The following is a 67,947-nucleotide window of genomic DNA, read 5'->3' as shown; positions in this document are numbered from 1 at the left end:
GGGAAGATGGCAGCCCCGGAGGGCAGGGAGCTCATAGGGCCCGGCCACGGGAAGCCTGCAGGCTGCTAAGGATTTAACTTTACCTTGAGTGAAATGGGGAACCTTTTTCAGAGTTCTGAGAAGAGAAGTGACATGACTGATATATTTTTAAAGAATTGATCTAGAGTGGTATTGAGAATAGACTCTGTGGGATGAGGTTAGAAGGAGGGAGACTTATTAGAGACTATCACAGCCAGATACAATGGCTCACGCCTGTAATCCCAGCATTTTGGGAGGCCAAAGCAGGTGGATCACTTGAGGTCAGGAGTTCGAGACCAGCCTGGCCAACATGATGAAATCCCGTAATTACTAAAAATACAAAAATTAGCTGGTCATGGTGGCAGGCGCCTGTAGTTCCAGCTACTCAGGAGGCTGAGGCATGAGAATCACTTGAACTGGGAGGCGGAGGTCGCAGTGAGCCAAAATTGCACCACTGCACTCTAGCCCAGGTGACAGAGACTCCATCTCAACAAATAAAAATAAAATAATAGAGACTACTACAGTCCCAGGCAAGCAGGGACGGTGGCATGGACCAGGGCAGAAGGAGTGGAGCAGGAGAGAGTGCTCTAAATCTGGATGGATTTCAAAGACAGAGCCAACAGATGCTGATATATCAGATGTGGAATGAAAGAGAGAGAGGGAGGTCAAAATTTAGCCAAAAGATTAGCCCTGGCCTGAGCAATTGGACAGGTGCTGAGTTAGGGAAGGATTGAATGAGATGAGGAAGTCAGTGGCAGAACAGGTTTGTGAAAGAGCGAGGTATTTCCGTAGTTTTGGACACGGGAATCTTGGGTTCCCAGATACTAGCATTACTTTAAAGCCAACATCTAGTACTTCCTAAATGGTCTAGATTATCCCTTCCTTGTTCCTTGGGAGAAGTTTTACAATATGTACATGTGGCAGTGCTGCGAGGTCCTTCTTTAAGGGACCTGGCCTCCTGTTCAGTCAGAGCTTCAGGTCTGTGGACTGGCTGAGATCTGGAAATCAGCTGAGAGGCTGAGATGCTCCCTCATGACAATTCAAGTTAGGCCTCTGGCCATGACATGGAGGCTTTTCTGTTTTATAACTCAATAACATTTAACACACTGTTCATCCACTTCATTCCTAGGGACACTCGGGTCAAAGATTCCTGCAAGTCACAGGGTTGTGGTTGTCACTCCACCCCACTGCATGTTACAGTGAAGGCCCCTTGACTCTGGCAATTCAGCTCTGCCCCTTGGCCTCTGCCCCTCTGCGACCCCATGACCCCCAGTGAGATCAGAGAGCCCATCTCAGTGGTGGCCTCTTCCAATATGCCCAATAACAAAGGACATCCACCATAAAATTTACCAAGGATGCAGATGTTACTCTCAATAATGCTTTCTCAACTCCTAGGTGAAGAGCATATCCTCTGGGCCCTCTCGGTGAATCCACAGAGGGAAGAGGGAACGCACAGAGGGATCGGGGTACATGCACTCAGAGGGATGGGGGAATGCACAGAGGGATGGGGGAATGCACAGAGGGATCGGGGAATGCACAGAGGGATCGGGGAATCCACAGAGGGATCGGGGAATGCACAGAGGGATCAGGGAATGCACAGAGGGATTGGGGTACATGCACTCAGAGGGATCGAGGAATGCACAGAGGGATCGGGGAATGCACAGAGGGATCAGGGAATCCACAGAGGGATCGGGGTACATGCACTCAGAGGGACTAGGGTACATGTACTTTCCTTTTTTTTTTTTTTTTTTTTTGAGATGGAGTGTCACTCTGTCTCCCAGGCTGGAGTACAGTGGCATGATCTTGGCTCACTGCAACCTCCGCCACCCAGGTTCAAGCAATTCTCCTGCCTCAGCCTCCCTAGTTCTGGGATTACAGGTGCGTGCCACCATGCCCAGCTAATTTTTGTATTTTTAGTAGAGACGGGGTTTCACCATGTTGGTCAGGCTGGTCTGGAACTCCTGACCTCAGGTGATCTGCCCACCTTGGCCTCCCAAAGTGCTGGGATTACAGGCGTGAGCCACTGCGCCTGGCCCATGCGCTTTTATATACGTTTTCTCCAATAGTCTTGTCTTTTGAAACCTTAGGAATTTAGCCAGGTGTCTCAACCTCACTGATAAAGGTCATGTTGAGTACTAATTTCAGTTGACCAAACAAGCAAACTATCAGAGCTACTTTCAGCTGCAAGAGGTAACCCATTAAATCTAGAATCTCTAATAACAGCATTCATACCAGTAAATTCAGACTGATCCAGTGTTCTCTTCTTTCCTCCATGACTCTAGCCCAGATCTACTAAATTAGGGTCTCTGAGAATGAGAGCCTGGCATTAGCCTTGTTATCAAGCTCACCACGTAAAATTTTTTTTCTCTCTTTTTTAATTGTAGAGACAGGATCTCACGATGTTGCCCAGGCCAGTCTCAAACTCCCAGGCTCAAGTGACCCCTCCTGCCTCAGCCTCCCAAAGTGCTGGAATTACAGGCATGAGCCACCACGCCCGGCCCCTACACACATCTTTATGTAGCCAACTGGAATCCGCCCAAGGAATGGCATTTGGCGGGGTCTAATCCACTTCCCTGAGTCTAATCCACTTCCCTCCTTTCAACAGATCAGAAACTAGAGGCTCAAGAAAGTGACTTGCTCTAGACAAAGAGTGAGTTAATGACAAAGTCAGGACCAGAACTTTGGTCTCCTGACTTCTTAAGGGAACGTCTACTGCACTTCCAGGACAGCTTTAAACAAACCTGGAAGTATTTGGTCAGCACACCTTCCAAATGACTATGGAGATGGGATGGATGGTGAGCAAACTGAGGCTGCACATGTTCTACATTATAACCATCATGAAAAACATGATCCTAGTTTAGGAGGGAATGATGTGCTTCCTTCAGATTTATTTCAGTTGTAAGTGACTGAAAAATCAACCCGACAGAGTTAAGCCTGGAGATTGCCTTCCTTGGGTATAGAAGGGTCATTCCCCAGGGTTGGATATGTGCACGGTGACAGCACCTCCCTGACCATAGCTCAGTGCCCTCCTTAAAACTGGATAGAGGGGCTCCTGCCCTTTAAAGGAACCCATAAACCAGGGGCGGTGGTGCTGTGCCTGTAGTCCTAGCTATTCAAAAGGCTGAAACTTGAGCCCTGGAGTTCAAGGTTGCAGTGAGCTATCATCATGCCACTATACTCCAGCCTGGGCGACAATGAGATCCTATATCCAAAAATAAGTAAATAGGCTGGTGTCTCATGCCTGTAATCCCAGCACTTTGAGAGGCTGAGGCGGGCAGATCACCTGAGGTCAGGAGTTGGAGACCAGCTGGCCAACATGGTGAAACCCTGTCTCTACTAAAAATACAAAAATTGGCTAGGCGTGGTGGTGGGCGCCTGTAATCCCAGCTACTCGGGAGACTGAGGCAGGAGCATCACTTGAACCCAGGAGATGGAAATTGCAATGAGCTGAGATCGCGCCACTGCACTCCAGCCTGGGCAACAAGAGCGAAACTCCAACTCAAAAAAAAAAAAAAAAAAAAGTAGTAAATAAATAAAAATGAAAATAGAGGACCCCATATGTCAAAAGCATCCAGAAAGGAATTTATGAAAGAGCCCCTGGGCCTCTGTCACGCAGGACCCAGTGCTCAGTGCTGCACAGTGGAAGCTGTAGCTCTCAACATCTGCTCTCACACCTCATTCCATTCAATCCAGAGAAACACATGCTTAAAAACAAACAAACGAACAAACGAACAAACACATGCTTCTCCACATCTCTTGCCCTGTGGCCTTGAAGCAGAAGACTACTGCATCCGAATGCCAGGAAAGTTAGTGTGTGGTGCTGCTGCTATTGTTGGAGAATGAGCTGTTTGGAAGCTGGGAAAGACTAAGTGGTGGAAGCACTCAGGTAAGAGAAAAGACATCAATTAACTCATCAAATTCATCCTCTCTGAGAGCAGGAGTGCTGCAGATTCCTGCATAAGAAAATGTTGTTTCCCAGCAGTACTGTGTCCATTTCCTCGATTCACCTCGTGTTCCAACTTGTAGCACAGCCCAGTATCCTCGCCTTATCCACAGTTTAACTTTCCACAGTTTCAGTTACCCACAGTCAATCATAGTTGGAAAATATTAAATGGAAAATTCCAGAAATAAACAATTCGTAAGTTTTAAGTTGCTTGACGGTCTGAGTACAGTGATAAAATCACACGCCATCCCTCTCCATCCCTACTCCATCACAAGAAGCATAATACAATAAGATATTTGGAGAATGGGAGAGAGACCACATTCACATAACTCCTTTTTATTTTTTTTTCGGAGACAGAGTCTTGCTCTGTCGCCCAGGCTAGAGTGCAGTGGTGTGATCTCGGCTCACTGCAACTTCAGCCTCCCAGGTTCAAGCTATTCTCCTGCCTCAGCCTCCTGAGTAGTTGGGACTACAGATGTGTGCCACCAGGCTCGGCTATTTTTTGTATTTTTAGTAGAGATGGCGTTTCACTATGTTGGCCAGGCTGGTGTCGAACTCCTGGCCTCGTGGATCTGCCTACCTCAGCCTCCCAGAGTGCTGGGATTACAGGCATGAGCCACTGCATACAGCCTCACATAACTTTTATTATGGTATATTGTTTTGTTATATTTCATTATGGGTTTTTGTTATTAATATCTTACTGTGCCTGATTTATAAATTAAACTTCATCATAGGTATGTATGAATAGGAAAAAACATAGTATGTATAGGGTTTGGTAATAACTGTGGATGCAGGGATGCCTTGGGGGTCTTGAAATATATCCCTCTCAGATAAGGGAGGACTACTGCGTTTTCAAAAGAAGCATAGAATGGCTGAGGAACATTCTGCAATATGAAACAATTCATTTTACTCGTAAATTTGTAAATGAAGGCTAGGTATAATATGAATGAAGCATGGTGCCAATTCCTTACTATTAATTCATGAATCTAGGTTTGCTTTATGAGATGTGAAACTTATGATGTAAGAGACAGGCATGTATATGATAACATTGACATATCTTGTAATGTGTCCTGTGTTCACCATCATTTATCATATGTACTCCATTTCAATGTTTAAACCTGTTATGTAACATACATAGTTCCTCTCTAAATTTAAATATTACTTTAATAATTTTCTTTCTTTCTTTTTTTTTTTTTTTTGAGACAGAGTCTCACTCTGTAACCCAGGCTGGAGTGCAGTGGTGTGATCTCAGCTCACTGTAACCCCCACCTCCCGGGTTCAAGCGATTCTCCTGCCTCTGCCTCAGGAGTAGCTGGGACTATAGTTGTGTCACCACGTCTGACTGATTTTTGTATATTTAGTAGAGATGGGATTTCGCCATGTTGGCCATGCTGGTCTCAAACTCAAGTGATCTACCTGCCTCAGCCTCCCAAAGTGCTGGAATTACAGGTGTGAGCCACTGCGCCCAGCCTTTATTTTGATTTCTAGTTGCGAGTATCTCAGCAGAGCAATGTTTCTGTAAACTGAAACTAAAAAAGAAAAAAACAAACAAAAAACACACCAGCACAGATGTAGGAGAGGTTGTCTCATTAGGCGTCACTGTCAGTAGAATACACATTCTGTGAGACTTGATTACACAACACAATTATTAATTTTGCTGAAATCAAGGCAAGAAAATAAATTTTACAGGATAAAGATACAATTTATATCTTACACGCATCTTTGTTTTCTTACTCATTCAACATTACTGGCCCTTTAACAGAACACCCATATGTGTTCAATACTAATTAAATCCAGTCACCTTTGACATTTTGTCAACTCTCTCTGTTTCAAAAAATTTAAAAATAGTTGTTTTTTTCTTTGAGTTAGGGTCTTGCTGTGTCACCCAGGCTAGAGTGCAGTGGCGTGATCATAGCTCACTGCAGGCTTGATCTGCCGGGCTCAGGTGATCCTCCCACTTCAGCTTCCCAAGTAGCTGGGACTACAGGTGTGCACACCACCATGCCTGGCTAATATTTTTTGTTATTTGTAGAGATGGGTCTCCCTATGTTGGCAGGCGGGTCTCGAACTCCTGGGCTCAAGGGATCCTCCCTCCTCCACCTCCCAAAGGGCTGTGATTACAGGTGTGAGTCACCGCACCTGGTCATATTTTTCAATGTTGTCATTATGAAGATATATATTGTCAGGGTAGGAGGAGGATAGATCTCTTGCCAACTCATTCCGTGAGAAACCCTGTTTATTTTCCATGTGTTCCCCTATTTTACTTAGTCTAGATAAGATGTTTTTTGTTCCTTGTACCCAATCTAAAGGAACTGTGATGAAGACATGTATGTGGAAGGTGAGATGGTGGAGGTGGAGAGGTGGTGGCTGAGGTGGAGATGATGAGAATGGCAGTTGGCACTGTGTTCATGCCCATCCTTGCCTCAGTCCAGAAGACAGAGCAAGCAAGGCAGGGAGGCCAGCCGGCAGTGAGAACAGATTTGCTCTAGCCCTGCTTAAGCCACATGGGGTGGACAGCTCTCCCCCAAGGTTAAAGCCCCAGCTCTACCATCTGCAAGCTGTGTGACTGTGGGTGAGTTATTCTACCTCTCTGTGCCTCTGTTTCCTCATCTATAAAAGTGAGCTAGTAATAACACCCACCATTTCACATAGGATTTTGGAAGAAGTCAGTGGGGCACTGAGTGTGAAGCATTGGCATAGTGCCTAGTATATAGGGAACAGTAAATGCAATTGGTTTTGTTATTCTGACACTATGCTGGAGACTCCGTGAGAGCAAAAATCTTATTCATTTTGTTCACCAGCAACATATAATTACTCAGGGGAAAAAAAAAAATGCTTAGGCTGGGCTCAGTGGCTTATGCCTTTAATCCCAGCACTTTGGAAGGCCGAGGTGGGAGGATCACTTGAGGCCAGGAGTTCGAGACCAGCCTGGCCAACATGGCGAAACCCCATCTCTACAAAAAATACAAAAATTATTTGTGTGTGATGTTGCACACCTGTGTTCCCAGTTGCTTCAGAGTCTAAGACAAGAGGATCACTCAAGCCTGGGAGGTCGAGGCTGCAGTGAGCCGTGATCACACTACTGCACTCCAGCTTGGGCAACAGAGCAAGACTTGGCCTAAAAAAAAGAAAGAAAGAAAAAGAAAAGAAAAGAGAAAAAAAAGTTTAATGGCATCTTCCTTCCCATTCTCCCCCTGCTCCCTCCTCCATGAGTCATGCAGGGGTGGTGAATGTGGGGCCTGGCTCTGCCCAGAGGCCACACCCCTCAGAGGGAGCGCAGGCACTGGGGTCAGGCTATTGTTGTGGCTGAGATTCTTTCCAGAACGGAAAGCCCTGAATTAGAGGACGGCTGCTCTAATCTCTGTGGGGGGCTTCTCCTGTGGCCTTGGGGCCTGGCAGATGCCCCTACCCTCTCCACAGCTCTCCTTTCAAGAAACCCCAGTCCCTTCCCTGAGCCCTTCCCTTCCCTGAGCTCCCATCTTTTCTCTAAGTCCCCTCGCGCCCCTTCTCTCAGTCTGCGCCTACCCATCTACTCACAAACCCCATCCCTTCTCTGCACCCCCTCTTCTGTCCTACGCCCTCCCACCTTCTCTCGCGCTCCTCCCTCTCTCACTCTCTGCGACCCTTCCCTGGCCTCTTACTGTCACTGAGACCTGGCGCCTGCAGTGCTCTCGGCCCAGCACTCTCTCCTTCTCCCCCACTCCTAACCCAGTCAAAAATCCCTTCCCAGTAGGGCTCAGATACCCCTCCTCTTTGAAGTTTCCCACCCCACCCCGGGCAGAAGAGATCACCACCCCCTCTGCTGTGTTCATCTTGGTTGCAGCAGCACTGGTCTCTCACCAATTGTGGTGAAGCTGCCTGCCTCTGCCACCACCTGAGAGTGAAACCACATCAGATCCATCTGCGGAGCCCATGGCACAGTGCAGGTGTTCCCAGTGATTAGCTGCTGGCCACTGTGAGCAAGACTGTGGGATTAGGAAAAGAGATGTAGGCCAGAGGTGCAGGAAGGGATTGGTGATGGGCAAAAACTGAAGTCAGATTCATCCAACTTGTACCTTGCGGATTGCAGGCCCCACATTCCAGAGCACCTTGGGGTTGCAGGCCCCACTTCCCTGCATCTCCAAGCCGCACGGGAGCTGGTTCTCACCATTCCTGCCTGACAGAGAAGGAAACTCAGCGAGGTTATGTTCTTGCTCAAGACCACACAGCCAACGAGAGGTAGACTAGGGCTGGAATCAAAGGCAGGACTGAGGTGTGGGGGCTGTAGCCAGCTAGTGAGGGGGTGACACACATTTCCTAAGTGACAATGTGGACATGGGATGTGAGACTGGACCTGAAGGCCTCCCCGACCTGGCTGGTTATTCCCGACACTGACCAGAGCTGCTCCCCATCCTCCCACCACCCTCTCCTGGAAGGAGACTTTCTGACTCAGGCCCATTCCCGATCTCCATCCTCAAGGTGATCTGGGAATGAGGTCGCAAGTAGGAAGGAAACACCCCCCGCAGACTCGCTTCCCCCTTGCCTGAGGTCCTGGCTCTAGGGCTGGAAAGAGCCACTTTAAGGCAGTCCCTGGAGACCCACAACCAGAAACAGGGACGGCCCGGTTCTCGACGAGAGTGGCTGGGAGCCGAGGCCAGACAGATGCAGCCCACCTCATCCTCTCATCCGCCCCCACCTCCCCTCTCCTCTCCTGACTTTTTCAGGGCCCCCTCACCCAGAAAGCCGATCCAATTCGACCTCTCCTCCCTGACCCTGCTCTGCTCATGGGGTAGAGGGTCTGTGCCTGTCTCCCAGGATTCTGTCCATTGGCATCAGGGCAGGGGTCTGTTGCCCTCACACTGGGAGCTCCTGAAAGCAAGGCTGCTTAGCCCTCCCCCAGCCCCCAACCAGAGATCCCTGAGGGCAGAGCTGTGCCACTTCTGTCTCACTGGGGGCTCCCAGAGCTGGGGCTGTCTCCCCTCCCTGACCAAACCCTCCCAAGCAGAGGTGGGGGCACTTCCAATTGAGGGCTCCGGCGTGGAGGACCAAGTCACCCCTGTCAGACCAGAGCTGCCCCAGGGTGTCACCTGCATTGCACCCCGACTCCCCTCTTTCTGTGGTCCAGCATCTGTCCTCGATCCCTAGAAGGGAGCTGTGAAGGGGCCCTACCGGTCCTACTACCCAACCTGGATGCTCCTTTAAGACCAAAGGGATGGGGGTTGCAGAGTCAGACACAACAGCCCCATCCTCCCCCCAGGCGGCGGGCCAGGTTTCCTGCCATTGACAGCATCCCAGCTGGGCCCTGCCCACCTCCCATGCTTAACCCCTTCCTGACCAGATCTCAGAGCCAAGCTGGCACCCCCAGCCTTCATCTAGGAAGTCAGGAGAATGAAAGTGACTTTTTTTTTTCTTTTTTGCAGCCTTGTCACCCAGGCTGGAGTGTAGTGGTGTGATCTTGACTCACTGCAACCTGCCTCCTGGGTTCAAGTGATTCTCCTGCCTCAGCCTCCCAAGTAGCTGAGACTACAGGAGTGCACCACTAATTTTTGTATTTTTAGTAGAGACGGGGTTTTGCCATATTGGCCAGGCTGGTCTCCAGCTCCTGGCTTCAAGTGACTGGCCTGCCTCTGCCTCCCGAAGTGCTGGGATTACAAGTGTGAGCCACTGTGCCCGGCCCAAAAGTGCCATTTCATCGAGTTGTTTTGAGGATTAAAGATGTTAATCCTTATGTGAAGTACTTAGAACAGCCCCTAACATATATTAATCTCTCAATAAAAGTTAGCTATTGGCCGGGCACGGTGGCTCACACCTGTACTCCCAGCACTTTGGGAGGCCGAGGCGGGCAGATCGCAAGGTCAGAAGTTCAAGACCAGCCTGACCAACATGGTGAAACCCCGTCTCTACTGAAAACACAAAAGTAGCCAGGCGTGGTGGCATTCGCCTATAATCTCAGCTACTCAGGAGGCTGAGGCAGGAGAATCGCTTGGACCCGGAAGGCGGAGGTTGCAGTGAGCCAAGATCACGCCACTGCACTCTAGCCTGGGTGTCAGAGCGAGACTCTAACTATTATTCCTAATTCGGTGAGCTTGGATAAGTCATTTCTCCTCTCTGAGCCTCAGTCTCTTCAGCCATAAGTGTGAAAAATAATAAAACCTCCCCCAAAGATTGTCATGGGATTATGACAATGTAGCCCATGGCATTTTGTAAAGTGCTGTAACAACACAATATGGAACTATCACCAACAAAATCCCCAAAACAAAATCCCCCCTTTAGGCAATAAAAACCTCTTATCAGGAGATGGGCCTTGGGTTTTCAGACCCATCACTGACTTGACAGGCAGAGGGTACAGTTCCAAGCGTGGATTTGGAGCTGGGCTTTGGGCATCTCTCTCCCCACTCAGCTCCTGTTTCCTTACTCATTAAGTGGGGGGGTCATTCCTGCTGGACCCCTGTCTAGGGTCCTTGTTGGGGAGCCGTCAAAGGAGATCAGAGAGCACAGATGGGAATGTGCTTTGCAAACATGAAAGAGGGCTAGAAAGGAGGAGGAGGGACTTGGGGAAGGTGGCCAGCCAAGAGGGGCAAGGATCCTTTGGCCTGGGCATTGGTCTTTGTCTGGGCTGGAGAGTTTAGTTTGCCTGCTGGGGAAAGGGGAGGAGCTCTCCTATGAGGTAAGGTTTCACCTTGAGACATAATGTGTCAGAGAAGAAACTCTGATGGAAGAAACTCTAAGAGGCTCCAAGTGTAGGCAGAGAAGGAAGCGGGCTGAAGGACCTGGGCTTGGCCCTGGAATCAGCCCCTCATCACTGTCTTCCCAGGTAATCCCATCTACCATAAGAGGACTTTGGGCAGAGGCAGCTCCAGTGGGCTCCAGGGTCACCTTCATGCCAAGACTTGCCGCCATAGGCTCACCTGCACATCTACAGCACCAATGCCCCTACCCTTAGGCTGCAGATTCCTGGCCTCACCCCTAGGGAAACCAGGCTTGACACCATCCAGCACCCAGACCAGGACAGGTCTCAGCCTGCTACAGAGGGAAAAATGCAAGTCGACTAGAACCCTGTTCTGCCTTCCCATTCAGACTGTCAGAGCATCTGCCACAGCCCAGGGAGGGGGCTGATCTCACATACGGAGCCCCCACCTCAGGCCTTTGGAGGAAGCCTAGGGATCAGGAGGCCTTGTTTGGAGTCCTGGTTCTGCCCAAGCTCACGGTGCTTCCACAGCCAATCACCTAACCCGGTAGGGACTGTTTGATCATCTGTAAAATAAAGGGAGCTGGACTTGGTTCACAGGTCTCCTCAGCGCAGAGACTGTGATCAGGAAAGAGTTAATGGAGGCTAGGATCTGCCTCAGGAAGGCGAGGGTTAATTTGGGGGGCGGGGGTTGGAGCCTCTCTGCTTTTCCTGTGGAGAGTGAGGTTTGGCTGCCACCAAAGTTACTTCTAGTCCCTGCTGTCCACTCCTGCCCTCAGTCTGGACCTGCCCAAGGACCCCTGCAATTAGGCCTCCCATGCAGAGGTGAGTGTACCCTGAGCCCAGGGCTCTGGTAGGAAGGAACCCAGGGGCCTGAGGGCAGGGAGACTGGTACCAAACTAGTGAGCCTGAAAGATGGCCCATTCCCAGAGCAGAAGCCTTGGACAGAGTTGGGAACACAAGCTTCAGGACAGGGAGAAGGCAGGCAAAGGAATGGAGGGCCCGAGACCGCCTGCCAGGCTTCTAGGGCGGGATGTCTGAGGTCCAGCCTCCAGGCTAGCCCAGAAGGCAGGGAAGAGGCTGTGGATGACAGACTATTTTGGTCCTTGTGATTAGGGACTTTTTATAGTCTCCCTGCTCAGGGCTGGGGAGAAGAGGAGAGGACAGAGGGCACCCATGGGGTCAGACAAGCAGTGCCTTCCTGGGACTTTGGAATCCAACCCACTGCCCAGGAGACTCCCTGGGAGACTGGGAGGGGGACACTGCCAGACTCCCCTTAGTTTCCAGGCCTCAACTACCCATGGGTAGACTGATTACACACTAGGTGCTGGGTGAAGGGGTGGGCTGGGCCTGGCAGGGTCCCTGTCCCAAGGCCTCTCATAGACCCCTTCCCCGCTTCCCTAGTTAATTCTGTTCCTTTGTTGTCCCCAGATCTAAGGTCACTCAGCCTTCAGGACTCAGGGGGAGTAGGGGGAGATAGGGGTGGGGTCGGGTGTGCAGGGCCATGTGGGTGGCCCATTCTGTTACTGCCAAGAGAACTGTCAGCTCTTGATTTACAACCCCTCCTCGCCCCTTGCCCCAGCAGAAAGGAGGTGGAAAAGGGTCATGAGGTCTTAGGATAAAAAGGGGACAAGGACCCTGAGGGCAAATTTCTGGGAGTGGGAGTGCAGGTTATTAGGAAGAATTAGTGGAAGGAACTTTTTGGTGAGGCAAGGGGCCCATTTCTAATGGAAATTGCTTGGTTTTATAGCAGCAGGAATACATGCAAAATATATCAGTGAGTTTTTTTTTCTTTTTGTTTTCTTTTCTTTTTTTTTTGAGACGGAGTCTCGCTCTGTCGCCCAGGCTGGAGTGCAGTGGCGTGCGATCTTGGCTCACTGCAACCTCCACCTCCCAGGTTCAAGTGATTTTCCTGCCTCAGCTTCCCAAGTAGCTGGGATTACAGGTGTGCGCCACCACGACTGGCTAATTTTTGTATTTTCAGTAGAGATGGGTTTCACCATGTTGGCTAGGCTGGTCTGGAACTCCTCACCTAAGGTGAGCCACCCAACTCGGCCTCCCGAAGTGCTGGGATTTCAGGCCTGAGCCATCGGGCCCCGCCTCAGTAGGAAGTCGTGATAGGCAAGTGAGAGATCCAATCTGAACTGCAAGACAAGAAACCTGGGTTCCAGTCCTGACTCCTAACTCTTAATAGGACCTGAGCAAGCCCCCCTCCTCTCCAGGCCAATTTCCTCCTCATGAAATGGAAATGCAAAGGTTAAACAAGGTGATGTTTACAGTTTGGCATTCTGCGATCCCCTTGGCAGGGGCAGAGTAGCTGGCATAGCTGATAGGGCCTGGGGACCACCTCCCTCTCCTGCCCCGATGGCCCTGCTGGGCCTGGGCAGGGCAGTTGGCTGCAATTACTGGAGATTCCTACCCTGTGGTTATATCCCTGACCTCGGGTGTTTGGGGGCGGGAAGGGTGGGCCCTGCTGGAGCCAGCCTGTGGCTGGGAGCCTCCTTGTCTTGGGCTCAAAGCTGCTGGGTTGGGAAGAGGTATTTTTTCCGGTTGAAGCCACTTTCGGGAATTGGGCCGGGTTTCCTTTTCCAAGTGTCCTGCTTGCTGAGGCCTGCTCGCATGGCCCTGTGGCCAGATTGGGGCACCTTCAAAGGGGCATATGTTTCTGAGTGGCCAGAGAGACCCCGCTCAGTGTCTCTGAAGGACAGGGAAAGGGGAGGGCCTGAGCCTCTGCTCCCTGAACGTGGCACCGGCTAACCTGGATGGGAGAGGGTGGCTGACTGATCTATACTGAGGAATGCCGGCAGGGGAGGACCAGGGCATTTCCTCCCCTTCCCCGACCTTCCTCTCTCCCTGCAGGTCTGTGAGAGCCCAACTCAATTGCTCTTGGCCCCCTGGCTGGCTACTTATGGGGCACTGTCCTGAACAGCTCTGCTAAGATGCTCCTGGCCCCTCCCTCCACCCCGTCCAGAGTCCGGACCCCCAGCGCTGTGGAGAGGTTGGAAGCCGACAAAGCCAAGTATGTCAAGACGCACCAGGTGATAGCTAGGCGACAGGAGCCAGCCCTGCGTGGGAGTCCTGGGCCGCTCACGCCGCACCCCTGCAACGAGCTGGGGCCCCCTGTATCGCCCAGGACCCCCAGACCGGCCCGCCGGGGAAGTGGCAGGCGGCTGCCGAGGCCTGACTCCCTCATCTTCTACCGCCAGAAGCGGGACTGCAAGGCTTCGGTGAACAAAGAGAACGCCAAGGGCCAGGGGCTGGTGCGGCGCCTCTTTCTGGGTGCCCCGCGGGACGCTGCCCCGAGCAGCCCGGCCTCCACAGAGCGACCTGCGTCTTCAGGAGGTTGGGCCGCGCCCCAGGATGCCCCGGAAGCGGCGGGAAAGCGGGCGCTGTGTCCCACGTGCTCACTGCCCCTGTCGGAGAAGGAGCGCTTCTTCAACTACTGCGGCCTGGAGCGCGCGCTGGTGGAGGTGCTGGGTGCAGAGCGCTTCTCCCCGCAGAGCTGGGGGGCCGATGCCAGCCTGCAGGCCGGAACTTCCCCGCCGCCCGGCTCCGGGGACGCCAGCGACTGGACATCCAGCGACAGGGGCGTGGACAGCCCGGACGGCGCGGGCGGCGGCGGCGGCGGCGGCTCGGAGGCAGCCGGCTCAGCGCGGGACGGGCGCCCTCCGGTGTCGGTGGTGGAGCGCAATGCGCGCGTCATCCAGTGGCTGTACAGCTGCCAGCGCGCCCGCGGACCGCCGCGCGAGTCCGAGGTGTGACCGCCGCGGCTCCAGAGCCGACTTCCCAGGGAGTGCCGAGCGCGGGGCTGGCCCCGGGTACCGACAGGAATACCCCGCTTCTGGCGCGCTGGCTGCCTTTGCGTAAGCCCTTCCCTCTGGAACTCAGTTTCGCGTCTGAACCTTGGGGAAGTGGGACAAGTTGTTGCCGAAGGCCCTGCGCCCGCGGCGAAGGGGGAGGGAGAGGCCTCGTGGTCCTTGTGGAGGCCCGGTCTGGGGAGTCACGATTGGGGTGGGAGATGAGCAAACCTGCTGAATAAAGTTAAAACGTTATTTAAATGGGGAGCTGAGGAAGGAGGCAAACTAGTTTTCGTGGTTAAGCGCGTGGGTTTTGAAGTGTGTGCTCCCGGCTGACTGTGTGACCCTGGGCAAGCACTTGACCTCCCTGGATGCAGCGGCAACCCCTCGGTTATTAAGGAGGGAGGAGTAGGGGATACAAGTATTTCAAAATAGTTGTAATGCGCATGGCAAAGTATCAAGCATATAGAAAGTGCTCAATAAAGGGTAACTGCTGTGACTTCTACCGAATGAGTACTAACACGGTTGTGATCTCCACTAGCCTCCAGGTCGATCCAAACTACAGCTGGGAATAACGCGCTTTGGGAGTCCGAGGGGGCCTCTGCTCCAGAAATCTGGGCTCCACCAGTTCCTAAAAGGTCCCCATTCCCGCAGTTTTGCTGCCCCGGTTGTGGTCACTGGGTATGAAGGGCTGAGATGTGGAGGATCCAACCTTTCGGACACGAAAAGAAGGGAACCGGGCCGGCGCGGTGGCTCAGGCCTGTAATCCCAGCACTTTGGGAGGCCGAGGAGGGCGGATCACGAGGTCAGGAGTTGGAGACCAGCCCGGCCAACATGGTGAAACCCCCGTCTCTACTAAAAATACAAAAATTAGCTGAGCGTGGAGTGTGCGCCTGTAATCCCAGCTACTCTGAAGGCTGAGGCAGGAGAATCGCTTGAATCCGGAGGCAGAGGTTGCAGTGAGCCGAGATGGAGCCATTGCACTCCAGCCTGGGCGACAGGGGGAGACTCCGTCTCAAAAAATAAAAATAAGTAAAAAGAAAAAAAGAAAAGAAGGGAACCTTTTCTGCCAGCCCGCAGGCTCCTGCCACTGCCTCCCTTTCCTGCAAGGACACACAAGATCGCCTATTTTCATCACAGGTTCCCACCTCCCAGCCTTCTTCCTTCATGGGCCTCCTTCCTCAGACTTGGTTGCCATTCCTTTTCTCTCTACTCTTCCTTCTCGGAGATAACATATATTCTCCTCCAGGAAGCTTTCCTGAATGCCCCAGTCAGCCTCACCTGCTCTGAGCTCCCAAGTGCAGCCCTATTTTTGGGCCTCAATTTGTCACCTTTTGTGGGACCCGCTGGTAGTCTGGGTTCTCTAGTTAATCTTTGACCTTTTCCTAGTACCGGGACGGCACACATAGTAGAGCCACAGGCACAGTTTGTTGAATTAAATGAGGCTGGAGAGGGCGATGGACGCAGTCCTCTGGAGCTCCCCAACTTCCTGGAAAGTTGTACCTTAAATAAAAAACCCATCCTGATATGCGGGCTGACTCTGGTCATTTTCGCCTTGTATGTTTGGTGAGCTCCAGTTGGACTCCGCCCGAGGTCGCCCCCCGCAAAAGCAGTCTTTCTGGATGTCTGGACAAAAGCACGCGGTCACACAGACTGTGGGGCCTGGGTTTTTATCAGGGGTGGGAGCAGCGGGCGCCGGGTTCGGCCAGCCCGCTAGTCGCCCTTGGGCGCGGCTTTCACCCTCATCTCCGCCAGTTTGTGAGTGAGGAAGCCCCACTTGAAGCCGGCCACCGGCTCGGCCTCCTGCGACTCGGGGCGCTCGGCGGCCTCGTCCGCGGGTTCGGGGTCCGGCTCCGGAGTGGGCTCGGTGCCACGCAGCATGGACGCCGCCGCCGCCTGCTGCTGCTGCCACCTGCTGGCGAACGCGTCCCAGAAGCCCGGACCGCGCGCCTCAGCCGCCGCCGCCTGCGAGGGGGGTCGCGCCGCCAGAGGGCTGCGGGAGAGGGCCGCGGTCAGGGAAGCGGTCGAGCGGTCCCGGGGAGGAACATCGGACAGGAGGCTGGGCCGAGGGACAAGTTTAGTGGGGCCGGGGGAACCTGGGCGGAGTCAGGGGCAGTGGTGAGGAGCAGGGTCAGGTGACCAGTGGGGGACCGGGACGAGGAGGCGGGTCAGGGCCTGGAGGCAAGGGGAGGGCTCAGAGGCCCTGGAAAAGGGGACTGGGGTGGGACAGGGTCAGGGGATTAGGCGAGGGGTGTGGAGGGAGGCGACCGGGATCAGGATCCCTGGGGAGAGAATGAGGTCAGGGGTTCCGGCGTGGCTCGAGGAGGGATGCTGGAGGCTGCCCCAGGTCTGGGAAGCTGGAATGATCCCTGGGAGAGCAGGTGGGAGCGGGAGGGGCTGTTCAGATCCCACCTGAGGGAAGCCCTGGGGAAAAGAGAGGGAGCCCGGACAGGGATCAGGTCCTGAGATTGAGGGAAAGGGGGACTAGGGGCACAGGAGAAAGGTGGAGCAACAGGAAGGCCTAGGTCAGAGCCTTAGGGGACAGCAGGGGACTCAAGAGAGGTGGGAAGATGTTGGGGGGAAGGGCAGTCACAGAGAGGTGATGAAGCTTGAAGTGGAAGCCTCGAGTCCAGGAAGTTTCTTGAGGAACCAGGGGTGAGGGTGGGGGGAAAGAATGGAAACCTGGGGGCAGGAGAGGCTGCTGGGTCATGGGGACCCTAGGAGAAAAGAATAGGGTCAGTGGTGAGAGGGGGATGTGACCAGGATGGAGAAAAGGCAGAAATGGAAAATGTGCCAGAGATAGAGCCAGGAGGGAGACTGAGGTCCTGGGTCCCACCCGCTAATCTTCGGCATCAAAGACCTTCTAAGACAGTGATTCCCAAAGCAGCATGCTGCAGGGCCCTGGTGGGGCTTGCTGAAAACATGGCTAGATCTCTAAGACGCTGCCACATCGGCAAAATCGGAGTCTCTGAAGGAGGGTCCAGGAATATGTTTGTGACACGCTTCCTTGGGGGGTGAGGGTTTAGACAATACTTGGGAACCTTGGAGCTGGATCACCTATTGCAAACACCTAAAGGTATTCTCCATTCTTGGATTTTAGAGAGATGGCCCCTCCCAAGCGGATGGGTCCAGGGAGCCCATAAAATACCTTCTAGCACCTCAATCCCAACAGCTGGTCAATTCCTCCAGAGATTTACCCTAATCTCCCAGTTACGCTGATTTGGCCTGTTTCCTGCTGAGAGAAGCAAACAGCCTGGGACTGCCCCTCCCCAGCCCTCAGTGGTTAGAAAGACAAACAAACCAGAAGGAAAGGACCAGGCAGAAGGGGGACCTCAGGCCCCTTCCAGAACCACCACAAACACACACACACATACTGGTCAGCGCAAGGCTCTGATGGTAGCAGCTTATCTTCATCTTCTTTGTTAAACAGAGATGACATTGTCAGCCAGCCTTTCACCCCGACCCCCTGAACCTGGGAAAGGGGTTGGGAGTCAGGGAAGGGGCCCAGCACAACCTCCCAGGACTCCACAGAAGCCTCTGCCAGGCTGCCAGGGTTGGGGTGGAAGAAGGGTGAAGACTCACCCGGCGGGCCAGCTGTGACATGGGATTGAAGGTCTCCTCCGTTGGTTCTGCTGTCTCAGACTCCACTAATGCTGGGTTCTCCCTCTGGGACACAAGACCCCCACACTGCATGAGAGAGGCCGCAGAGGAGTGGGATCTCCCTCCTCCACTGCTAGCCTAGTACACACAGACCAGGCACCCCAAATCCCACAGAACTAAACATACTTATACACTCCACAGATCCACAAGGGCAAATGGGAATGCATACAGATATACCTGCAGAGTAAATCCCTGCAGACAACCTTTTTCCTCGTGTGTGTGTGTGTGTGTGTGTGTGTATGTGTGTGTGTGTGTCAGAGTCTTGCTCTGTTGCCCAGGCCAGAGTGCCATGGGGTGCAGTGGCACGATCTCAGCTCACTGCAACCTCTGCCTTCTGGGTTCAAGTGACTCTCCTGCCTCAGCCTCCTGAGTATCTGGGATTACAGGCACCTGCCACCACCCTGCTACTTTTTGTATTTTTAATAGAGATGGGGTTTTACCATGTTGGCCAGGCTGGTCTTGAACCCCTGGCCTCAAGTGATCTACCCATCTCGGCCTCCCAAAGTGCTGGGATTACAGGTGTGAGCCACTGGCCCGAGCTGCAGACACCCCTTGAGCACACATACTTGCCCACCACAGACACATCCATATACACTCAAAAGCATGTGGACGGCCGGGCGCGGTGGCTCATGCCTGTAATCCCAGCACTTTGGGAGGCCGAGGTGGGCGGATCACGAGGTCAGGAGATCGAGACCATCCTGGCTAACACAGTGAAACCCCATCTCTACTAAAAATACAAAAAAATTAGCCGGGCGTAGTGGTGGGCGCCTGTAGTCCCAGCTACTCTGGAGGCTGAGGCAGGAGAATGGTGTGAACCCGGGAGGCAGAGCTTGCAGTGAGCTGAGATGGCGCCACTGCATTCCAGCCTGGGGGCAGAGCGAGACTCTGTCTCAAAAAAAAAGCATGTGGACATGGTCATGCACTCTGATGTAGACACACACCTGTACATGAGCATGCCCCACATGGCTACAGCTCTTCTTCATCGTACATAGACGTACGTGTTGTGAGGTACCTATACAAGGACACACACAGTTATACCATTCACACCTGTGCACTTATACCACCACAGAAAGCTGTACGGAGGCCCATCTGCAACACACAAAACCTCTCCACCCAACCACAGATACCAAAACACATACACCATACAAACATAACACCTACAAATGTCTACACAGAGGCATGCAGGCATAGACTGCTGGCCAAAATGTTCACACCTACACATACACCTTCACTGGGGATTCCACACAGACACTGCTCACACCAGTTACCCACCGACATTTCTGCACAAGCCCAGCTTTAGACACCAACCTCTCCAGACGTTCAAGCATTCAAACCATTCTCTGCCCCTCTCAACCAGTTCCTGCCTCTGCCACGCTTCGTGTGATTGTGTGACTGCCACTTATCACAGCCTCCAGACATAAGACTGTCCCTGGTTTCAGAAACTTTGCTGTTGTCATTGTTATTTTGAGACAAAGTCTCACCTGTCGCACAGGCTGTAGTGCAGTGGAGCCTTGACCTCCCTGGGCTCAAGCGATCCACCCACCTCAGCCTCCTGAGTAGCTGGGACTACGGGTGTGGTGCCACCGTGCCTGTCTAATTTTTGTATTTTTTTGTTGAGATAGCGTTTCACTACGTCACCCAGGCTGGTCTCAAAATCCTAGGCTCAAGTGATCCTCCTGCTTCAGCCCCTGAGTACATGGGATTACAGCTGCCCGCCACCATGCCTAGCTAATTTTTGTATTTTTAGTAGAGGCAGGGTTTCGCCATGTTAGCCAGGCTGCTCTCTAACTCCTGACCTCAGGTGATCCACCCTTTGTGACCTCCCAAAGTGCTAGTATTACAGGCAGGAGCCACTGCACCCAGCCTGTTTTTTTTTTTTTTTTTTTTTTTTTTTTTTTTTTTTTGAGACAGAGTCTTGTCCCGTCACCCAGGCTGGAGTGCAATGGTGCAATCTCGGCTCATTGCAACCTCCGCCTCCCAGGCTCAAGCAATTCTCCTGCCTCAGCCTCCCAAGTAGCTGGGATTACAGGCGCACGCTGCCACGTCTGGCTACTTTTTTTTGTATTTTAGTAGAGACTGGGTTTCACTGTGTTGCCCAGATTGGTCTTGAACTCCTGAGCTCAGGCAGTTCACCCGCCTTGGCCTCCCAAAGTGCTAGGATTACAGGCATGAGACACCGTGCCCAGCTCAGCCTGGTTTTTTTGTTTTTGTTTTTGTTTTTTTTTGTTTTTTTAACGTCAGAACAACACATGGTCTAAGTATGGCTTTGATCTGATGCTGCTACAGTGACCTTTCTAGTATAGGCGCCACTCCCCCTACCTCTAGTAACAGGGGGCTCACTATATCACTTCTAATTCTACTCCCATTAGAAAGTTGTGTCCACCTAAGTGTGCCCATGTGCCTACTGCCCACTGGTCCTAGAATAATCTCTTCCATGTGGCAGCCTCGAGATCTTTGGAGACAGTGGCCACTCCTCCCGTGGTCCCTAAGTCTTTTCTTCTTCCTCAGTTTTCTTGAATGTCCTGGCTTTCTGATGCTGCACCATGCTCTTTACCATTCCTGAATGTGCCGGTCTGCACAAATGTGGCCCCCCCACCTCCAAGCCTATCCTGTGCCCCACTTCATACTGCTCATTCCCGTTGCCCTTCTGCATATGCTCCACCCAGCATGCATGGATGGTACCCACCTCCTCTGCCAGGTCTTCCTCAGATTCCCCACTCAGGGTCTGTAGCACTTTGGACTTGTAGGTTTTCCAGAAGGCCTGGTTCATGGCTGCAGAGGGAAGGGGTCAGGCACCCAAGCACAGGAAGGTGGTGGCTCAGTGGACACCAGTGAGTCTGGCTCCAAGAACTTGGTGAGGCCAAGAGCCTGTCCGAGGGATCCAGTGACTTCATTAAAGATGCACCAGCCTCCCCAGCTGGCACAGTGCCCAGGAGGTGAACCTGATCCAAATGAGTCAGGGGGGTGGGGGATGGAACAGGCTTCTGCCACCTTAGCCCCTTGTCTTGACCCATATTGGCCAAGAATAACGAAGACATCTGTCTCTAGAGAGGCTTTCTTCCTGGGCCTAGGAGTACTTGAGGTTGTTCATCTCTTAGCATGGCTCCAGGAAAATCTTCTTCCATTCACAAAATCCTGAGGTCTGGGACCCACACTAGAGCCCCTGTGACTGTAGTCATACCAGTTGTGTCCTCAGCAGGGCTCCACCCCTGTCCCTACTCAGCCTCAATGAACTGGAGCAGGAAGGTCCCCAGTCCCCCAGTGGGCACCTTGGGCTTACATTTCACTCCTTTGTCTGGGTTGGAAACTGATTCCTCTCCCCAGGGATACACGTGCCTGTCTCCTTGTTTCCTGGCAACAGATTCCAAAGAGCTGGAGCCCCTGAATTATTGCTAAGCTCCTCTGGCCCCTTCCAGCTGAGTTGGCTCTGGCCAGCCTGGGAGGCACCAGGATTCTGTGAACGGGGAAAGGCCTTCTAGGCTTCTGCCCACTCTGAGCATGCAATACCTAGGCCTTTGCTGCCAGCCCACCTCTGGAAGCCCAGGGCTTAGAGAAAGGAGGCAAAGATGGAGAGGTCCTTCTATCAGTACTTGTGAGAGGAACGGAGCCCTCTGGAGTCTGAATGCCTGAGGACTGCAATCTCTGGGGAGGAACACTCTTCACGGATTTGGCTGGGGCAGAGAGAGGATGGAGATTCAAGGGAATAAGAGGAGCCGGGAGAAGTGAGGGCTTTTTCAGAGAGAGGATGGAGATTCAAGGGAATAAGAGGAGCCGGGAGAAGTGAGACTGGAGATATCTCGGGAAGCCCGGTGGGGCTGGGATTCCAAACTTATTCACTGTCAGTCATTTACTAATTTATTCATGACACAGACATTTATCAGTGCTTTCCAGAGATACAGCATCCCACCCCCACCGCGGAGTCCAAGGTCTGGGAAACAGGAAGGGACGACAGGGGCAGAGGTTGGCACTGATACTGGTTGGGCCAGGCCAGGGAGAGCAGGGCAGCAAGACGGCCCCGAAACCCCTAAGCGCACGCACCACCCCGCGCTTCCCCAGCTAGGGCCCGCGTGGCCATGCCCTTCAGTGGTCACACTTTTGGGGACCCGTCCGGAGTTCGGTCACTAACGTCGACGGCCGCCTGGCGGCGCTCGAGCCGCTGGCCGAGAGTGACGTCATCAGAGGCGGTCCGGCCGAGCCTGCCTCGCCCCCCTGCGTGGCCTGACGTAGCTGATCGGCCCGGAAGCGCTCACACGTGTGCTCCCTGCCCTGCTCCTGGCCCCTTGGCCGGCCGGGCTGTTTCTGGCCATGGGTCGCTCCCGCCGGACAGGCGCGCACCGAGCGCACTCTCTAGCCCGGCAGATGAAGGCGAAGCGGCGGCGGCCGGACCTGGATGAGATTCACCGCGAGCTGCGGCCTCTGGGACCCGCACGGCCCCAGCCCGTCCCAGACGCCGAGCCCGACCCCGACCTGCCAGGGGGCGGCCTGCACCGCTGTCTGGCCTGCGCGTGAGTCCCGGACGAGCCCGGCCTGGGGCAGAGGAGGGTCTGCGGTGCCGGCCGGGAGATGTGAAGTTCAAGCCCCAGGCCGTGCGCAGTCTTCTCTCTCGGGACCCGTGGGTTCGCCCGCCTCCCGTTTCTCAGACCCGGATCCTGGCGTCAGGGATAAGCTAGGGCTAGGGAGATAGGTGTACTTGGGAGACTATCACTTCCTCACTCTCCTTCTCACTTCCATCCCTACAGGAGGTACTTCATCGATTCCGCCAATCTGAAGACCCACTTCCGATCCAAAGACCACAAGAAAAGGTATGAAGGAGTAAGGAGAGGATTGATGGATGGGTGATCAGCAGATAGGGCTTTCACCTGGTCAGCTCCCAACTCCTGTTTTTCTTTCTCCCAGGCTGAAGCAGCTGAGCGTCGAGCCCTACAGTCAGGAAGAGGCAGAGAGGGCAGCGGGTATGGGATCCTATGTGCCCCCCAGACGGCTAGCAGTGCCCACAGAAGTGTCCACTGAGGTCCCTGAGATGGACACCTCTACCTGACATGGCCTGAAGATGCAGGGCAGAGGAGTTGCCCATGGACAGTGACGCAAGGACTAGGCTGGGAGGGAGCGTGCCAACCCCTTTTGGCTCTGGGTTTGGGGAACGGAGGGCCTCTTCTGTGTGCCCTGCCCCCAATAAAGGAACTGGACAAAGAGAGCTTGCCTCCAACTCTAACTTCCAGGTCGCTGGAAGGGCTTCTCTAGTACTTTCTGTGCACCAGGCTTACGGTGTCTATCTTGGTCTATCTTTGGAGCCCACATCCCTGCCTTCCCTCTGAGGTCCTAGCATCTGAACTGGAGCACCCAGATGGAGACCTGATGCAGTGTGGGGTGGCGAGAGTGGGATCAGATTACTCTGTCCTGCTTCCGACAGAGACTGATCCCCAGAAAAGAAGGCTTCTGAGATTGCTGCCCCCCCCCCCCGAGTCACCTACCCCCAGCGTCCAGGTGAGAGTCTCTCTTCTTCATTATGGGGCCCGTGGCACCCGCCGCTGCCCCACCATCTTCCAGACGGCATAGCAGGAGCCACCCAGCCCGAGGACAGCTAGCACCGTAGCCACAACTCCCGCCAGCAGACTGCGGGGCTCTGCCTTCAGCTCACCAGCTACCTGCATCTGGAGGTGCACAGAGGGTGTGCCTCAGGGGTCAGTTGAGACTACCAGGAAGGTGGGGAGTGGGAAGGGGCTGAGTAGGTGTAGCTAGGGGAAGGAGACAAGGACGCTGGTACTGCCCCAGGGAGATTCCACCCCAATCCCTTTCGCCTCACTGCCCATCTGGGCCTGCCTGCTCAGGCGGCAGGGAACGTGACAGCCTGGCTGTTGGGGGTGTCAACCCAGCTATGGTAGGGGGAGGAAGGGGTCCGTCGTGCCAGAAACCATTGATCAGGGGTACTTACCTGTAGCACCCGGAAGTAACCAGGGGTCAGGCGTCGAAATCGCATGGTGGGCGGCACTGGTCTCCCTGGCGGCCTGTAGGGTGGGAGCGGACATGAAGACCAGTGGTCTTTATGATACCAAGAAGTGGAAACTAGGGTAGAGGGGTCTCTGACCTTCTACATACGCAAGACCCAAGCCCTCAGAGGATGCTCACCCGTGCCTGCCTGCCAAGGTCTGGCAGGGGGCGGAGCAACTGGACCTTTAAATCTGGTCCCTTCCCCCACTGCCTACCATCCTGCCAGCCTTAGGAGCAGCTGTCAAAAGAGATCAGCATCAGGCTTGAGCGGCACCTCCCCCACTGTCCAAGGAGGCAGGTCTGGGTAGGCAGAAGAGGCCTTGGCTGGCAGTGCTCAGGAGTCCCAGGCCTTGACCAGGTACTGGGCGGGCCTCCCTCAGCCCCTGGTCCGAGCCCCATCCCTACTTCAGATGATAGGATGCCAGCATTATGGAAGGAAGGGGAGGGTGCCTTTTCCATTTGATTTCTGTGAAATCAACCACCCCTACCTTGAGGGATGGTACATTTAACCCATTTCTTTCTTTCTTTTTTTTTCAAAGACAGAGTCTCACTCTGTCACCCAGGCCTGAGTGCAGTGGCATGACCTCAGCTCACTGCAACCTCTGCCACCCAGATTCAAGTGATTCTCCTGCCTCAGCCTCCCTAGTAGCTGAGATTACAGGCACCTGCCACTGCGCCCGGCTAATTTTTGTATTTGTAGTAGAGACGGGGTTTCACCATATTAGTCAGGCTGGTCTTGAACTCCTGACCTCATGATCCACCCACCTCGGCCTTCCAAGTGCTGGGATTACATGCGTGAGCCACTGCGCCCAGCCAGTTTAACCCATTTCTTCAAGACAAAGTTTCTTCAGGGACTTCCCTGCCCTCAGCTTGAAACAGTGATAAAAGCATATCTACATACACCAATTAAGAAAGCTGCCCATGACACGTTAAAAATTGTAGTCATTGTTCTAAGCACTTAACTTGTATTTCATTTGGTATCCATTATCTCTTAAATGAAAAAGTATGGTTGGGCAGCACTTTGGGAGGCTGAGGCAGGCAGATTGCTTGAGTCCAGGAGTTCGAGACCAGCCTGGGCAAAGGTGAAACCTCATGTCTACCAAAAAAAAAAAAAAAACCAATAATTTAGCCAGGCATGGTGGTGCATGCCTGTAGTCCCAGCTACTCAGGAGGCTGAGGTAGGAGGATCACTTGAGCCCAGGAGGCGGAGGCTGCAATGAGCTGAGGTCGCACCATTGCACTCCAGCCTGGGTGACAGCCAGACCCTGTCTCCAATAAAAAAAAGAAAAGAAAAGAAAAAGTACAATTTGCAGAATAGTATGTAGACTATCTGCAGATATAGCAAATAGAAGAATATCCCAAATTTAGCAGTGGCTCCCACTGGGGAACATGATAGAGACACATTGGGCAAAGGGCACATCCTGCTTTCACTTAACCTATTACCTTTGAAATGTATACAGCAAATATGTAGAACTTTATATTCATAAAGCTCTTTAAAATAGGCCGGGCATGGTGGCTCACGCCTGTAATCCCAGGGAGCCAAGCGTGGGAGGCCGAGGTAGGTGGATTACTTGAGGCCGGGTGTGGGGGCGCACGCCTGTAATCCCAGCTACTTGGGAGGCTGAGGCAGGAGAATAGCTTGAACCTGGGAGGTGGAGGTTGCGCTGAGCCAAGATCACGCCATTGCACTCCAGCCAGGGCAACAAGAGCAAAACGCCATCTCAAAAGAATAAATAAAAATAAATAAAAGTTGCTACTTATTGTGTCCCTAACTGCCTAGCCCTGGCAGATGCCCGAAGCATAGAGTAAAGGCGCCATGGTTCAGGGAGGAAAGGGGCTGGTTCTCACCTCTGGTGGCAGCTCAGGAAAGATATTTGATGAAATCAAGATCTGTCTACCGAACACTGTGATAAAGGCTCTATTAGAATTTACTGGACTTCGCTAGAGTGCCATAGGGAGGCTGCTGCATGAAGAGGCAAAAATGTTAAAGGAGGATGCAGCACGGAGTGTTCAAGGGACACAGATCTGAGGCAAAACACAAAACTGGAGACAGGCATTTTGCAAATTTGAAGCCAACTGGCTCAGCAAATGAAAGAGGCTGTTAATACCAAGTGTGAACGTGGGATGGCATCACCAGAGCTGGCCAAGTTCAGAGAAGCTGAAAATCTCAATTTGTATGTGACATTATTAAATAATGACAACACACATACACTACATAGGCCAACCATGGGCGAAATTCAGACTTTGGGTCTCTAGGTTACAGGTAAGGTCGTGACAGGCTTTGACGACTGGGGGTGCTGGAGAAATTCTGAAGTAGGTGACAGCAGTTGGCTCCTCCCCACAGAATTAAAGCAATAATAACTCATATCTACCCCATGATATAGATTTCAAAGCACTTAATGTCATCACAGTGCTAAGGCCTAGGTATCTACCCCATCTGGAGAGGAAGAAACAGATTCAGAGAGCTGTAGAAGTTGGGCTGAGCACATAGCAGTTGAATGTGGAACTGATTTTATCTGATTTTTTTTTTTTTTTTGAGACAGTTTTGCTCTTGTTGCCCAGGTTGGAGTGCAACGGCACAATCTCGACTCACTGCAACCTCTGCCTGCGGGTTCAAGCAATTCTCCTGACTCAGCCTTCCGAGTTGCTGGGATTATAGGTACCCTCCACCACGCCCGGCTAATTTTTTGGATTTTTAGTAGAGACAGGGTTTCGCCATGTTGGCCAGGCTGGTCTCGAACTCCTGACCTCAGATGATCCACCGCCTTGGTCTCCCAAAGTGCTGGGATTACAGGCGTGAGCCACCGCGCCCAGCCTTTTTTTTTCTCTTTTTGAGATGGAGTTTCACTTTTGTTGCCCAGGCTGGAGTGCAATGACGCGATCTCGGCTCACTGCAACCTCTACCTCCCAGGTTCAAGCGATTCTCCTGCCTCAGCTCCCAAGTACCTGGGATTACAGGCATGTACCACCACGCCTGGCTAATTTTGTATTTTTAGTAGAGATGGGGTTTCTCCATGTTGGTCAGGCTGGTCTCGAGCTCCTGACCTCAGGTGATCCACCCGCATCAGTCTCCCGAAGTGCTGGGATTACAGGCCTGAGCCACCACGCCCGGCTGATTTTATCTGATTCTAAAGTCCTGGTAGTCCCCTGACCTGAGATGATGATGATGAAAATGAACATTTACTATGTGTCAGATATTTTTCTAAGATGAAATCTCTTACTCTGGGGTCCAGAATTCAGGGGATCCATAAACTTGGATGGGAAAAATTATATTTTTATTTTTGCTAACCTCTAACCAAACTTTATGATTTCCTTCTATATGGATTGAAGTAGTAGTATCTTTGGCTTAGTCACCAATAGAAATCACAGACATTTTGGCCGGGTGTGGTGGCTCATGCCTGTAATCACAGCACTTTGGGAGGCCGAGGCGGGCGGATCACAAGGTCAGGAGATCGAGACCATCCTGGCCAACACGGTGAAACCCCGTGTCTACTAAAAATACAAAAAACTTAGCCAGGCATGGTGGCAGGCGCCTGTAGTCCCAGCTACTCGGGAGGCTGAGGCAGGAGAATGGCGTGAACCCGGGAGGCAGAGCTTGCAGTGAGCCGAGACTGCGCCACTGCACTCCAGCCTGGGCAACGCAGCAAGACTCCTTCTCACCAAAAAAAAGAAATCACAGACATTTTCATGTCAAATTGTAGTTATTGCAAGTATCTCAAAATATTTATGCTCGAATGATTTCAAAATCACAGTGGTTGTTAAACCACCACTAAGTTGTTCATGAGCACCTTCTGTTTCAGATGCTCCTGTGATGTAGCCGCCATTAACTGGGCACCTCCAAGCCTAGCAGTGGTTCAGTGACCAAAGGGTGAATCTGCCTGTTCTCAGTAGAGCTTCTCTACTCTTCTGCATTCCCTGTCTTTAGTTGTTTGCTGATCAATATGTAAGAGGAGGGGAGTCAAAGACCACTACACAGTTTAATGTTCTTATTCAAGCTGGTCGACAACACACTGAGGTCATTAAAAAAGGAAAATTTAACTTTTGGCGAGTCTTGTTAATGTTAGTAAACCCATAATATCATAAATTTCTGGTTTTATTTTTTTGAGATGGGGTCCTGCTATGTTGCCCAGGTGGCTTTGAACTCTGGGCTTGAGTGATACTCCCCCCGCTCAACCTCTCAACCTCTCGAGTAGCTAGGACTATAGTTGTGTGCCAGCGCTCCCCAGCTCCAAATTTGTTTTTTGTTTTTTGTGGGTTTTTTTTTTTTGAGATGGAGTCTCGCTCTGTCACCAGGCTGGAGTGCAGTGGCATGATCTCAGCTCACTGCAACCTCCGCCTCCTGGGTTCAAGCGACTCTCCTGCCTCAGCCTCCTGAGTAGCTGTGACTACAGGCATGCACCACCACACCCAGCTAATTTTTGTATTTTTAGTAGAGATGGGGTTTCACCATGTTGAGCAGGCCGGTTTCCATCTCTTGACCTCGTGATCCACCCGCCTTGGCCTCCCAAAGTGCTAGGATTACAGGCGTGAGCCACCACGCCTGGCTAAATTTGTTTTTAAATATAGTTTTGATAATTGTTCTCATTGTAATCCTAAGCATTTTGTTTTGTGCATTTGTTTATAGAGTTTTGCTCTATGGTCCAGGCTGGAGTGCAGTGGCACGATCTTGGCTCACTGGAACCTCCACCTCCTGGGTTCAAGCGATTCTCCTGCCTCAGCCTCCTGAGTAGCTGGGATTGTAGGCACCCACTGTGCCCAACTAATTTTTTGTATTTTTAGTAGAGATGGGGTTTCACCATGTTGGCCAGGCTGGTCTTGAACTCCTGACTTCAATTGATCCTTCCACCTTGGCTTCCCAAAGTGCTGGGATTACAGACATGAGCCACCACGCCCGGCCTGTTTTATGCCTTTATAAGCAGCTATTCTGAGAAAGCGTTCACAGGCCTCACCAGATGCTAGAGTCCATACTGCAAAATCAAAGGGAGGCTAAACACCCCAGTTCTAAAATGTTTTCAAGCTATTCAGATACTGTGCACACCTGCCCTTTGAAGTAAGGTCTATTATATCTCCTTTACAGACCCAGAAACTGAGGCGCAGAAGTTAGGGTCAGCCCCAGGTCACACAGCTAGCAAGAGCTGGCCTAGGCACCCAGGGACCTGGCCCCCTAGCCTCTGTGCTTTGCTACTGAGCTTAGCACTCCTCTTGTGGCTTTTTCTTGAGGAGCCCAAAGGTCAGCGTCCCACCCAGCGATATGAGGCCAGTGGCACTGCCCCCTAGCTGGGGTGAGATGCCAGAGCCCTAGGATGCCTGAAGGGCTGGGCAGGAGGCGGATGGGCGTGGGCCAATGGCTGCCGCAGCGCCTCACCTGGCCGTCTGTGTGAGCCCAGGTATGCAGTAGGCTCCGCCCAGGACCCAGCCTGGCCCCTCCTCAGGCCTGGGCTCTGGGAGCGGAAATTCCGGCGTCAGCGGGGCAATACAGGAGCTGATGCGAGCCGGCAGCGCTGGGCCATGGAACCGGTAGAGACCTGGACCCCCGGAAAGGTGGCAACTTGGCTGAGAGGTGGGTGGGGCCAGGGTAGAGTTGGGCTTAAAGGGGACTAGGTGTGGGTCCCACCGGAAGAGGGAGGAGGGGAAAAGGAAAAAGAACCTGTGGACTGGGTGCGGTGGCTCACACCTGTAATCCCAGCACTTTGGGAGGCCAAGGTGGGTGGGTCACGTGAGGTCAGGAGTTCAAGACCAGCCTGGTCAACATGGTGAAACCCCGTCTCTACTAAAAATACAAAAATTATCTGGGGGTGGTGCCAGGTGCCCGTGTAATCCCAACTACTTGGCAGTCTGAGGCAGGAGAATCACTTGAACCCAGGAGGTGGAGGTTACAGTGAGCCGAGATCGCACCACTGCACTCCAGCCTGGGTGACAGAGTGAGATTCATCTCAAAACAAAAAACAAAAGAACCTGCGGGCTCTATCAGTCGGTCAGTCAGTCAACAAGTATTTACAGAGTATCTACCATGTTCCAGGTACTGTGCTGGGCAGAGAGACAGATGAGATGACCCTGGGGGGCCCAAGTACCCAGAAGGGGGCCCCTCATTGTGGCAGCAGCCAAAGAGGCCTCTAGGGTGGTAATGGGGAGGCGGTGTCATGGAAACAGGAGGGAGGCCTGGCAGGCCCACGCTTACTCTATCTTCTTCATCTTCCCTGGCCCCAGGGCCAGTGGGCTGTTGTTAAATCCATTTCTTAGAGTCAGAAACTGACGCACAGAGCCAGGAAGTGATTTGCTCAGTCTCTGTTGTCATTCTGCCCCCTCCACACCCTGAGCTCCTAGTGACAGAAGCAGAAGGCCTAGGCCAGATTGAAGAGGTTGACACAGCCCCACCCTGGGGCTCCTATCCAAGGGGCAAGGTGCTGTCCAGGCTCAGCGAGCCCAGACAGATGGGAAGCAACACACCCCACAGGCAGACTCAGAGAAGGGCCTCCTGACACGCAGTGCAGTGCAGCCAGGAGCAGGCAGTCAGGACACCCCTCCCAGAGCGGGGAGCTGGAGCGCACTAGACAGGCTCAGAAGGACCAGCTCAGGTAAGGGCAGGAATTCAGGGCTGGGTTCAGACTCCCAGACTGGATTCCAGGCCCACCCCCACCACTTGCCAGCTCTGTGACCGTAGGTCTCAGTTTTTCTGTCCATCAAATGGGAAAGGCAACTCTGACCTCATGAAGTGGATAAAGTGAGACAATCATGACACAGCTCACTTGTAGCTCAATTCCTGGGTCTATTGCGAGGGCAGCAGCCGAATACAGTCACCATGCAGGAAGGAGGTGGCTCAGGGACCCATAGCCGGGGAGTGACAGGTTCACGAACTCCCAGTCCGGTGCTCTGAATGTGACACAGGAAACACACACACACACACCAGTGAAGGAGCCTGGCTCAGGAGGGGAAGAATTCCTTTGAAGAGTGAGCAAGCTACTTAACCTCTATGTCAGTTTTCCCATCTGTAAACAGGAGAATGATAGTCTTTACCTCCTAGAAACGTAGTGAGAATCAAATGTGTTAATATGTGTAAAGCTCTTATAGCTTTGCATAGCACATAATAAGCCCTCGATAGACACTTTTCTTATTTTTGAGTGTCTACCTTGTCCAGACACAGGCTGGGGGTTAGAGACAAATGGTTATCTAAGGCTTGATCTTTGAAGAGCCTGTAATAAAATGGGAAAGACCGATGGTCAAGTGCAGGGGTTTGTGGAGGCTCGGGGGCAGTGGGAACAAGAGGAGAGCCCCCCACCCCACTCAGCCTGGGAAGTTATGAAGTCTTCCTGGAGGAAGTTAGTTGAAAAAGGAAGTGAAGGAGCTAGAACAGCAATACCAGCAGGAGGAATAGCACTGCAAGGACCCTGAGGTAAAAGGGTGTTCCAGGAGCTGCAAGGAATTAGCTCTGTGCATCTGAAGTGTTGAGTCTGGGGGGCTCTTCAGGATATGATGCTGGAAAGGGAGGTGGTAGCCTAATCATACAGGGCCTGTAGATCATGGTAAAGTCTGGCAATAATAATATGATGGCTATTATTGACTTGTCTCCCACGAACCAGACAATGGCCAAGGCCTTGACATATGTCGTGTCATTTAAAACACACATGATTAGAAGGTAGGTACTTTTATTATTCCCATGTTACAGGTGAGGAAACTGAGGCACAGAGCAGTGCTATTACTTGCTCAAGTGTTCAGTGTCTCAGTGACTCCATGGCCTCTTGTTCTTATCCCCTGTATCGTTAGTTCTCAAACTTAAAGGAGCATCACAATCACCTGCAGGATTCATTAAAATACAAACAGCTGGATGGGCGTCATGGTGAAAGCCTGTAATTCCAGCACTTTGAGAGACTGAGGCAGTCAAATTGCTTGAGCCCAGGAGTTCGAGACTTGCCTGGGCAAACCCCGTCTCTGCAAAAAATACAAACATTAGTTGGGTGTGGTGGTGTGTGCCTGAAGTCTCAGCTACTCGGGAGGCTGAGATGGGAGGATGGATTGAACCTAGGAGGTCAAGGCTGCAGTGAGCCATGATTGTGTCTCAAGCCCCTGTCTCAAAAAAAAGAAAAAAAGAAAGAAAAAGAAAAACTGCTGGGCCCCAGCCTCAGAATTTCTGATTCAGCAGATGTGGTGTGAGGCCTGATAATTTGCATTTCTAACAAGTTGTCCAGTGAGGCTGCTGCTGCTGGTCTGGGGGCCGCTTTTGAGAGCCCTATACTTTCATGCTCCTCAACTCAGTGGCCTCATCTGTGAAAAAGGCAGAACAGCCTGGGTGTCAGGGTTATCATTAGGGCTAGACTAGAGGGAAAAGGGCTTTGCAGGCGTGAAGAACCAGCCCAAAAGGTCCTGACACCTCTGCTTCCCCCGAGCTGACCCCTGCTCTCCCTCCAGGTCTTGACGACTCCCTGCAGGACTATCCCTTTGAGGACTGGCAGCTGCCTGGCAAGAACCTGCTCCAGCTCTGCCCCCGAAGCCTTGAGGCTCTGGCTGTGCGGTGTCTGGGACACCAGGAGCTCATCCTGGGCGGGGTGGAACAGCTCCAGGCCCTGGTGAGTGAATGCTGGTAACACTGGCTGCAGCTTCCACCAACCTGGGGGGTGCCGATGGGGGCTGGCTGCTGCCAGGGAGGTGACTTGCCTTCTTTCTGGCACAGAGCTCCAGGCTACAGACAGAGAACCTGAAGAGCCTGACAGAGGGGCTGCTGGGGGCAACCCATGACTTCCAGAGCATAGTCCAAGGCCGCCTGGGGGACTGTGCCAAGACCCCTATTGATGTCCTCTGTGCAACTGTGGAGCTGGTGCATGAAGGCAACGCCCTCCTCTTCTGGCTCAGCAGGTACCCAGGTTGTGGTGACGACTGAGGGACTCTTGTCATCTTTGGCCTCCTCAAGGGTGTGGGAGAGAAAAACAGAGCTTGGCTCTTGTTCAGATATAGTGAGCCAGGTGTGGTGGCTTACGTCTGTAATCCCAGCACTTTGGGAGACTGAAGCGGGCAGATCACTTGAGGTCAGGAGTTCGAGACCAGCCTAGCCAACATGGTGAAACCCCGTCTTTACCAAAAATATTAAAAATTAGCCAGGTGTGGTGGTGCGTACCTGTAATCCCAGCTACTCGGGAGGCTGAGGCAGGAGAATCACTTGAACCTGGGAGGTGCAGGTTCCAGTGAGCCAAGATGATGCCACTGTACTCCAGCCTGGGCAACAGAGTGAGACTCCGTCTCAGAAAAAAAAAGATACAGCGGAGCAGGGCAAAGGGATTAGTCCACCCGTGCAGGGGCACTGGGATGCCTGGGTTCCCACCCCATCCTCCAGCTTGTAATAATCCGTCTCATCAATAACCACTGAATGGAGAGCCTCCCCAACCCTGTTCACTGGTTGCTGCTTGTCCTCAGACACCACTTCAAATGTCACCTCCTTGAGGAAGCTTTCCCTGTTGTACACTCTCAAAGCTATACTATTAACAAATAATAAATAATAACTTATTATTATAAACTCATTATCCAATGTTTCATGATACTCGTTACAACTGAAGTTAAATTGATATTGATGTCTTTTTTTTTTTTTTTTTTTTTTTTTTTGAGACGGGGGCTCGCTCTGTTGCCCGGGCTGGAGTGCTGTGGCCGGATCTCAGCTCACTGCAAGCTCCGCCTCCCGGGTTTATGCCATTCTCCTGCCTCAGCCTCTCAAGTAGCTGGGACTACAGGCGCCCGCCACCTCGCCCGGCTAGTTTTTTGTATTTTTAGTAGAGACGGGGTTTCACCATGTTAGCCAGGATGGTCTCGATCTCCTGACCTCGTGATCCGCCCGTCTCGGCCTCCCAAAGTGCTGGGATTACAGGCTTGAGCCACCACGCCCGGCAATATTGATGTCTTTAATGTCTGTTTCCCCAGTGCCTAGAACAGGGGTTGGCATGTGGTAGGCATGTGACAAATAAGTCCTCTGCTAATCTCTTTAGATATCTCAATCATCTCCTTTACTCTAAACCAAAACCCATCAGAGCAGGTATTATCCCCAAGTCTCTGAGGTGAGTAATTGGTGAGTAATTGGCTCTGAGTGGTTAAGCATAGTCCCTTAACCACTGTGCCATTCTTCCCCTGCCAGGTACCTCTTCTCCCACTTAAATGACTTCTCGGCATGCCAGGAGATCCGGGACTTGTTGGAGGAGCTGAGTCAGGTCTTGCGTGAGGTAGGAGAACCAAGGGTCAGGCTTGGCCCATGCCCTAGAGACCAAACTGGGCTAGAGCTTTTTATAACCTGTGAATCAGCCCAGGATCGGGTATGAGGCTTGAGACGAGCGAGAAAGGAGGAGAGGAGGTCCTGCAACTGGGTATGGGATGATGAGGCATTTTGGGGTCTCCTAGCTGGTAGGGGAATTTTGACACTCAGGACAGGGTGGGAGGGCAGGGCACGTGTGGTGACTTCTGGGGGCCTGGTATCAGGGAAATGAGCCCTCTGGTTAAATCACTGAGGCCCTGTGGTTCTGGGCAGGGAGCCAGTATAGGGAAGGCAGGGAGGGACTGCAGGGAATCCCACCGTGCCCCCAGGAGAAGGCAGTCCCCCTATGGCCCTGGCTCAGGGGAGGCCCCCACTCTCTCATTCTGCTTCCAGGATGGTCCAGCAGCTGAGAAGGAGGGCACAGTCCTGAGGATCGTGAGTCTGTGGGGTGGGAAGGGAGTGGGGGTGGGGACGATCGGGCTCAGGCTAGACAGCCCACTCCCCTCCCCCAGTGCAGCCACGTGGCTGGGATCTGCCACAACATCCTGGTCTGCTGCCCCAAGGAACTGCTGGAGCAGAGGGCCGTGCTCGAGCAAGTGCAGCTGGACAGTCCATTGGTGAGCCCTGCCCTCCCACCTCTCACTTCTGACCCCTTGGCAGCCTTGTCTGGGCCCTGAAATAGGGTCCAGGATCCTGCAGAATCCCGTGCTGCCCTGGCGGGAAAGCCTTTTTTGTACAGATACTAAAATGGAGGCCCAGAGGATTGGCCAGGGTCTCCCATTGCTCCGCACCTCCCCAGTCCCCACACCACGTGGGTGTGGCCTCAGGTAGGATGTTCCAGCCTTAGGATGGAGACAGGGCAGGGGCTCGGGGGTAGTTAGAAGAGAGAGAGAGGATGTGACCTTTCTTGATTTAATCTTTGACCAGTGGGGAAGACTAGAGCCCTATCCCTGCCCTGTCCCTGCTTGTCCCTTTAGGAACGTTGCTGAGAAGCTGGTACCTCAGAAATCAGGGTCTCCAGTTTCCCTATCGTTCTTAGCAGAGGGGAAGTCAGAGGCCCAGAGGAGTAGCAAGTCCAAAGTCACACAGCAAGTCTGGGCAGGACCAGCTTGGGGTCAGCTCTTGCCACAGTTCCACCCACTGTAGAGTCCTGGTGTCTGACGGGGGTCCTGCCTACTGGCCCTGTTGCCCCTCCCAGCCCCCAGTGACTGCAGCCTCTGCCTCTGCAGGGCCTGGAAATTCACACCACCAGCAATTGCCAGCACTTTGTGTCCCAAGTGGACACCCAGGTGAGAGCCCCACACCCTTTCCAGCCACCCACCCCTGAAGCCTCTCACCTGCAAACCAGGCCAACCTCAGGCCCCATTCCCCACACCAGGTTCCCACTGACTCCCAGCTGCAGATCCAACCTGGAGACGAGGTTGTCCAGATCAACGAGCAGGTGGTGGTGCGTGAGGAGAGGGATGTGGTAGGAGGTGAAGGGGTCACCGAGTAGAACCCAAGTCTAGTGGGTGGGGAGGCAACCAAGCGTTCTGACCAGGGTTGTGGGAGCTGCCTTCCAGGAGATGAGCCAGCTAAGTCTGGTGAGAGCATCCTCTGCAGAGCCCAGGTGACGGGACCCATGGAAGCTCCCAGGAGGCTGCGTGAGGGGAGGCAGAAATGGGAGGTTGAGAGAGAGCCCCCAGCACGAGGGTGAGAGTTGGTGGTTGCTTCAGAGCCTCCTACCCAGGTCGATGCCAGCCAGTGTCTCTGTCCCCCAGGTGGGATGGCCCCGTAAGAACATGGTGAGGGAGCTGCTGCGGGAGCCAGCCGGACTCAGCTTAGTGCTGAAGAAGATCCCGATACCGGAGACCCCCCCACAGGTACCTTTCCCGGCCGCCCCCCAGCCGCCCTCAGACCCCCCCCCCACTTTCAGACCCCTGTCTCCATTGCTTTGTTCCTGGTTGTTCCCCAGACGCCCCCTCAGGTCCTGGACTCCCCGCACCGGAGGAGCCCATCACTGTCTTTGGCCCCACTGTCTCCCAGGTAACAGGCTCTGTCCAGGTGTGTCTTGGTGGGGAGACCACGGGCTCATCTCATCCCCTTTGCCCTCCCCAGGGCCCCATCTGAAGATGTCTTTGCCTTCGACCTGTCTTCAAACCCCAGTCCTGGACCCAGCCCTGCCTGGACAGGTAGTCTCAAAGCCCCATGGATGCCCCGGACACGGCATCCGGATGCCCAGTTCTGACCCCAAGCCTGGGACTGGGCTCATAGACTTTCCCTGTCTCTTCCCCCTCCCTGACAGACTCTGCCTCCCTTGGCCCTGAGCCCCTGCCCATCCCCCTGGAAACCCCAGCCATACTCCCAGCAGGGGTAGCAGGGACTCCAGGGCTCCCTGAATCCTCTGACAAGGTAAACTCAGGGGCGTAGCCAGGAGGTGGGTGGGTCTGGACCTGGATCCTTCTCTCACCCTTCTGATGTCCTTTCAGAGTCCTGTTGGTCGGAAGAAATCAAAAGGTATGATGTGCGCTGGACTAAGTGGGGGTCCCCCTGTCTGAGCAGCTGTTAAAAATCTTTACGTGCTGGGCAAGACCACCCCTATCCTTCCCACACAGCCTCTCCTGGAAACAGCTGTGTTTCTGGGATCAGACAGAGCTGTGCTCCTAGTCTGGGCCTCTCACCAGCTCTGTGACTTTGAGCAAACAGGTTAGCCTCTAGTCTTTGGTTTGCTCATCTCTAAAATAAGAAGGGTCATCCCACTTCAGAGATGACACACGCAGCCTTCTGAGCAGAGTGTGGATTCAGAGATCTCACTTGGGGATGCTCGTGGAAGGCCAGGGAGCATGTTTAGCGGGGGCACCTTGCCAGCCCCTCACTGCCCAGCTTGTGCTGTGCTGCTACAGGCCTGGCGACCCGGCTGAGCCGCCGGCGGGTGTCATGCCGTGAGCTGGGCCGGCCGGACTGTGACGGCTGGCTCCTGTTGCGAAAGGCACCCGGTGGCTTCATGGGCCCGCGCTGGCGCCGCTGCTGGTTTGTGCTCAAGGGACACACGCTCTACTGGTACCGCCAGCCCCAGGTAAGACCCCACACACACAAACGGGTAGGCAAGTGAGTCACCTCCAGGCGTCAATTCTCATCTCTATTCAATCATCCATTCTTATTCCTGGTCCCAGCCTCTAATGTTCCCATCTGTTAAATGGGGACTTTCTTCAGAGAGAAATGAGTTAATATATGTATAAAAGCAGTTTGGAAAAGGTATCACAGGAGGTATAGAGAAAAATCTTTTTTTTTTTTTTGAGACAGAGTCTCGCTCTGTTGCCCAGGTTGGAGTGCAGTGGCGTGATCTCAGCTCACTGCAAGCTCCGCCTCCCGGGTTCACGCCATTCTCCTGCCTCAGCCTCCCAAGTAGCTGGGACTACAGAAGACCGCCACCACAGCCGGCTAATTTTTTGTATTTTAGTAGAGATGGGGTTTCACCATGTTAGCCAGGATGGTCTCCATCTCCTGACCTCGTGATCTGCTCGCCTCAGCCTCCCAAAGTGCTGGGATTACAGGTGTGAGCCACCACGCCCAGCCCCGAAAAATCTTTTTTTTTTTTTTTTAAGAGATGGGGTCTTGCTATGTTGCTCAGGCTTGTCTCAAACTCCTGGGCTTAGGCATTCTGCCTGCTTCAGCCCCCCAGAGTGCTGGGATTACAGGCGTGAGCCACCACATGTGGCTGAAAAATCACTTCTATTCTGCCCACTTCTTATCCTTCTGATATTCTGTCCATCCCAATGATGGGTCATTCATTTACTCATTTATTCCTTCAATATTCAGGTGCCTACTGTGAACCCAGCTCTAGGCTGGGCACTGTGGACACACAGAAGAGTGGATGGTTTTTGCTTCTCCAGAACTTAGAGGCTATTAGGGGAGAGGGATGAATACACATTCAAGGACAATGTAGGGACTGTGTACTAAGATAAAGGGAAAGCCCAAGGGATATGTGGGAGCACAGCAGAGGTATCCAGTTCCTCCTGAGGAGTCCAGATGCCCCCTGACAATGCAATACTTGGCAGTTAGTTGCATGGGAAGGGGAAAGAAAACCAGGAAGAGAAAGCAGCATTCAGAAAGCTCAGGGGTATGAAGCAGTTTGTCTGTGTCTACTGAAGGAACAAATGCATGAGCAGGCTCTTCTCATTTGGGTTTTTGGTTTTTGTGTTTGAAACAGAGTCTTGCTTTGTCACCCAGGCTGGAGGGCAGTGGCATGATCTCAGCACACTGCAGCCTCCGCCTCCCAGGTTCAAGTGATCCTCCTGCCTCAGCCTCCTGAGTAGCTGGGACTGTAGGCACATGCCACCATGCCTAGCTAAGTTTTGTGTTGTTTTGTTTTGTTTTGTTTTGTTTTGTTTTGTTTTGTTTGAGACGGAGTCTTATTCTGTTGCCCACGCTGGAGTGCAGTGGTGTAGTCACGGCTCACTGCAACCTCTGCCTCCCAGATTCAAGTGATTCTCCTGCCTCAGCCTCCCGAGTAGCTGGAATTACAGACACCTGCCACTACACCTGGCTAATTTTTTGTAGTTTTAGTGGAGATGGGGTTTCACCATGTTGGCCAGGCTGGTCTCGAACTCCTGACCTTGTGATTCTCCAGCCTCAGCCTGCCAAAGCAGTGGGATTACAGATGTGAGCCACTGCGCTTGGCCTAAGATTTTAATTTTTTGTAGAAATGGGCTTTTTTCCAAGGCTGGTCTCAAACTCCTAGGCTCAAATGATCCTCCTGCCTTGGCCTCCCAAAGTGCTAGGATTACAGACATGAGCCACCATGCCCAGCTTTCAGGCTGCTCTTTTTTTTTTTTTTTTTGACTGTTTCTCTGATATCTTTGGCTCCCCTTTCCTGGCTTAGAGGCATCCTTTGGCCATACCTCCTACCCCGACCCCAGATTCCGGCCCTGAGCTCCAGAAACAGAGAGACTTGTTAGAGAGCCCAGGAGATGCCTTCTCCCCTCCACAACCCTCAGGAGCCCGAGGGGTAACTAGGAACTGACTGGGCCTTGAGAGTATTGGGGTTCCAACTTGACCCTCATGCTGTGATCCCCCCAGGATGAGAAGGCTGAGGGCCTCATCAATGTCTCCAGCTATAGTCTGGAAAGTGGACATGATCAGAAGAAGAAATAGTTAAGTGTTGGGATATGATGGGCTGGGGGATGGAGACAGAAAGGGAGAGGAAGGGTGATGGGGTGGCAGTGGGAGGTGTGGCAAGTGGCTGGGGTACCCAGAATCCAGCCTCTCTGGGCTCTAGGTGGGCACGCCCAGGCTGAGTGATGCTCCTCCACTCCTTGACAGTGTGTTTCAGCTCACCCATGATGTGTACAAACCCTTCATCTTCGCTACTGATACCCTGACAGATCTGAGCATGTGAGTGCTGCCTCCCCCTTAGCCCCTACTCTCATATAATTCCCAACCTCTGTGAGCTTGGGAGCCTGGGCTCGGGAGCCTGGAGATGCAAATTCCAGCTCTCTGAGAGTGGCTGGTCAAGGTACTCACTTCTCTCTCTTTTTTTTTTTTTTTTTTTTTTTTGAGACAGAGTCTCACTATGTCAGCCAGGCTGGAGTGCAGTGGCACCATCTTGGCTCACTGAACCTCTACCTCCTGGGTTCAAGTGATTCTCCTGCCTCAGCCTCCTAGGTAGCCGAGACTATAGGCGCCCACCACCACACCTGGCTAATTTTTGTATTTTTAGTAGAGACGGGGTTTCACTGTGTTGGTCAGGCTGGTCTTGAACTCCTGAACTTGTGATCCGCCCGCCTCAGCCTCCCAAAGTGCTGAGATTACAGGTGTGAGCCACCGCGCCCGGCGTCTCTCTTTTTTTTAATTAAAAAGTTTTGGGGGCAGATGGGATTTGCTCTTTTGCCCTAGCTGGTCTCAAACACTTGGTCTTAAACAATCCTCCTGCCTCAGCTTCCCAAAGTGCTGGGGTGACAGATGTGAGCCACTGCACGCAGTCAGTACTCAGTTCTCTAAGCCCCAGTTTCATCATCTCTAAAATGGGTGACTAAGAGTTCATCCTTCTCAGAGTTGCTCTGAGAATCATCAGAAGATGATGTGGGTAAAAAGCCCCTAGCATACAAGAGGACCCCGGAGGATGGAAACCCCGTGAGACCCGCTTGCTCTCCGTAGGTGGGTGCGTCATCTCATTACCTGCATCTCCAAGTACCAGTCTGCAGGCCGGGCGCCCCCGCCTCGAGAGGAAGGTAGGTGTCTCACAGGGTTGAGTGGGAGGAAACCTCACCTGAGCCTCTGCCTTTCCTGGGATGGGGGCTGGGAATTCAAATGCCCTAGGCCACTCCCTGGCATCCCCAAAGCCCATTGCTCCTCCTCACCCCAGACTGCTACAGTGAGACCGAAGCAGAAGACCCAGACGATGAGGCTGGGTCCCGCTCAGCCTCGGTGAGTAGGGGGCTGCCGGGGGTAGGAGGTGGGGATAAATAGCAGGGCATGGAGCTCAGACAGAGACCCTCTGTGCTTTCCACCCTGCCTGCAGCCCAGCCCTGCTCAAGCTGGGAGTCCCCTCCATGGAGACACGTCACCTGCAGCCACCCCCACACAGCGCAGCCCACGGACCTCCTTTGGCTCTCTGACAGGTGCTGGGCTGGAGTTGGGAGCTGGGCTGGGAGCTGGGGTGGGCACATCCTCATCCTGCTCCTCCCTCCCACAGACAGCAGTGAAGAGGCACTGGAAGGAATGGTACAGGGGCTGAGGCAGGGTGGTGTATCCCTCCTAGGCCGGCCACAGCCCCTAACCCAGGAACAGTGGCGGAGCTCTTTCATGCGGCGCAACCGAGACCCTCAGCTCAATGAGCGAGTGCACCGTGTACGGGCGCTACAGAGCACACTCAAGGTCAGCTGGGGACTCTGGGCACAGCAAGGGACTAAGCTCTGGGCTTCAGGCTTTGGTTTGCGGCTCTCACCTCCACCCTGGGCACCAGACGCCAGACTCAGCTCTGGACTCTGAGCTTAGCAGCTGACAATGGGCTCAGCTGTGGACTGGGCCAGGCTTTGGGTTCCCAGTGGGGATTTGAGTCTCACCCGGGCTCCTCGTGCCATGCTGGCCAGGTGCTGGCTTCTAGGCACCAGACTCCAGAGTGAAGTCTGGCCTCAGACTCTGCCCACTTCCCTGGGTGATCATGGTCCCTTAGCCCCTCCTCTCCACACAGGCAAAGCTGCAGGAGCTGCAGGTCCTAGAAGAAGTGCTGGGTGACCCTGAATTGACAGGAGAGAAGTTCCGCCAGTGGAAGGAGCAGAACCAGGAGCTGTACTCAGAGGGCCTGGGGGCCTGGGGAGTGGCACAGGCTGAAGGCAGCTCCCACATCTTGACCTCTGACTCCAGAGAACAGACCCCCCACTCCCTGTCCTCTGACCCTGAAGAGCACTCCCATCTCTGCCCTCTGACCCCAGAGAGTAACCTCCAACCTCCTGACCTCTGACCCTGGCCAGCACTCTAGCTCCTGACCTTTGACCCGAGGGCCACCTCAACCCCAGCTTCTGACATGTCCAGGACAGAGCATCCCTGGATTCTGTTCAGGGTGGGAAGTAGTACTGCTAATCATGGTCTCACCCCGAGCTGACCCCTCTGCCTGGGCTTTGTGCCACCCTCTCTCTTGCCAAAGAAGACACTCTCCTACCCCATCCTCCCATCTCTGTGGCCACAGCCCTGCCCCTCCCGTTCCTTGACAGTTCTCCTCCAAACCAGGTCTGTACAGGTGTGCTTTATTTTACATGAGGTCTACTTTCCAACCAAATAAAGTCAATTTTTTAAAAAATGAGTCTACATGTGTCTTTACTTCCATATTTGAATTGGAAATCTGCCCCCTGGTGGGGACTGGGGTGAGTGCTCTTGGCCAGAGGGTGGGTGGCAGACCCTTCCTGCAGCCCGTTGATGTACATGCAAGTACCTGAGCTCCAAGCCTGCCAGGATGGTGGGTCCACCTCTCCCCAGTTCTTTGAAGGCTAATGGTGATCTCCTACCCCATTCCCCAGGGGCACACAATGAGAAACTTTCACTTCGTAGATGGGGAAATGCACTTTGCATGGCAAGGTGGTGGGGACAGTCCTGGAGACTGGGCAGGTAGGACAGGGCAGCTGGTACAGAGGGGTGCAGGTTGAGGTCTGCCCTGGATAGGCCCTGGGGAAAACACTTCTCCACTCCTCATTCCAGCCTCACCTCCACCTCCTGGATCCAAGGCAGGGACACGTCCCTATGACTCCATCCAGGCTGCACAGGAGCTCTGACCTGCTCCCATCAGCCTCTGACTTCCAACCCCAGCCCAGCATCCCTACAGCATCCCCAGACATCCTCTGTGGGATGCGGAGGAGGGACAATGGGAGGAGCTTCTCTCCTGGTTGGAATTCCTCAGTAGAATGCAGAAGGCTGGAGGTCACAGAGGCCTCTGTGATATAACCAGGAGGGGGAGTGAGACCACTTGGAGTGAAGATTCTTTGAGGAGAAAGAAGAGACTGAGCAACCATGAGGGATAATGAAAAGGCCTGGTGGCAGCAGTGGACCTCCCACACAGGCCTCGTGGTGGGGGGCGGGACTCATGAGGACCGTATGGGGTTTGGAGGGGGAGTAGCTGCACTGAGGGGCCGCCCCTCTCCCCTGCAGAGTACCATTCACGAGTCCTACGGTCGGCCAGAGGAGCAGGTGCTCATCAACCGCCGGGATATCATGAACAAAGCGGTAAGGATAGCTCCCGCCCCACAGTGGCCCCTCCTGCAGCTGTGCGCATGGGCAGCAGACCCTCGTGGTAACTCTGCCCCCTCTCCCATCTAAACGCTCCCAGAGGACCCTCCCTAGCACTGATCCCTGAGTGACTGCCCTTGATATGTTAGTAACTCTCTGGCAGTGCCCCCCATAGGAACCCTTATATAATGATCGTCTTCTCTATCAGAGAGCCCAAAGAGATTCTCTGGCAATGACTTCCACAAAAATCCCCCAATAGTAACCCACTTTTAGTGGCCATTTAAATAGTGACCCCTACACTGATGTCTCCATTCCATGATCCACTCTCAGGTGACTTTCCCCCTCTAGAGTGGGCCCCAGGGACCCCCATTCTCTAAGAGCAAACCTCCAGGCAGAGGCTTCCTATGGTGCCACCTGCCTGAAGGAAGGTCCTGCCCTCTCCCAGGACACCTGGGACATGCAGGAGTACATCACTCGTATGTACATCAAGAAGCTGCTCCGACACCCTGCCTTCCAACTGCTGCTGGCCCTGCTGCTGGTGATCAACGCTATCACCATCGCTCTCCGCACCAACTCCTACCTGGACCAGGTGGGACGCCACCATGATCTCTGCCCCACTAACCCTAATGGGGGCCCTGGGGCGAGAACTCTCCCGGCCTCAGGCTCCTTATCTGTCTATGATGGTTGGATTGGGTACTCTTCAAGGGTCTGTCAGCTCTGACCTTCTAGGAATCTGGAGATCAAGGAAGACTTCATGGTGGAGAGGGCTCTGCAGCCTGGCTTTGAGGAATGCATTGGATTTGTACAGGAAGGACGAGAGAAGAATGGTGTGAGGAGAGGGAGGCAAATGGGTGCCTTGTGGAGAAGGGGTATCCAATTCTAACCAGCACTTACTAAAGGAGAATCACTCAGTGCTAGGTACTGACTGTGCAGACAGCCAGGGTCCCAGGGATAATAAGCACAACTGGGTCCTGTCTCAGACACACAGAAACTGTCATTACAAGTGCCCAAGTAGCACCCAGAGTACATGGAGGCTCAACGAAGGCACTCGAACCTAATCTGGGGGATCAGAGCTGGCTTCCTGGAGAAAGTGACACTGGAGTTGAGAGTAAAAAGTAGGATGTGATCTCAGTCACTACAACAAAGAAACAGAAAAAAAGAGCATGTAGGAGTTGGCCAGGCAAAGAGAGGTGGGGGAGACTTTTGGGGAAAAACAGCATATGAGAGACTTCTCTGTGTCCAACTTGAAGTTCAGTGTGACTTATCCTTGATGTTTTAATTTCTTTCTTTCTTTTTTTTTTTAGAGACAAGGTCTCACTCTGTCACCCAGGCTAGTGTGCAGTGACACCATCTTGGCTCAATGCAGCCTTGAACTCCTGGATTCAAGTGATCCTCCTGCCTCAGCCTCACAAGTAGCTAGGACTACAGGCACGAGATACCACACCTGGCTAATTAAAAACTTTTTTTGAGCCAGGTGCAGTGCTTCACACCTGTAATCCCAACACTTTGGCAAGCTGAAGTGGGTGGATCACCTGAGGTCAGGAGTTCAAGACCAGCCTGGCCAACATGGTAAAACCCCATCTCTGTTAAAAATACAAAACTTGGCTGGGCGCGGTGGCTCAAGCCTGTAATACCAGCACTTTGGGAGACCGAGACGGGCGGATCACGAGGTCAGGAGATCGAGACCATCCTGGCTAACATGGTGAAACCCCGTCTCTACTAAAAAATACAAAAAACTAGCTGGGCGAGGTGGTGGGCGTCTGTAGTCCCAGCTACTCAGGAGGCTGAGGCAGGAGAATGGTGTAAACCCAGGAGACGGAGCTTAGAGTGAGCTGAGATCCGGCCACTGCACTCCAGCCTGGGCGACAGAGCGAGACTCCCTCTCAAAACAAAACAAAACAAAACAAAACAAAACAAAACAAAACTTAGCCGGGCGTTGTGGTGGGCACCTATAATCCCAGCTACTTGAGAGGCTGAGGCAGGAGAATTGCTCGAACCCACGAGGCAGAGTTTGCAGTGAGCTGAGATATCACAAAAAAAAAAAGAAAGAGAGGAGACATGGTGACTTGGGACTGCTAGGTAGAGTCAGGCACTATGGGGGCTGTTAGTGGGGTCGCAGCCATAAGGAGGCTGAAGGAGGAGTTTCGAGATTGAGAGAAAGTGAATTGGGCTCTGGGCAGACCCTAGTCACCCATCTACCAATTCATCCATCCAGGGTGCATGTCCTGGACCCATGAGTGGCAGGATACCCAGGAGTTTGGTCAGGCCTAACTTGGAGTATTTGGAGAGCTGGAATAGCAGGAGAGGTTAGGACAGATGGAGCTTGGTGTTCTCTACCCTCAGGGGCCAGGTCTTTTCCTCCCAATCCTGGAGGCTGTTCTGCCTCTCCTACCTCCCTCTCCAAAATATCCCTATTCTAGAAGTTAGGGACAAAAGTCCGTAGTCAGAAAACCATCTTTATCAACTAGCTGTGCACACACAGACTCCACTCTGATTCCACTTCTGTAAGACGGGAAGAAAACCTACTTTGCAGGACAACAGTCATGGTAACATGAAGTGATATGTGATAGTCCCAGCACCGTGCCTGGCACGCACATGCAAAGTGTGTTTTAAAGGAAGTGACAAAGATGCTGAGGACCAAGAGCAGTAGTGATATGGGCCTTCCCTCCCCTACATACATCCTCTCCCTGCCGGCTTGCCCAGGCCCTGCTCCACTGACCTCTCTGCCCCTCTTTTTTCTCTGTCTTCCATGTAGAAACACTATGAGTTGTTCTCTACCATAGATGACATTGTGCTGACCATCCTTATGTGTGAGGTTCTCCTTGGCTGGCTCAATGGCTTCTGGATTTTCTGGAAGGTGAGATCTGGAGCCCTTTGCCCCTACTCTCCCCTGGGGACTGCACACCACCCAGTCTGCCCCTGTACTCCTGGCTCTACAAACTGAGGGTGTGAGTATGTGTGTGTGTGTATAGACAGAGTGTGTTAGTTCTGAGATGTGTATGATGTGGCAGAAAGTAACTGGTGCTAGAAGTGCAACCTGCCTTGGCTCCAATTCCAATCCCTGCTCCAGCTTTCCCCAGCTCTGCAGTCTTGGACAAACCTGACTTCCTTATCTGAGAAATGGGGCTGAGAGCATGTACCTTAATTTACAGAGGTCAGCAGGGATCAGCACACTTTTTCTGTAATGGGCCGGATAAAAAAGATTTTAAGCTTCACGGCTGTACAGTCTCTGTTACAATGACTCACCTCTGCCATGGCAGCACAAAAGCAACCATGGACCGCACATAAATGAAGTGGGCATGGCTGTGTTCATGGACACCCAAATTGGAATTTCATGTAATTTCCACATGTTACAAAATCTGATTTTCCCTATTCACTTGCTTTACTCCTACTTACAGACTCGTTCAGATGTCTTCTCTTCCAGGAAGTCTTCCTGTCTCTCCCAGGATAGGTTAGGCGCTACTTTGTGTCTCCATGATGCTATGCACTTATTATTACTATTTTTTTTTTCATGGAGTTAAAATTTGCTGTTTATCCATCTCCCTCAGAATAGTCTGTGAGCCCAACAGGGCAGGCATCCTATATTCTCAGGAACTGATCTGGGTATGGCACACAACAGGAGCTACATACTGAATGGATCTACGGGTGGATCTGCAGACAGGCAGGCTTGTATCTCCTTGTGCATGTGAAGGTGCAGACTCAGTATGAGAGGCCAGCAGGACTTGTGCTTATTGGGTCCTCAATACATTTAAGAACTTTTTTTTCCCATTAAATATAGTTTTCTTATTGGCTGCAGTGGCTCATGCCTATAATCCCAACACTTTGGGAGACTGAGGTAAGAAGATCACTTGAAGCTAGGAGTTTGAGACAGACTGGCCAACATGGTGAAACCTCGTCTCTACTAAAAATACAAAAACTAGCTGGGCATGGTGGCAGGCGCCTGTAATCCCAGCTACTTAGAGGCCGAGGCAGGAGAACCGCTTGATCCCAGGAGGCGGAGATTGCAGTGAGCTGAGACTGCGCCACTGCACTCCAGTCTGGGCGACAGAGTGAGATTCTGTTTCCAAAAAAAGTTTTCTTTTTGAATATTTAATGCAGATACGTGCTGGTCAAAACTATCTTGAAAGGTACAGATAGAATTCTTGCTTCTCTCTTGTCCCCTCATCCCCTTTCTCCCACCACTATCCTTTCTAGGTAATGTTTTTATATTTGTAGCCTCTTTTTTATTGTCTTCATCCATTTAGTGTTGCTATAAAGGAATACCCGAGGTTGAATAACTTATAAAGAAAGGAGTTGTATTTGACTCTCAGTTCTGCAGGCTATGTGAGAAGCATGGTGCCAACATCTGCTTCTGGTGAGGCCTTCAGGCTGCTTCCACTCATGACAGAAGGTGAAGCATGTGCAGATCACATGGTGAGAGAGGAAACAAAAGAGAGAGTGAGAGGGGAGATGCTGGGCTCTCTTTTTTTTTTTCTTTTGAGACAGAGTCTTGCTCTGTCACCCAGGCTGGAGTGCAGTGATGCAATCTCAGTTCACTGCAAGCCTCACCTCCCCGGGTTCACGCCATTCTCCTGCCTCACCCTCCCAAGTAGCTGGAACTACAGGCGCCCGCCACCATGCCTGGCTAATTTTTTGTATTTTTAGTAGAGACGGGGTTTCACCGTGTTAGTCAGGATGGTCTCGATCTCCTGACCTCGTGATCCGCCTACCTTGGCCTCCCAAAGTACTGGGATTACAGGCATGAGCCACCACACCTGGCCTGTGCCAGGCTCCTTTTAATAAGCAGCTCTTGAGGGAAGTCACTTATTACCTTCAGGATGGCACCAAGCCATTCATGACCCAACCACCTCCCATTAGGTCCCACCTCTAACAGTGAACATCAGATTTCAACACGAGATTTGGAGGGGATAAGCATTCAAACTATAGCATCATCCCAGTATTTATTTTTACAATAATCAGCAAGTATGTATATACTCTCAATCTTCCCTTTCCTAACAGTAACATAGCATAAACATTATTTTGCACTTTACTTTTGTCACTGAATGGATCCTGACAATCTTTCTATATCAATACATAGAGATCTTTCTCATTTCTCTTTCTTTCTTTTTTTTTTTTTTTTTTCTGTAGAGATGAGGTCTTGTTATGTTTTCCAGGCTGGTCTCAAGCTCTTGGCCTCAAGCGGTCCTCTTCCACCAGCCTCTCAGAGCACCAGGATTACAGGCAAGGGTCACCATACCTGGCCTCATTTTTCTTTTTATAGCTACATAGTATTCTATTGATTTAATGGAATTTAACGTGCTATCATTTACCCAATCAGTCTCTTCTGATCACTGGACACGTTGGTTTTCTTTTTGTTTTTTTGTTTTGTTTTTTTTTTTTTTTTGAGACAGAGTCTCACCCTTGTTGCCCAGGCTGGAGTACAATGACACCCATTTAGGCTCACTGCAGCCTTGACCTCTTGGGCTCAAGTGATCCTCCCACCTCAGCCCTGCAAGTAGCTGGGACTACAGGGGCACTTGCCAACACCCCTGGCTAATTTTTATATTTTTTTGTAGAGACAGGGTTTCACCATGTTGTCCAGGCTGGTCTGGAACTCCTGAGCTCAAGCAATCCTCCCACCTCAGTCTCCCAAGGTGCTGGAATTACAGACTTGCACCACTGCACCTGGCATGTTGGTTATTCTCAACCTTATACAAATTGTCATTTTGTACCTTAACCAGCGTATCTGCGGATCAGATTTCTAGAAGTGTGATCCTTGTTCAGATTTTTCACACCTGTGAGTTTTCTCCTCCTCCCCACCTCATTCCTGTGTAAGTGCCTTATTGGACAAAGGGCTTGCAAACTGTGCCTGTCTTCCTGTCTTCCTTCCTTCCTTCCTTCCTTCCTTCCTTCCTTCCTTCCTTCCTTCCTTCCCTCCTTCCTTCCTTCCCTCCCTCCCTCCTTTCTTTCTCTTTCTTTCTTTTCTTTCTTTTCTCTTTTCTTTTCTTTTCTTTTTTCTTTCTCTCTCTCTCTCTCTCTTTCATTATCGCCCTGTCATCCAGGCTGGAATGCAGTGGTGCAATCTTGGCTCAGTGTAACCTCCGCCTCCCAGGTTAAAGCAACTCTCCTGCCTCAGCCTCCCGAGTAGCTGGGACTACAGGCACGTGCCACCACACCCAGATAATTTTTGTATTTTTAGTAGGGATGGAATTTTACCATGTTGGCCAGGCTGGTCTCCAACTGCTGACATCGTGATCACCTGCCTCAGACTCCCAAAGTGCTGGGATTATAGGGATGAGCCACCATGCCCGGCCCGCCTGTCTTCCTTTCTTATGCTGTGAGAGCTATCTCACCTCAGAACTGGCGACTGAAGCAGTATTCCTTATGTTTTTACTAGTATCTATTTTCAGTTTATTATTAATTGTAGTGTGTGTCACCCAAAGACAGGAACAGCCAAGTGTTTTCAGGTTACCTAACTGTAGGGCAAGGCTGTTTTGCACATGCTTTAGCCAAGGTGGGCACTCACCTTAGGAACCAGCTGTGTATCTGTAAGGGTCTTTGCTGTGTGTCTCTGATACTGCATTTGGCTATTGACACATGTATGGGACAGAGAGTACGCGTGTGTTTTGTGGCATGTTTGGGGGACGGCAGGGTAACAGCAGTGGATGGCAGCTGACTGGCCCTGCTCTGAGAGGGACATTGAGCACTCATCCTTGGGATGTGGGGAGGGCAGACCTAGGATGCCCCCACAGGCTGGGCCTGACAGATCCCACTGGGACTGGCCTACTCCCCAGGACGGCTGGAACATCCTCAACTTCATTATCGTCTTTACCCTGCTCTTGCGGTTCTTCATTAATGAAGTCAATATCCCCTCCATCAACTATACTCTCAGGTGAGCTGGGAGCTCTGGAGAAATGAGGGGGACCTATCTGGAACCCAGGAATGAGATGGGGGGATAACGACCAGATGGAGATCAGCTTTGCCTCTCTGGGCAGCTGGTGGGGGTAATGAGGAGGGAGGGGGCTGGGAAGGGCTTAGGGGCACCCCTGAGAGGCTCTGCCACAGGGCGCTTCGTCTGGTGCGTGTGTGCATGGTGGTGGAGCCCCTGGCCCTGATGATCCGCGTCATCCTGCAGTCGGTGCCTGACCTGGCCAATATCATGGTCCTCATCCTCTTCTTCATGCTGGTCAGTGCCTGCCCCTGCCCCCAGCTGTTTCCCTTCCCTGAATAGGGCCCTTGGGTCATTGCGAATAGAGGGGTGTCTGGACCAGCAGAGAGGCCCCTGGGCCTGAATCCCTGTGATTTCCTTGGCAGCGTTCATTTGCATGATATTCGCGTGTCCTATTTCCAGGTCCTTTGGTGAAGTCGGGGTGGGGCTCTGTTCTCTCTGACAGGTTTCTTCGGTGTTTGGGGTAACACTCTTTGGTGCATTCGTGCCCAAGCATTTCCGGAACATACAGGTTGCACTGTACACCCTCTTCATCTGCATCACCCAGGATGGCTGGGTGGACATCTACAGTGACTTCCAGTGAGTGCCGGTGGGACTTTCAGTCTCACCCCACCTATGGGGCAGGGAAGCCGGTAGGGTGTGAGGGCTCTCCCTGAGAGTGGGAGCTCCAGGGACTGGGATGAGGATGGCCTAGTGGAAGCAGGAGTTCCCAGGTCTTTAAACAGAGGAAAAGGAAATACCTGGGCTTGTGGTACCTGAAGCCTTGTCGCCCTTGAATCTCCACACTTCAGAGTCCCATTCCAACCCTTTCGTGGGGACCTCTCCCATCACGCTAACCAGCTGGGTAGTCGGCCTTGGATAGGGGAGCAGGTCTGTAGTTATGCCCCAGGTTACAGAGCAACCTCCCAGCCCACCTTGGAGCCCACCAAACTGCCTGAACTCCTGGGAACTTCAGGTCATTCTTAAACCCATTGCCCACATTCATTTTTGTGTTCTGTTCTTTAGCTCTTTTCCATTAAGTCTAAGCCCTATTTCTTTCCAGTTTACTCCAGAAAGTGGGACCCCCTTAACTGATTTCTTTTTATCTTCTACATGTGAGTATAGAAGCCCAGTAGATATAGGGCTTCTACAGTCATTCTCCATTATGACGTAGATAATGGATAAAAATCAGGCTGACTGGGGCCGGGCATGGTGGCTCACGCCTGTAATCCCAGCACTTTGGGAGGCTGAGGCGGGTGGATAATGAGGTCAGGAGATCGAAACCATCCTGGCTAACACGGTGAAACCTCGTCTCTACTAAAAATACAAAAAATTAGCCAGGCGTGGTGGCAGGTGCCTATAGTCCCAGCTACTCAGGAGGCAGAGGCAGGAGAATGGTGTGAACCCAGGAGGCGGAGCTTGCAGTGAGCCCAGATCACTCCACTGCACTCCAGCCTGGGCAGTAGAGCAAGACTGTCTAAAAAAAAAAAAAAATCAGGCTGGCTGGACATGGTGGCTCACGCCTGTAATCCCAGCACTTTGGGAGGCTAAGGTGGGCAGATCACGAGGTCAGGAGATCAAGACCATCCTGGTTAACACAGTGAAACCATCTCTACTAAAAATACAAAAACAAAGTGCAGCGGCTCACACCTGTAATCCCAGCACTTTGGGAGGCTGAGGCGGGTGGATCACAAGGTCAGGAGTTCAAGACCAGCCTGGCCAAAAAGGTGAACCCCGTCTCTACTAAATATACAAAAATTAGCCAGGCGGGGGGACACCTGTAATCCCAGCTACTCAGGAGGCTGAGGCAGGAGAATTGCTTGAACCTGGGAGGCGGAGGTTGCAGTGAGCCGATATCGCACCACTGCACTCCAGCCTGGGTGACAGAGTGAGACTCCGTCTCAAAAACAAAAAAAATTAGCCGGGTGTGGTGGCAAGCACCTGTAGTCCCAGCTACCTGGGAGGCCGAGGCGGGAGAATGGCGTGAACCCGGGAGGTGGAGCTTGCAGTAAGCCGAGATCGCGCCACTTCACTCCAGCCTGGGCAACAGAGCGAGACTCCGTCTCAAAAAAAAAAGGAGTGTAGCTAATAGATTAAACTTAATAGTGTTGATGTGCACGTCCCCACCTTGCAGGGTTGGTTAGAGAATCAGCCCACTGTCTGGCAGCACAGCAGGTGCTTAGTAGAGAGCAGCTATTGAGACAGGAGTAGGGAATGGGATCTGCACAACAGCAGTGACACAGGCAGAAGTCCTAGTAGGCCTTGGGATGATTTTCCCACTTCATAGATAAGGAAACTCAGGCTCGAAGGGCTAGGGAAATGATGGGGCCCCTGCCTGCCATCTGCAGGACAGAGAAGAGGGAATATGCAATGGAGATTGGGGGTGCCGTCTACTTTATCATCTTCATCACCATCGGTGCCTTCATTGGCATCAACCTGTTCATCATCGTGGTGACCACCAACCTGGAGCAAATGATGAAGGCAGAAAAGGAGGGACAACAGCAACGAATTACCTTTAGTGAGGTGCGTGGGATGGGGAGGGCAGAAGGGAGGAAAAGGGGTGTGTATGAGAGCAGACTTGAACATATGTGCATGTATGTGTGTACTTGCATAATGAAGGGCTGGAGAAAGCCAAGTTGGAGGCCTGGCGGTAGCAGCCCCCCATCTTGAGTGCCCACCCACCCACCAACTGGGGCTTCTGAGGGGTGTGGATTTTCTTTTTTTTTTGAGACAGACTCTCGCTCTGTCGCCCAGGCTGGAGTGCAGTGGCGCCATCTCGGCTCACTGCAGGCTCCGCCTCCCGGGTTTATGCCATTCTACTGCCTCAGCCTCCCGAGTAGCTGGGACTACAGGCGCCCGCCACCTCGCCCGGCTAGTTTTTTGTATTTTTTTAGTAGAGACGGGGTTTCACCGTGTTCGCCAGGATGGTCTCGATCTTCTGACCTCATGATCTGCCCGTCTCGGCCTCCCAAAGTGCTGGGATTACAGGCTTGAGCCACCGCGCCCGGCAAAATTTTTTGTGTTTTTAGTAGAGACAGGGTTTCACCGTGTTAGCCAGGATGGTCCTGATCTCCTGACCTCGTGATCTGCCCGTGGATTTTCTAGATGTTAGATTTCTATGGCAACTCAAAACTGAGCAGCTGGGTGACCTTGGGGCATTTACCCATCTAAGCCTCAAATTTTTTCTTCTGTAAAATGGGAATAATAATAGTACTTAACTCATAGGGTTATTTTATGAGGGTTCATGGGTAAATGAACACTGCTTGGTGCGTAGTAAGCACTCAATAAATGTTAGCTACCATGTTATTCATTCAGGGTAGTACTTCCATAAGGTTGGGCAAAGGAGTGGAGTACTTCTAAAAGAGTGGAGTGCTGGAGGTCTGGGCTTGAGGGTAGGCAGGGCTTTATAAATTTGCTGGGTAGGGTTTATCAGGGTTGAAATCTGGGGCAGGGCTAAATTTTGAAAAGGGGTGAGAATTTTTAAAGAAGTGGGGAAAGGGCATGTGCATTTAAAGTTGGGTTCCTCCAGCAAGGCAGTAAGGCTAAGACTGGTGAGAGCTGAAATGAGGGCCTTAGAACCCTGGGATCCTAAGAGACTCATCCTGAAGCCAAGCAGGAAAGGAGTGCCGGGGGCGCGCCTGCCTGAGCTGTCCTGACCCCTCTCCATCTCCCGATTCCCAGACAGGCGCAGAGGAAGAGGAGGAGAATGACCAGCTGCCACTGGTGCACTGTGTGGTCGCCCGCTCGGAGAAATCTGGTTTCCTCCAGGAACCCCTTGTGGGAGGCCCCCTGTCCAACCTCTCAGAAAAAACGTGTGACAACTTTTGCTTGGTGCTTGAGGCAATACAGGAGAACCTGAGGCAGTACAAGGAGATCAGAGATGAACTCAACATGTAGGGGAGGGTACTGGGGGTGCCCCCAAGTCATGTGAGTCAAGGCTGGGTGGAGTGTCAGAGTCTTTTGGCCTCACACCCTCACCATTTTAGAAGGCAGACTCTGGGCCCTAGAGAGGTCCCCCACCCTATTGGTGGAGGAGCTGGAATCCAGACTCCGAGTTCCTCCCATCTCACATAAGGGCATAGCTTGGCCTGGGTCTCTGTCAGGGCTGTGTGGGAGAGCGAAGCGGGGGTGACGCCAGGGAAGAGGTGGGAGGGCTGCTTCCCTCCCCTGCAGCCTTCTGAAAGGCACTCACTGCTCCATCCCCAGGATTGTGGAGGAGGTGTGTGCAATCCGCTTCAACCAGGAGCAGGAGGCAGAGGTGTTGCAAAGGCAGTCTTCAACGAGCGGATCATTGGAGACTACGTCATCCAAGGACATCCGCCAGATGTCTCAACACGGAGACTTGCTCAGTGCGCTCGTTAACATGGAAAAGGTGTGCCTTCCTTCTCCTACCCAATCGGTACTCGCCCTGACACTCCACGCAGGTGCAAATGCCCAGCCGGGCCTCTGGACCATTTGTCAAAGTTTCTGTCTATTCCAAGATCTGGTCCCCCTCACCACCACCACACCACATTTTTTTTTCCTTTTTTCTTTTCTTTTCTTTTTTTGTTTTTGAGATGGAATCTCACTCCATCGCCCAGGCTGGAATGCAGTGGCGTGATCTCGGTTCACTGCAATCTCTGTCGCCTGGGTTCAAGCGATTCTCCTGCCTCAGCCTCCCAAGTAGCTGGGATTACAGGCACCTGCCACGGCACCTGGCTAATTTTTGTAGTTTTAGTAGAGACAGGGTTTCACCATCTTGACCAGGCTGGTCTTGAACTCCTGACCTCATGATCCACCCTCCTCAGCCTCCCAAAGTGCCAGGATTACACGCGTGAGCCACCGCGCCTGGCTGTCTGCCTCTTAAATTTCCACCTACCCCAACTGTCACTGCCTATCTGGTTAGGTTCTGTACTTTCCTTCTTGGAGTGGCTCCACCCTTCCAGCCAGTTTCATCTCTAGCACCTTCAAACCTACCCTTTCTTAGTGTGTGTAGCGTGAGCCAGCTCAGTGCCTGCCTAGTGGCAGACACTTAGGCTGTAAGTATACTGTGGGCACAGGACCCCAGGATCCTATCTAAGGTGCATAAAACTAGCTGCCTCCAGAGCTCCTGGAGAGAAAAAGGCACACACCCATGTTACTTAGTTTCTTTTTCTACCCCGACACCATCTGCGTGGGATACACCCTGGGCTCCCAAACTCAGAGGGGATACTAGGTAGGCTCAAGTTAGACCTATGAAGAACTTCCTGGGAGGCCTGACTGAGGAAGCTGGTGAGACTGGAGGAGGTGAGTAACGGAGTCTGCCATATCAGGGGAGGGGGATTAAAAAGAAGACCTCTTGGTTTGCAGGTTCATGACTCTAGCTCACAAATACTCCTTAAAAAACGCAAGAACAGCCATTGAGAGGCCAGGATGGGAGCCAAGGGGCCTGCACACACACACCCAGCCGCTGCGTCTTCCTGTGTCCTTAGTGTGGCTTGGCAGAGCCTGGCCAGAGCCCATCCTCTCCCTTACACCTGGGCAGAGGCCAGGGGCTGTGAAGGTGGCAGCACCTGCAGGGCTGGTGCCTGTGAGCCCCAGGTCCAGAGGAGCCAGGACAGAGAAGGATGCTGGATGATGAGAGTGGGAACCCTAGCAGCAAGGATGAGCACAGAAGGGGGTGCTGGCCAACGCAGCCAGGATTTGACCTAAAGATGGGGATCCCTGGCCCCCTGCTCTTGCCCAGAGCTGGTGGGGGGCCTCAGTGGGCCCTAGCACCAAGAAGAGAAAGGCAAGGCCAGTAGGGCCAGACATCTGTGTGTTGACAATAAAGTTTTGTGTTGGAATCAATGTCTCTGACTGGTGGATCACCAACTCCTTGGTGTACTTGCCTGGGTCTGATAGGGAAGACAGATTATGACCCTCAAAATCCCATTTGTCTGGTGGGAGAGTCACAGACTGCCCTGAAGAGCCTCCAGTCTAATGGGAGGGAGAATTGCACCCCTAAAAATTTCTGACTTAATTGTAGAGATATAACCTTTGCCCTCAGGGTCCTAAGTTTTGCGGAGGAAAGTCTGGTCCTCATGGGAGGGAGCCCCTGTCTGATGAAGGAGATGGCCCTACCTGCTCTCTCCCTGTCAGAAGATGGAGACTGGTCCTCACTCTAGGGAGCCCTTGTTTGATGGGATCACCAATGACCAAGTCACACAAGTACAGGCAGCTCCATCCCAGGGCAATGGAGAGTGATTGGTTAAAGTGTGGGACCTGGCAGCTTCCTGGAGGAGAGGAGGATTTTGTGGGTCAGGTGAATGAAGTCTGACAGGGAACTTAGGACCCGTGAAGCCTATCTGGGATCTTCATACTCAAGGCCTTTGAGAGCCTCAGCAGGTATGCAATCTGGGGACAGTCAGAAAACTGTGGCAATTACGGGCAATAGAAAGAGCTGCCTTAGAGGACAGGAAACCTGGGTTCTGGTCCTTCAGTGGGTCACTTGGCCTTGTTTTCCCCATCTGTGCAATTGGGAGAGGGTGAGATTGATCTCCATCTCTAAAATCAAATAATACCCTCTTATCCCAGGAAGTGGAAGACCAATGGGATCAGCTATGTCCCTGGGATGCAAGTGTGGGGGGATAGCCTAGAAGGCCTGGACATCTGCCTGCTGTTCAGCGAAGCCTGACACTTAGGGGCCATGGTGATATCCAACAGTTGGAATGGGAGTCCCCAGAGGTCCACTGATTGCAGCTGATGGGAAACCCCACCCCCCATCCTCCTCCCATCAGCATTGGTTCCAGCTCTGAAAAGTCACTCAGCAGGCAGATAAGAGGCAGCACCAGAGCCAGCAGTGCCTTACTGTCTTGGAGCCGTTAATCTATTCCCCTGTTCAAGCCAGGACTTCTTCCTGGCACCCTCCAGGACCATCAGCAGCACAGATAAGGGCACCCAGAGGCTTTTGCTGCTGCTGTTGCTACTTACTGGGGATGGCGCCTTTAACCTGCCTGGTGAGTATCTACACAATCTTTACACCCATCCTTCTCTGGGGGCTCTCTCAGCCCTTCTTCTTGCTGGCCAGAGAGGGAAGAAGGTGGCAGATCAGATAGTGTCTTCAGGAGAAGCTAACAGTTTGAGCATGGCTATCATTTACCCCTAATTGTCTGAAAGGTTTGGAGCATCAGTGAGCTTAGAGGCAGGAGCATGGCAGGATGACCTCCAGGGAGCTCCTGGCCTTGACCATCTATCTCTTCCAGGATGCCATTTTGTCTATCTACTCCCTTCATCTTGTTCATTATCTCATCGTCTCTGCCTTTGTCTTTCCCATCCTGGCCAACCTAATAGCCTGGAGTGTCAGCAGGCTAGTTCCTTCCCAAACTGGCCTGGAACTGGGGACCTAGGAAGTCATGCTCCCTTCCCCTTCCCTACTGCAGCAAAGAGCAACTACCACTCCCCATGCCTTACTGAGCCTGAGCTAGGAGTGCAGCCCTGGATTCTGAGCTCCTAGGACAGTATGGGGGAAGATATTGGGAGGTGGTTGGAAATTGTGGGTCTCATCACCCCTATGGTCTCACCTGATGGGTTTCCCATCAGCCACAATCAGTGGACCTCTGGGGACTCCTATGAATCCATAACTTTTACCAGGGATAGGAGCATCCTCGGCAAACTGTCCAGGAAGCAGACACCAATTCTGATGAGAGGAGCAGCAGGGGATAATCATTCCCAATAGCAGGTCTACTCATTGAGTAGTTACTAGGTGCTAAGCACAGTGCTGAGTGCTTCACACACAGTATTTCATCCTCATGACCATCAGTGAAGTAGGCAGTACTGTTATCCCTGTTTCACAATTGAGGAAACTGAGGCTCAGAGACATGAAGTGATTTCTATGTTCCCCCTGTCCCTGTGGGGGACTTATTCTCCATTACAAAACTGAGATGCTAACCCAGGTCTGACTCCAGAGCCCAGGTCACACTTCTCAAGGGAGCTTCTCTGGGCAGGAAACCTCAATATCAGAAAGATGTCAGTCCACACTGAATCTATAATTGCAGGGCACCTCCAATCACAGTTCCAATAGGTTGCTTGCAGAAATCGTTAAGCTGATCCTAACATATGTAAGGAAGAACAAAAGGCCAAGGACAGTCAAGATAATTTTTTTTTTTTTTGAGATGGAGTTTTGTTCTTGTTGCCCAAGATGGAGTGCAATGGCGCGATCTTGGCTCACTGCAATTTCCGCCTCCCAGGTTCAAGCAATTCTTCTGCCTCAGCCTCCCGAGTAGCTGGGAGCACAGGCATGTGCCACCATGCTCAGCTAATTTTTTGTATTTAGTAGAGACAGGGTTTCACCATGTTGGTCAGGTTGGTCTCGAACTCCTGACCTCAAGTGATCCGCCCACCTCGGCTTCCCAAAGTGCTGGCATTACAGGCGTGAGCCACCGTGCACGGCCTGTCAAGATAATTTTGAAGCCCGAGATGGGAGACTCACCCTACCAAATATTGAGGCTTACTATAAAGTAACAGTAAGATAATGTGATACTGGTTGGGGGAAATATGGACTTTTCCATAAGGGGACAGGGATAATTGATTAATTACATGGAAGAAACAAAGTCAGATTCAGTGGAAACATCCCTCTCTGCAAATAAAAACTTGAGACCCCTATAGCAAGACATATAGGTTCAGTTCAAACTAGATCTTTGTTGCAAACGGACCCCACAGATGACTAATGACTAGAGTTTAGAATGCTCCTCCACATTGAGCCAGGTCCTCATTATGCTGAGAGGAACATGAAGGCCGAGGGAGAGGTGAGACCTTTCCCAGAGTCACCCAGCAAGCCAGTAATAGAGCCAGGTCTAGAGCCTATGTCCCCCCACCCTTTCCAAGCATCCTTGCCAGTTCCCCTGCCCTGTTGCAATCCCTTAGCTCTGCACAAGTCTAGAAGAAAGTGGGTGTGGGACCGGGCAAGGTGGCTCGTGCTTACAATCCCAGCACTTTTAGAGGCCAAGGCAGGAGGATTGCTTGAGACCAGGAGTTTGAAAGCATTCTGGGTAACACAGTGAGGCCTCATCTCTACAAAAAATAAAAAGAAGGCCGGGTGCAGTGGCTCACGCCTGCAATCACAGCACTTTGGGAGGCTGAGGGGGGCAGATCACGAGGTCAAAAGATCGAGACCATCCCAGCCAACATGGTGAAACCCCGTCTCTACTAAAAAAATTTAGGTCGGGCGCGGTGGCTCAAGCCTGTAATCTCAGCACTTTGGGGGGCCGAGACGGGCGGATCTCGAGGTCAGGAGATCGAGACCATCCTGGCTAACATGGTGAAACCCGTCTCTACTAAAAAATACAAAAAACTAGCCGGGCAAGGTGGCGGGCACCTGTAGTCCCAGCTACTTGGGAGGCTGAGGCAGGAGAATGGCGTAAACCCAGGAGGCGGCACTTGCAGTGAGCTGAGATCCGGCCACTGCACTCCAGCCTGGGCAACAGAGCGAGACTCTGTCTCAAAAAAAAAAAAATTTTTTTTTTAAATTAATTGGGCATAGTGGCACATACCTGTAGTCTCAGCTACTCAGGAGGCTGAGGCAGGACACTCTGTCTTAAAAAAAAAAAAAAAAGAAAGAAAAAAAGAGAGAAAAGAAAAAAATCAGCTGGGTGTGGTGGCACGCGCCTATAGTTCCAGCTACTCGGGAGGCGAAGGCAGGAGAATCACTTGAACCCAGGAGGTGGAGGTTGCAGTGAGCTGAGATTGTGCTACTGCACTCCAGCCTGGTGACAGAGTGAGACTCTGTCTTAAAAAAAAAAAACAAAAAAACCGGTGAGTGTGGTGGCACACACCTATAGTCCTGGCTACACAGGAGGCTGAGGCAGGAAAATTGCTTGAACCCAGGAGGCAGAGGTTGCAGTGAGCTGAGATCGCACCACTGTACTCCAGCCTGGTGACAGAGTGAGACTGCGTCTCAAATAAATAAATAAATAATAAAAAGAAAAATGTTAGTCGAGTGTGGTGGTGCGAACCTGTAGACCCAGCTACTCTGGAGGCTGAGGCAGGAGGATCACTTGAGCCCAGGAGTTTGAGGCTGCAGTGAGCCATGATTGCACCATTGTACTCCAGCCTGAGTGACTGAGACCCTGTCTCTAAAAAAAAGTGAGGGTGTGGATGGTGCCAGAAAGGATCTGTCCCCACAGGGTTGGAGACAAGGGTTGGCGCATCTTCAGAATTAAGTGATGGGAAGGACAAAGAATGAGCCTGCCACTTGGCTGGGTCACTTCCAATTTTCTTTTCTTTTTTTTTTTAGACTGAGTTTCACTCTTGTTGCCCAAGCTGGAGTGCAATGGCATGATCTTGGCTCACTGCAACTGCTGCCTCCCGGGTTCAAGCAATTCTCCTATCTCAGCCTTCCAAGTTTCTGGGATTACAGGTGTGTGTCACCATGCCTGTCTAATTTTGTGCTTTTTGTAAAGACGGGGTTTCACCATGTTGGTCAGGCTGGTCTCGAACTCCTGACCTCAGGTGATCCTCCCATCTCAGCCTCCCAAAATCCTGGGATTACAGGTGTGAACCACCATGTCTGGCCAGCCTCCGATTTTCTGAATTAGCCTTTTGAAAACTGCCAAGAGGCTGAACACAGTGGCTCACGCCTATAATCCCAGCACTTTGGGAGGCTGAGGCGGGTGGATCATTTGAGGCCACGAGTTTGAGACCAGCCTGGCCAACGTGGCAAAATCCTGTCTGTACTAAAAACAAAAAAACTAGCAGAGCATGGTGGCACGCACTGGTTCTCCCAGCTACTTGGGAGGCTGAGGCAGAAGAATCACTTGAACCCAGGATGTGAAAGTTGCAGTGAGCCAAGATGATACCACTGCACGCCAGCCTGGGTGACAGAGTGAGGCTGAAAAAAAAAAAAGAAAGAGAGAGAGAGAGAGAAAGAAAGAAAAAGAAGAAAGAAAGAGAGAAAGGAAGGAAGGAAGGAAGGAAGGAAGGGGGAAGGAAGGAAGGAAGGAGGAAGGAAGGAAGGAAGGAGGAAGGAAGGAAGGAAGGAAAGAAAAGAGAAGAGAAGAGAAGAGAAAAGAAAAGAAAAAAGAAAAGAAAAGAAAAGAGAAAAAAAGGAAAAGAAAAAGAAGAAAGAAAACTGCCAAGGATGCAACAGCATATCAGGTGATGGGCCTATTTCTGCACATTACCCAGGGGAAAGAAGAAGATTTCCAAGGAATCCAGATCGATATAATTGATTTGGGCCTTTCTCTCTAGAGAGAGCAGCTGGCTCAGCCATGAGAATTAAGCTGTGTTTTTGTAAGGCAGTGCAGCGTGGTAGGGAAGGCATTGGGTTTCTGGTGTCTGATGGACTTTGTTTCAAATGCAGTGGCACCACTTCCTGGCTGTGTGACCTTGGACAGATGTCTTCACTTGTCTGAGCTTCAGTTTCTTCATCTGATAAATGGAAATAATAGTCCTTTTTTTCAGGTTGGTTGTAAGGATTTAATGTGCCTGTGCATTGGAGCAGCACCTTACCTGGGCAGGGCAACAGTTGAATGATATCAAAATGATCCTTGATGGCTATCGCACTCAATGAAACACTTGGCTTGCAGTTAGGGGTCATATTGTTTAAAAAATTCGTATCTTTAGGCTGGGCGCAGTGGCTCACCCCTGTAATCCCGGCACTTTGGGAGGCTGAGGCAAGCAGATCACTTGAAGTCAGGAGTTTAAGACCAGCCTGGGCAATATGGTAAAACCCTGTCTCTACTAAAAATACAAAAAATAGCCGGGCATGGTGGCTCATGTCTGTAGTCCCAGCTACTCAGGATGCTAAGGTAAGAGAATGGCTTGAACCCGGGAAGGGGAGGTCGCAGTGAGCCGAGATCACACCATTGTACTCCAGCCTGGGTGACAGAGCGAGACTCTGTCTCAAAAAAAGAAAAAAATCGTATCTCTAAATACTAGAATCATATTCAATGCAGTAGGAAACTAATATCAAACAAGGTATCAAGAAACCAAATACCAATTGAGATAACAGATTTCTGTCTTTTACTGACTTTCACTGTCTAGAGTAGCCATTGAGTGGACTGGAGACATAGTTGCCTGCACAAGTAAAATTCTCTCTGCCTGGTATACACCTGTTGAAATCTATTGGCACAGAGCTGGCACATAAATGTGAGTTGGTGAGATTTACATATGTATATAAATCAACACCCACTACCTTATATATAATATACATTTATATATGTATATATAATATATTTTTTATGTATACATTATATATATATAATTTTATTTTAGAGACAGGGTCTCAATTCGTCATCCAGGCTGGAGTGCAGTGGCACAATCAGAGCTCGCTATAACCTTAGATTCCTGGGCTTAATCGATCCTCTCACCTCAGCCTCCCAATGTGCTGAGATTACAGGCATGAGCCACTGTGCCCGACCTGATACTATTTTTAGGGAGTCTCCGAATAAGAATATTTGGCAAGTCAAAATGTCTGAAAATAACTCTGGTTTGGTGGAAGGAATAGGTAGATTGCTTTCTCTTCTTTTAACTTTTTTTTTTTTTTTTTTTGAGATGGAGTTTCGCTCTGTCACCCAGGCTGGAGCACGGTGGTGTGATCTTAGCTCACTGCAACCTCTGCCTCCCTGATTCAAGTGATTCTCCTGCCTCAGCCTCCCAAGTAGCTGGGACTACAGGCATGTGCCACCACGCCTGGCTAATTTTTCTTTTTTTTTTTTTTTTTAGTAGAGGTGGGGTTTCACCATGTTGGCCAGGCTGATTCGAACTCCTGACCTCGTGATCCACCCAACTCGGCCTCCCAAAGTGCTGGGATTACAGGTGTGAGCCACCACACCCAGACTCTTTTTTTAATTTTTATTTTTCTCTACTTAGATGGGGTCTCGCTATTTCGAGCAGGCTGGTCTCAAACTCCTGCCCTCAAGTATTCCTCCCATCTGGGTCTCCCAAAGTGCTGGGATTACAGGCATGAGTCACAATACCCAGCCTAGATTACCTTCTGTTTATTTGTTTTTTCACAGGCAGTGTTACAATCTAGGGAGCTGTGTCAGAAACAATACACTCCACAGAAGACTCTGCACCTGAGGAAATTATATTGTGTTCATCTACAACTTCAACTCTATTTAACAAGGGGAAAGACAATGTCTCTCCAGCTGTACTTAACAGTTCACCAACAACTGACAAGACGTCAACGTCTGAGTCCCGGAAGCATACAACATCAGCTGCTCCTCCAACCTCTCCACAAACCAGCAGCTCTACTGGGTCCACTGAGCAAACAACTTCAATACAAGACACTCAGGAAGAGAAATTAAACACAACTATCGGCACAACCTCAAAGGGTACACTGCTGTCAAATTCCATGATGACTTCTACATTGAAGGACCAGGGAGGGACATCAAGAACCAAAGCTTTATCCAGCACAGCCACTTCAGTGGAGACCCCAAAACAGAATCAGGGAACTCCAATTATAACTCCATCAAACACCACAGTCAATGGGATACAATCATCAGTGTCCACTGGCTGTCAGGAATCAGACACAATCACATCCCCAACAGCACTGAACACACCAGGCAGTGATGCTCAATCATCCAAGTCCATGGCACCTACTGTCTCTGGGAAGTCAGCTACAACTACATCCTCAATAGCACTGAACACACCAGGCAGTGATGTTCAATTGTCCAGGTCTATGGCACCCACCATCTCTGGGAAGTCAGCTATAACTACATCCCCAACAGCAAAGAACACACCAGGCCATCATGTTCAATCATCTGGGTCCATGGCAACCACTGTCTCTGGGAAGTCACCTATAACTACATGCTCAACAGCACTGAACAAAACCACTGGCATAAAAGAGTCTTCACCCATGACAGCCAGCGAAGTTATGCACACTACCTTGCTAAACGCAAACACTTTCAGCATAACTCTTCTTGGAACAACTACATCTGAGACTCAGGAAGGAAAAACTACAGCTGCATCCTTACCCCCAACAACCACCTCCACAATGAGCAAGTTGTCTGGGATGCATCATAACACAGTCTCACAGATACCTTCCCATGTGGCAGAATCAACCTCCAGTGTTGCCACTACTATAATCCAGTCACATGAGATGACAGCTGCTCATTCCACAGGGCTTCTCCCCAGGTCCTGGGAAACAACAAAATCCTCTGCTATGACTGGGGCCAGCCAAACCTTCCCTAAACACACCCAGAGTAGTGGTCCCAGAGCTGGAGCCTGTGCTTTGGATGAATATGCAGGTAGCAGGGGAGTTTGTATGTGCCATGACAGTGACTACTTCCATGCTGGTAAGTCTAAGGAACTCATGTGAGTAAAACAAAGAAGAGGTAGGGGACCAGAGTGGACATCATAACTCTGTGAAGACCCAAATGGTCCAAAGGGTATGAGAGGGCCAGTGAAGTTTGGTAAGACGTTGGCATCTTCTGACTCCATCTGGGTAGAGGCAATTTCTGGCAGGAAAACAGGCAGCTGGGCATATAGGATAGAGTACACAATTTTTCAGCTCCAGCCCCCAGGACTCTAGCTACTGTCCAGAGATGAAACTTTCCTGGGGGACGAAGCTTCACCAAAGACAAGGACTGTAGTCCCAGCGGAGGCCTGGAAGGCCACGTGGGAAAACTAAGGCAAAAGTCTGAGTGTTGGGGCAAGTCAGTGTGGCAGATATTACAGAAAGGCTGAGTTCACAGGGCCTCCGACAGGCAGTGCCACAAACTCCCAGATCCATCCTCTGGCAGGCCTGAAGTTGGGTCTAGGACAGCAAAAAAGTAATAATATCCCCCAAACATATGTTCTTCATGGTTGAAATAATTCTAACCTCTTCTTCCCCAAGCATTTAAATTTGATAAGTCTGGGCACAGTGGCTCATGCCTGTAATCCCAGCACTTTGGGAGGCTGAGGTGGGAGGATCACTTGAGGGTGGGAGCTCAAGACCAGCCTGGGCAACCTAGTGGGATCCCATCTCTACATCTCTACTTTTTTTTTTTTGAGACGGAATGTCATTCTGTCACCAGGCTGGAGTGCAGTGGTGTAATCTTGGCTCGCTGCAACCTCCGACTCCCTGGTTCAAGTGATTCTCCTGCCTTAGCCTCCCAAGTAGCTGGGATTACAGGCACGTGCCACCATGCCCAGCTAATTTTTGTATTTTTAGTAGAGATGGGGTTTCACCATATTGGCTAGGATGGTCTTGATCTCCTGACCTTGTGATCCACCCGCCTCAGCCTCCCAAAGTGCTGGGATTACAGGCGTGAGCCACTGCACCCGACCCCCATCTGTATTTTTAATAAAATATAATAAAATATACTTAACAAAATTCTGCTTTTCCTAAAATGACTATTGTGTCTTTTTAAAAAAAATTTAATTGCTTTAAAAAATACTTCTTAGGCATTCCTGCTTTGGTCTATTGGGTAATCCTGCCTTGGGATGAAGCTTTTGTTACATGCAAAACGAGCAGTGCTTAACTTATGGGTCATTGTTTTCCAAAAGGTATTTCCTGGGACACCAGTGCTATGTGATTGCAACAGACATTTCACTTTAACAAAAAAGAGAAAAAGAAAAGGTTCTATTGTCAAATACATTTGGGAAATGCCGGATTCAACAAAATTGTGTCTTGACTGCAGAACTTTTCAGAGCCTTTAATATTCCTCTGTTTCCTGTGACTTCCTAGCAGCAGATTAGAGCATGCATTTCCTAAGGTTATTTGTCCCTAGAATCCTCATTCTAAGGAATGTTCATGCAGCACCTTGGGATACCTATTGCAGAGCAGGGGAGCTAAGCAGGGCTGTACAAGGTAGAAGTTCAATCCAGGTGGTTTTTAGTCAAGCCCTGAGGCAGATGGTGGCCCATTAGAGGGTTGTTACTCCCTCAACAGACTCTCTCAGTAAGACCAGGGTTATGTGCCAACTTGCACATGCTGCATGTGCCCCTCCACAGAAAATATGACGTACATCATTGAGTTTTCACACACTGAGAATGAGACAGCTTTTCCTTTTGTGTTTCTTTCCCCCTGTGGGTAAGACCATGGGCTCTGAGAGATAGACTGGGTTTGAACTGGGTCTCATTTTCTTTTGCTAGGGATAAGACTGTATTTACCTACCAGCTATTATTAATATTATTTGGCATTTCATATCACAATATATGATTGACTGCAATTGACTGCAACAGCAGAATGTTATGTGACTGACAAACTCCCCTCTCCTCTCAACAATACGTGTTGATGAATATAAAGCATCTGCTCTTTTTTGTTTGTTTTGTTTTGTTTTGAGACAGAGTCCTGCTCTGTTGCCCAGGCTGGGGTGCAGTGGCGTGGTCATAGATCACTGCAGCTTGGACCTGCTGGGTTCAAGCAATCATCTCACCTCAGCCACCTGAGTATCTGCAACTACAGGTGCATGCCACCACACCCAGTTAATTTTTAAAAATTTTTGTAGAGATGGGGTCTCACTATGTTGCTCAGGATGGTCTTGAACTCCTGGGTTCAAGTGATCCTGCCACCTCAGGCTCCTAAAATGCTAGGATTACAGGCGTGAACCACCGCGCCCAGCAGCATCTGCTCTTAAGTTACACCTCATCCCTCTGACCAAACATGCCTGCCAAAAACAGTAAACTTTTAAAAAAGAAAGAAAATTATATTTAAATTCAAAGTAATAAAACAAGTCCAGAAGTGTTTTGCGTTGGTATTTCCATTATGTTTTGCTTTTTATCATTATTATTTTATTACTTTTAGGACAGGATCTTACTCTGTCACTTAGGCTGGAGTGTAGTGGCATGATTATAGCTCACTGTAGCCTCAAACTTCCTGGGCTCAAGTGGTCCTCCTGCCTCAGCCTTCCCAGTAGCAGGGACTACACCTGGCTAATTTTCTTTTTTGTTTGTTTGTTTGTAGGGACAAGGCTCTTGCTAGTGCCCAGGCTGGTGTTGAATTCCTGACCTCAAGCAATCTTTCTGCCTCGGCCTTCCAAAGTACTGGGATTACAGGCATGAGCCACTGTGTCCATCCAGTTTTCCTTTTTTTGTTGTTGGTTATTTTTTGTTTTTGTTTTTTGAAACAGGGTCTTACTCTGTGGTCCAGGCTGGAGAGCAGTGGCACAATCACAGCTCACTGCAGTCTTGACCTCAGGGGCTCAAGTGATCCTGCCACCTCAGCCTTCTGAATAAGTAGGACTATAGGTACATGCCACCATGCCTGGCTAATTTTAATTTTTTTTTTTCTTTTTTTTAGAAAGGGAATCTCCCCATGTTGCTTAGCCTGCCCTCTAACTCCTGGATGCAAGCGATCCTCCTGCCTTGGGTTCCCAAAGGTAACTTTACTTTTAAATTACTAATTTTTAAGCAGTTCATTCAAAATTCAATAGAAAGCATGAAGAAAGCAGATGCAAAAAGAGGGGAGGGTTAAGTATTAGCTTCTCATTCATCACTCAGATAGCACTGGTATTTGGCATGTATCAGTTAGGATACTTTGTGTTGCAAGTAGCAGAAACCCAACTCTAATTGGTTTGAGTAAAATACATAAATGTTTTTTTAAAATTGAAAATATGCGCCTAACCAACATATGAAGACTCTGTCTCTACCAAAAATATAAAAATTAGCCAGTGTGATGGCACGCACCTGTAGTCCCAACTACTTGGAAGACAGGTAGGAGGATCACTTGAGCCTAGGACTTCCAGGCTGCAGTGAGCCAAGAGTATGCAACTTCACTTCAGCCTGGGTGACAGAGACAGACCCTTACTCAAAAGAAAAAAAAAAGGAAAACATGAGGCCAGGCACAGTGTCTCACACCTGTAATCCCAGCACTTTGGGAGGCCAAGGTGGGTGGATTGCTTGATTCCAGGAATTTGAGACCAGCCTGAGCAACATGGCAAAACTCCATCTCTATAAAAAAACACACAAAAATTAGCCAGGCATGGTGGCATACCTGTAGTCCCAGCTACTTAGGAGGCTGAGATGGGAAGATCACTTGAGCCCAGGAGGTGGAGGTAGCAGTGAGCCGAGATTGCAACATTGCACTCCAGTCTGGGTGACAGAGTGAGACCCATCTCCAAAAAAGAAAAGAAAAGAATAAGAAAAGAATAAAGAAAAGAAAAGAAAACATGAAACGAAATA

General features: G+C 51.5%; 5 protein-coding genes across 7 annotated transcripts; 4 read left to right on the top strand and 1 right to left on the bottom strand.

Moving 5' to 3' along the window:
• Positions 1–11,360: 11,360 nt before the first annotated feature.
• Positions 11,361–14,930, top strand: FAM110D (family with sequence similarity 110 member D). The gene is made up of 2 exons (XM_023219869.2): positions 11,361–11,453; positions 13,488–14,930. Exon 2 carries the CDS (start codon positions 13,568–13,570, stop codon positions 14,387–14,389), a length of 822 nt encoding a protein of 273 aa, XP_023075637.1. The 5' UTR covers positions 11,361–11,453; positions 13,488–13,567; the 3' UTR covers positions 14,390–14,930.
• Positions 14,931–16,079: 1,149 nt separating this feature from the next.
• Positions 16,080–21,320, bottom strand: C1H1orf232 (chromosome 1 C1orf232 homolog). The gene is made up of 4 exons (XM_023219291.3): positions 20,772–21,320; positions 18,008–18,091; positions 17,800–17,897; positions 16,080–16,418 (listed from the first exon to the last, which is right to left on the bottom strand). Exons 1-4 carry the CDS (start codon positions 20,853–20,855, stop codon positions 16,139–16,141), a joined length of 546 nt encoding a protein of 181 aa, XP_023075059.2. The 5' UTR covers positions 20,856–21,320; the 3' UTR covers positions 16,080–16,138.
• A 957-nt stretch (positions 21,321–22,277) lies between these two features.
• On the top strand, positions 22,278–23,279 carry ZNF593 (zinc finger protein 593). The gene is made up of 3 exons (XM_023219575.1): positions 22,278–22,590; positions 22,825–22,887; positions 22,982–23,279. The coding sequence occupies exons 1-3, from the start codon at positions 22,391–22,393 to the stop codon at positions 23,121–23,123; spliced, it is 405 nt and encodes a 134-aa protein (XP_023075343.1). The 5' UTR covers positions 22,278–22,390; the 3' UTR covers positions 23,124–23,279.
• A 6,245-nt stretch (positions 23,280–29,524) lies between these two features.
• CNKSR1 (connector enhancer of kinase suppressor of Ras 1) lies at positions 29,525–42,074 on the top strand. Of its 3 annotated transcripts, none has more exons than XM_023219574.2 (21): positions 29,525–29,633; positions 32,477–32,634; positions 32,739–32,920; positions 34,185–34,269; positions 34,692–34,733; positions 34,816–34,915; positions 35,528–35,587; positions 35,677–35,745; positions 36,059–36,160; positions 36,253–36,323; positions 36,396–36,469; positions 36,583–36,689; positions 36,767–36,794; positions 37,181–37,353; positions 39,357–39,430; positions 39,600–39,671; positions 40,434–40,507; positions 40,642–40,703; positions 40,798–40,897; positions 40,972–41,153; positions 41,470–42,074. In XM_023219574.2, the coding sequence occupies exons 9-21, from the start codon at positions 36,080–36,082 to the stop codon at positions 41,737–41,739; spliced, it is 1,368 nt and encodes a 455-aa protein (XP_023075342.1). In that variant the 5' UTR covers positions 29,525–29,633; positions 32,477–32,634; positions 32,739–32,920; positions 34,185–34,269; positions 34,692–34,733; positions 34,816–34,915; positions 35,528–35,587; positions 35,677–35,745; positions 36,059–36,079; the 3' UTR covers positions 41,740–42,074. The 3 variants fall into 3 exon arrangements, with proteins under 3 accessions (XP_023075342.1, XP_023075341.1, XP_023075340.1); XM_023219573.2 differs by having other exon boundaries at positions 29,531–29,633; positions 34,811–34,915; positions 41,470–42,068; XM_023219572.2 differs by having other exon boundaries at positions 29,531–29,633; positions 34,811–34,915; positions 35,677–35,766; positions 41,470–42,068.
• Positions 42,075–42,753: 679 nt separating this feature from the next.
• On the top strand, positions 42,754–55,706 carry CATSPER4 (cation channel sperm associated 4). The gene is made up of 10 exons (XM_023219280.2): positions 42,754–42,992; positions 43,441–43,584; positions 45,751–45,852; positions 49,769–49,866; positions 50,040–50,160; positions 50,369–50,502; positions 52,251–52,425; positions 53,584–53,795; positions 54,109–54,274; positions 55,231–55,706. The coding sequence occupies exons 1-10, from the start codon at positions 42,780–42,782 to the stop codon at positions 55,282–55,284; spliced, it is 1,419 nt and encodes a 472-aa protein (XP_023075048.1). The 5' UTR covers positions 42,754–42,779; the 3' UTR covers positions 55,285–55,706.
• Positions 55,707–67,947: the final 12,241 nt, after the last annotated feature.

Source organism: Piliocolobus tephrosceles, chromosome 1 (assembly GCF_002776525.5).
Source record: "Piliocolobus tephrosceles isolate RC106 chromosome 1, ASM277652v3, whole genome shotgun sequence".
NCBI lineage: Eukaryota > Metazoa > Chordata > Mammalia > Primates > Cercopithecidae > Piliocolobus > Piliocolobus tephrosceles.
This window is presented reverse-complemented; position numbering and strand designations above follow the sequence as displayed.

Coding starts and splice junctions, on each gene's coding strand:
- CATSPER4 (XM_023219280.2), top strand. CDS start 42,780: ATGAGGGATAATGAAAAGGCCTGGTGGCAGCAGTGGACCTCCCACACA. Junction 49,867..50,039: donor TCCATCAACTATACTCTCAG/GTGAGCTGGGAG, acceptor GCTCTGCCACAG/GGCGCTTCGTCTGGTGCGTG. Junction 52,426..53,583: donor AACGAATTACCTTTAGTGAG/GTGCGTGGGATG, acceptor CCCGATTCCCAG/ACAGGCGCAGAGGAAGAGGA.
- FAM110D (XM_023219869.2), top strand. CDS start 13,568: ATGCTCCTGGCCCCTCCCTCCACCCCGTCCAGAGTCCGGACCCCCAGC.
- ZNF593 (XM_023219575.1), top strand. CDS start 22,391: ATGGGTCGCTCCCGCCGGACAGGCGCGCACCGAGCGCACTCTCTAGCC. Junction 22,591..22,824: donor CACCGCTGTCTGGCCTGCGC/GTGAGTCCCGGA, acceptor CCATCCCTACAG/GAGGTACTTCATCGATTCCG. Junction 22,888..22,981: donor TCCAAAGACCACAAGAAAAG/GTATGAAGGAGT, acceptor TCTTTCTCCCAG/GCTGAAGCAGCTGAGCGTCG.
- CNKSR1 (XM_023219572.2), top strand. CDS start 29,582: ATGGAACCGGTAGAGACCTGGACCCCCGGAAAGGTGGCAACTTGGCTG. Junction 36,795..37,180: donor TGGTCGGAAGAAATCAAAAG/GTATGATGTGCG, acceptor GTGCTGCTACAG/GCCTGGCGACCCGGCTGAGC. Junction 39,431..39,599: donor CATGATCAGAAGAAGAAATA/GTTAAGTGTTGG, acceptor ACTCCTTGACAG/TGTGTTTCAGCTCACCCATG.
- C1H1orf232 (XM_023219291.3), bottom strand. CDS start 20,855: ATGAACCAGGCCTTCTGGAAAACCTACAAGTCCAAAGTGCTACAGACC. Junction 18,092..20,771: donor AGGAAGACCTGGCAGAGGAG/GTGGGTACCATC, acceptor CTTGTGTCCCAG/AGGGAGAACCCAGCATTAGT. Junction 17,898..18,007: donor TGTCACAGCTGGCCCGCCGG/GTGAGTCTTCAC, acceptor CCCCTTTCCCAG/GTTCAGGGGGTCGGGGTGAA.